At 38.9% G+C, this 72089-nt stretch overlaps 1 protein-coding gene across 3 annotated transcripts; it reads right to left on the bottom strand.

Annotated features, from left to right (window-relative positions):
* Positions 1 to 36480: 36480 nt before the first annotated feature.
* On the bottom strand, positions 36481 to 54140 carry LOC114292033 (uncharacterized). Of its 3 annotated transcripts, none has more exons than XM_028235940.2 (13): positions 53927 to 54140; positions 41653 to 41843; positions 41492 to 41549; positions 40939 to 41060; positions 40631 to 40835; positions 40234 to 40543; positions 39424 to 39490; positions 39281 to 39341; positions 39116 to 39185; positions 38943 to 39033; positions 38252 to 38608; positions 37961 to 38179; positions 36481 to 37241 (listed from the first exon to the last, which is right to left on the bottom strand). In XM_028235940.2, exons 2-11 carry the CDS (start codon positions 41839 to 41841, stop codon positions 38414 to 38416), a joined length of 1368 nt encoding a protein of 455 aa, XP_028091741.2. In that variant the 5' UTR covers positions 41842 to 41843; positions 53927 to 54140; the 3' UTR covers positions 36481 to 37241; positions 37961 to 38179; positions 38252 to 38413. The 3 variants fall into 3 exon arrangements, with proteins under 3 accessions (XP_028091741.2, XP_028091737.2, XP_028091739.2); XM_028235936.2 differs by lacking the exon at positions 53927 to 54140 and adding an exon at positions 52796 to 53380; XM_028235938.2 differs by lacking the exon at positions 53927 to 54140 and adding an exon at positions 52796 to 53380 and having other exon boundaries at positions 40939 to 41015.
* Between the last annotated feature and the right edge of the window lie 17949 nt (positions 54141 to 72089).

Raw genomic sequence — 72089 nt, 5'->3', positions numbered from 1 at the left:
TGAATATTACAATACTAAACTAAAAAACAAAATAAATAACAACAATAAGGAAAAGCCTTGTAGTTGTTGAATCAGCCCCTGTGATGAAAATGATGTGAAGGAATAGAACAGTATTGTTGCCTTGGGTAAGAAGAATGATGAAAACCCAATGGCCAAGTAAACCCAATACTTTGCTTATGAGTATTGTAATAATAGTTACGAGCCCAAGGAACACAATGGTGCCTTTTAAACAATGTTTCTTTGGATGTTTTCCTTGGTAACACCCTTGGATAGCCTCCTCCTCGAATTTTTTCTTTTGAAAATGTAGTACAAGTACCCACAGAAAAATTCTTAGAAAAATTCTGAAAATTTTGGCTTTTGAATGACTGAAAACGGCCTTGAAATGAGCGAGAATGGGCCGAAAAACCCCTAGAACCAAGCTACTGCCGGTCCAAAATCTGGTCTGAACCGGTCTGAACCGGCTGGGACCAAACCGGCGTGACACGGGGGTCAACGCGGGGGTCAGCGCACTGGTCAAGTGAGCGTGGGTCAAGCGGAGCAGACAGACGCGGGTCCGGGCGCAGAGCACAGGGCGGTGGGTCGACGTACGGATCTGGGCTAGCAAGCAGGTCAGCGTGATGGGCCGACTGCGTCTCTGGGCCGCTGGGTTGCTGGGCCACGCCTGTGGCTATGGGCTGCGCCTGTCTATGGGCAATGCCTAGCCTTTTGGGCTGACGAAAATTCTTTTAAATTTTGCAACCCAAAGGGATTGATTTCCTAGCAGTAATTCTTATTTTTGGGCCTTTTCCTTTAATTTTTTAATGTGGCCCAATGGAATTTATATTCAATTCAGACGCTGCAACGGCTCCAAAGGTATTATTTCAGTCGTCTTCTTCGGCAACTGGAGTCGAAGACCACAGACTAAAATTCAAATTTTGAGGATCAAATCTTCGTCGTTTTTCACAACGAATTTCACCATTGTGATCAAAATTCTGAGAAGAACAAGATGGTGCCAATTTGGAGATGCAATTCAAACTGAAAAATATTTTATAAAATTGTTTCCAACGGTACAATTTGGCCTCACTTTCGGCAAGGTTCGAAACAATAGCACCACCAACGGTTATTTTCTTTGGATAAATTTCTAGGAATACAATACGTTGGTGATGATTAAATAAACAAACGGAATTAACCAAAGCCGAAGATTGATGATTGATTATACTCTGAATTTTCGGTAAAAAATTTTCAAAAAATTTACGTTCTTCCGGACTGTAATTTGACATCTGCGATTATGTGTACAAACTTGCTATGATACCATTGAAAGATAATCTAACAATGGCAACGGATCGAAGTTCCCGTGAGGGTGTTTAATCATGCAGAAGAATACAATCTGGAAGAGGAAAAATCTTAGAAAAAACCAAGTGCATTGAACCTATGCATTGTCCATATATATATAGCGTATGGTGGCTGTCAACTAATGGTTGCAACTTATGGAATTCAAACTCAAAGATCACCAAGTTACTAAAACATTGTGACTCTTCATTCAAATCTTTAAACTTCCTACTTCCAGTAACTTCTTCCTACGGGAAGATTGAATCACCATATAAGAATTTGATTTGGAGTGAGAGGGTCCACCATATTATGGTGTGATCACCTCTCAAACCTTCAGGCACAACACAAACAAGTCCTACATTTTCTTCTATACACATTAAAAGGGAGAGGAGAGAGAGAGAGAGAGAGCAAACTTAGAAGTGTTTGAAACAAAACTAAATCTTCACACACAAAATGTTCGTGTATATTTCAAGACTTTACCCCTTGACCAACCAATCAAAATGAGTAATACTATAGATGAAACACAACAATTCCACACCCAAAAAGAAGAAAGAACATAAAAAATGCGAAACACCCCAAAATAGAGTCTGATAGTAGTGTTATAAATACATTACATAATAGAATATATAAAAAATGACAAATAAACTTTACAACACGTAGAACAAAAAAGAATCCAACTAATCTGGGCCATGTGAAATAGTTAGTTGCTTCGAATGAACTTTAGAAATAAGCAAACCAAAGTACGTAACAGACTAAGAGAGCAAATAAAAACACAAAATCCCAAAAAACAAGAACCCATTCAAATAAAACATATATATATATATATATATATATTGTGACAACCCAACTCCATATTATGCTAATTGATTTTAACTATGCTTATAATTATGAGCTTGAAATGATTTTGAATGTTAATTATATGATTATATGCGTTTGTGAAATTCTATATGTTCACCGTAGGAAAATCTTTTTGATTTTCTGTTATAAAATTTAAATTAAGGGTCGTAGAGGCGTCAGAAACCAAAATTGATTGTATCATTGTAATTAGTATAATTTTTAGAGCCTATGATAAAATTTAATTAGAAATTGATTTGGATTAGAATAATTAGATTCAGAATGATTAAATTAGAGGATTGTTACTTAGCCTAATCAAGTTGATTAGCCAAGCCTATAAATAGGTCTATATACACTCAATTCTTTCTTTTGAACTCATTTTTGGCTGAAAATACACTCTACAGAGAGAGAGAGGGCCGGTTCTAGAGAGAGAGGAAGGGAAAAATTGTAGAATTGTCTCAAACCTTGAAGATTTGGAAGTCCCAACTCAAGAATTAGCTAGAATTTGGGAGTTTGGAGCCTTTAGGTGAATAACTACCCTGTAAATCATGAATTCAAGCTTAAAATTATGTGAGCACAAAAGAATTGGTGATCAAACACAAGAATTGGATGGTGTATGATGAAATTGAAGGCAATTATATCCATGCATGTAAGAATTTTCATGAATTTGTATCATTTGGCATGAGGCATGTTAAATATGAAGAATTGAGTACCAAAGCTTACATGCATGCATAATTTTGTTGAGGTTTATGACTTTGATCATCATTTATATCATTTGACATGAAGTTCAAGTCTACATTTCACATGCATGCCTCATCCTTGAAGATATAAAGCTTGGTAGATTGTGTTATTAAGTTGTCTTGAAGAATGTGAAATGATTTGGGATTTGGACCATGGTTTTAAGCAAATTAGACTCACTTTGTGTAACAACCCATATTCATGTCATAATCATGTTCATGTTCATTTACATAACTTTGTCTTGTTAAGTTTGCATTCATGAATCTTGCCTTGTTTTGTGCTCATGCGATTTGTCTAAGCGTTGTATGCATGCTTTGTTCCTTCCTTCGTGTCTCAAGCCTAAGTTATGTTAAGCCTAAATCATTCCTAGCCGAGGTCATCTTCAGTCTAGAATTATCTTGGAACCACTTTGTTTGACCTCCACCTTCGCCCTGACATATTGGCCAAGATGTTACCTTTGCACCTAAGTGATCTTGTCCTGGAGTGGTATGACCTAGGCCGAGGTGTGGCACATCTAGGCCGAGGTGTGGCACAGCTTAGTCAAGTGTTGTCCTTCCTAGCCGAGGTCATTGTCACCTTAGTTGCCGGAGCTTTGTCCTTAGCCGATGCCATCACTTGCCGGAGTGCCTTGCCGGGTAGCTTGTTAGATACGCTTTGTCTTACACATGTCTTGTCAATCTATCACCTTTTTTAGGAGAACCAACCAGCCATTGCCACGTGTCCGAGCTGAGTGTTAAGTCAGTCGGCAGAGGGAGAAACCTATCATTTGTTATATTCTTGTTTTTGAAGAGGAGAGAGACGCTCTAGGAGAGGAAGAGGAGTTCTTGAGGGAGAGTGGATTTCCAAGCTCGACCCCTAGAGATCGAACCGTTAGATCCGTGTTCTAAGGTTAGATTCTTGATCTGCTCATGTTGTTCTTTATGTTCATGTTATTGCATTGCATGATTGAATATGATTTGTAAGCCATGCATTGCTTTGAAGTTCGGTTGTAGAAAGAGAAAATAATATTCATGTGTTCTTTAAGAAAAGTCATGATTTGATCTGAAAGTTTGTATCAAGATGCATGTTTTCGTGTTTGTTTTCATATGATCTTCAAGTATGGGTACCCAGGTCCATGTTTTCGAACTCATAGCATGAAATCCCAGATTTTGTAATAAAGAAGTTATGATTTTAGCATTTATGTTCTTCATGTTCTTCACGGGTGGAAACCCAGATCTCCAGACCTCACTTCCCTAAGTGTAGTCACCGAGATCACTCTTACCTAGACCTCACACTTAGGCCAAGCATCATATCTCACCTTGGCCTACCTTGCATGATCACTTACACCTTTAGTTTGTCTTGTGCGCACCTCGGCATGCAGCCGCACGCCGAAGCCTAGGTAACCACACCATGGCCAGGAGGTGTGGGACCTCGACTAAGACCTGGTTGGTGCCCAGCATGTCTTCTTGACATGTAAAGCAGTGTTTTGACTTCCAGCATATTTTTTCGAGATCATTTGCATGCATGTAAGACTTGTTTTGAGAAGTACGTTCAGTATACTTTGCCATGTGTTTGTAGGACTTGGACCTTTGCCTTGATCCCGGCGTCCGAAGAGCTAAGTGAGTGGTATTTTTAATAAAGTTATGTTATACGTTTTGATAAAGGCTTGGCTTTGCTTTGCTTTGTTTTGAAAGTATTTGTTAAGCATGAATGATTATCCCTATTTTTATGTATCAAGTAAGTTTTGTTTTGGGTGACATTCTTGAAAGTCCGTACGTGCCAGGATACTATAAGCTTTTGTGGCACAAGTCCGTACGTGCTAGGGGACTATAAGCACTTGTAGCACATTCTTGAAAGTCTGTACGTGCCAGGGGACTATAAGCTTTTCTGGCACAAGTCCGTACGTGCAAAGGGACTATAAGCACTTGTAGCACATTCTTGAAAGTCCGTACGTGCCAGGGGACTATAAGCTTTCGTGGTACAAGTCCGTACGTGCTAGGGGACTATAAGCATTTGTAGCACAACCTTGTTAATGTCATCCCTTGTATTATGTAGATGTTATTAACATCCAAAGTAAGTAAGTAAGTTTTGTAAGATCAAGGTTGATGAACTAGATTCATCCCATGTTTTGTACAAGCTATGATATGTATGTTTTGCAAGGACCTCGGTAATCATTCATTTAACCCCTTTATTATTTATACCATTCATTGAGTATCCAAGCTCACCCTCCCCTTATGTATATGTAGGTAACAAGCAAGAAGTCGGCTACACCGAGATGTGTGTTTTGTATGTATGTTATGTCGGCAGTGAGGATGTCGGCAATCTTGAAGATTATGTTTCTTGACTTGTAGTGCATGTGTTTTCTATATGTCGGCTTGAGAGGCCTTTGATCAAGGTGTAATATGTATTTTATTTTTCTTATATTCAAGTTGTAAAGCTATGTGAAGATGTATGCCATTTCATTTGATCTATGCACTGCTCTTATGGACCACTTGTATTGTAAATTATTGCTTCCGCACTTGTTAGCCCCTTATGTAATACTCTGATTGTGTGTGAATTTTTGAAAGTTGGCCTTCGATAATCTCGGATTACTGGCCATCACGGCACCATTCTACTAGGGGCGGAATGGAGTCGTGACAGATTGGTATCAGAGCACAAGTTCCTCATAGTACGTTATTCACACACTTTGAGTCCTAAAGAGCATAGGATTTCCCTTAGAAAGATATTAGGATTGCATCATGTTGCTTGCTATTTGACGAAGTATGCATCATCTCGGCATGATCATTTATTACTTGCATGCATGTTTACTTGCTCATTTTGTTTAAGAGTCACATTTTGCATACCTCTAGCATCATGAGAAGGGGTAGACCTCCAGTTGGCCGAGATCATTCCGAGGACAGAATAGACAGATTAGAAAGATTGGTCGAAGGATTGGTCTGTGAGTTGAGACAACCTAGGCCACAAGACACAAGTACCACTTCCACTCAAACCGAGCAGACAGATGGCCGACGTGCAGTTCCACCTCCACCTCCACCTCCTCCAGTACCACAAGTGCAGCCGCAGCCAGCTTTGTATGGAGACAACACCTTGACCTTGATCAAAGAATTCAAGAAGATGAAACCGCCAAAGTTCCATGGAGGTATAGAGCCGATGAAAGCAGAAGCATGGGTTCTTGAGATGGAGAAGTTGTTTGAGGTTTTTCCCAACACCGACGCCCAGAAGGTGTCATTGGCAGCATTCACATTGGAAGACGACGTTCGTAGGTGGTGGATGATGATCCGAGAAGGTCATCTAGACTTGACTTGGGCCAGATTTTTGGAGTTGTTTTATGAGAAACACTTTCCCCTCAGTGTCCGAGATCGCAAGACCACAGAATTTTAGATGTTGATACAGGGTAGCAAAATAGTGGCAGAGTATGATCATGCTTTCACCGAGTTGGCAAGGTATGCACCTCACATGGTCGACAACGAATACAGGAAAGCTAGGAAGTTTGAGAGTGGACTTTGAGGGCCGATACAAGATCAGGTTAATTTGCTCAACATGCCGACGTATGCTGGAGTGTTAGATAAAGCCATCCTTGCAGAAGCCAACCTGAATAGAAGTCAAAGTTCGGGGAAAAATAAGAAGAAGAGGCAGACCTATGACAATCGCGAAGAAGAGGCAGACCCGAATGATGCCGAGGAGAAGACAAAGGAGGATAGTCCCAACAACGCAAATTCGGAAGGTGGCACTTGGCCAACATGTGCAAGTTGCGGAAAGCTACATTTTGGAGTTTGTCTTCGGGCAACTAGAGCATGTTTCGGATACGGTGAGAGAGGTCATCGTATTAAGGATGGTCCCAAGGTAAAAGATAAAGATGATAAGAAGGGATGAGAACCCGACGCTCGGAAATTGTTTTGAGGACATGGTAAGCTAAGTTTGGAGGACCAAACTTCTTTAAGGGGGGAAGGATTTAACAACCCATATTCATGTCATAGTCATGTTCATGTTCATTTACATAACTTTGTCTTGTTAAGTTTGCATTCATCAATCTTGCCTTGTTTTGTGCTCATGCGATTTGTCTAAGTGTTGTATGCATGCTTTGTTCCTTCCTTCGTGTCTCAAGCCTAAGTTATGTTAAGCCTAAATCATTCCTAGCCGAGGTCATCTTCAGTCTAGAATTATCTTGGAACCACTTTGTTTGACCTCCACCTTCGCCCTGACATATTGGCCGAGATGTCATTATCTAGGCCGAGGTGTTCATCACCAAGGCCGAGATGTGTATTATCTAGGCCGAGATATTACCTTTGCACCTAAGTGATCTTGTCCTAGAGTGGTATGACCTAGGCCGAGGTATGGCACATCTAGGCCAAGGTGTGGCACAGCTTAGTCAAGTGTTGTCCTTCCTAGCCGAGGTCATTATCACCTTAGTTTCGGGAGCATTGTCCTTAGCCGATGTCATCACTTGCCAGAGTGCCTTGCCGGGTAGCTTGTTAGATACGCTTTGTCTTACACATGTCTTGTCAATCTATCACCTTTTTTAGGAGAACCAACCAGCCGTTGCCACGTGTCCGAGCTGAGTGTTAAGTCAGCCGGCAGAGGGAGAAACCTATCATTTGTTATATTCTTGTTTTTGAAGAGGAGAGAAAAGCTCTAGGAGAGGAAAAGGAGTTCTTGAGGGAGAGTGGATTTTCAAGCTCGACCCCTAGAGATCGAACCGTTAGATCCGTGTTCTAAGGTTAGATTCTTGATCTGCTCATGTTGTTCTTTATGTTCATGTTATTGCATTGCATGATTGAATATGATTTGCAAGCCATGCATTGCTTTGAAGTTCGGTTGTAGAAAGAGAAAATAATATTCATGTGTTCTTCAAGAAAAGTCATGATTTGATCTGAAAGTTTGTATCAAGATGCATGTTTTCGTGTTTGTTTTCATATGATCTTCAAGTATGGGTACCCAGGTCCATGTTTTCGAACTCGTAACATGAAATCCCAGATTTTGTAATAAAGAAGTTATGATTTTAGCATTTATGTTCTTCATGTTCTTCACGGGTGGAAACCCAGATCTCCAGACCTCACTTCCCTAAGTGTAGTCACCGAGATCACTCTTACCTAGACCTCACACTTAGGCCAAGCATCGTATCTCACCTTGGCCTACCTTGCATGATCACTTACACCTTTAGTTTGTCTTGTGCGCACCTCGGCATGCAGCCGCACGCCGAAGCCTAGGTAACCACACCACGGCCAGGAGGTGTGGGACCTCGGCTAAGACCTAGTTGGTGCCCAGCATGTCTTCTTGACATGTAAAGCAGTGTTTTGACTTCCAACATGTTTTTCCGAGATCATTTGCATGCATGTAAGACTTGTTTTGAGAAGTACGTTCAGTATACTTTGCCATGTGTTTGTAGGACTTGGACCTTTGCCTTGATCCCGGCGTCCGAAGAGCTAAGTGAGTGGTATTTTTAATAAAGTTATGTTATACGTTTTGATAAAAGCTTGGCTTTGCTTTGCTTTGTTTTGAAAGTATTTGTTAAGCATGAATGATTATCCCTATTTTTATGTATCAAGTAAGTTTTGTTTTGGGTGACATTCTTGAAAGTCCGTACGTGCTAGGGGACTATAAGCTTTTGTGGCACAAGTCCGTACGTGCTAGGGGACTATAAGCACTTGTAGCACATTCTTGAAAGTCCGTACGTGCTAGGGGACTATAAGCATTTGTAGCACAACCTTGTTAATGTCATCCCTTGTATTATGTAGATGTTATTAACATCCAAAGTAAGTAAGTAAGTTTTGTAAGATCAAGGTTGATGAACTAGATTCATCCCATGTTTTGTACAAGCTATGATATGTATGTTTTGCAAGGACCTTGGTAATTATTCATTTAACCCCTTTATTATTTATACCATTCACTGAGTATCCAAGCTCACCCTCCCCTTATGTATATGTAGGTAACAAGCAAGAAGTCGGCTACACCGAGATGTGTGTTTTGTATGTATGTTATGTCGGCAGTGAGGATGTCGGCAATCTTGAAGATTATGTTTCTTGACTTGTAGTGCATGTGTTTTCTATATGTCGGCTTGAGAGGCCTTTGATCAAGGTGTAACATGTATTTTATTTTGCTTATATTCAAGTTGTAAAGCTATGTAAAGATGTATGTCATTTCATTTGATCTATGCACTGCTCTTATGGGCCACTTGTACTGTAAATTATTGCTTCCGCACTTGTTAGCCCCTTATGTAATACTCTGATTGTGTGTGAATTTTTGAAAGTTGGCCTTCGGTAATCTCGGATTACTGGCCATCACGGCACCATTCTACTAGTGGCGGAATGGGGTCGTGACAATTTGCCTATGTTCTTATATTGTATAATGTTTACCATGATTTTGTACTAAGAATGTGAATTTTGAGCCTTTAAATTATGTGTTAGAGCTTCAAACAGAGTTCTGAAAAACCCAGAATTCGACTTGTCCGCTAGAGCGGGAAAAGCGCCGCTCAAGTGTAAAAATCAAGCTCCCAGAAGTTTTACAGAGAATACACGGATGCTCGAGTGGCCAAATCTGCGCTCGAGCGTACCCTGTTCTATAAGACTCCTCACTTGAGCGTCAACAAGTCTCGTTCGAGCGTAATTTGCAAGCAACCAATACTTTTACAGACCAAAAGGGTCCGCTTGAGCAGAGAGCCCTGTTTCAGAAATTTTTAAAAATTGTTCTATGTTTTGTTTTCCGTTCTCTTTCATTTCTAAGCACTCTTAGGCATGCATTGGACAACCTAAATGAATTGAAGGACAATAAGGAAGCCTAAGAACATTAAACAAATCAAAGAACAGAATGAATTGTATTATGACCCGATGTGTTATAAATTTTGTAGGATCGAGTGCAAGGGCGAATCAAGCACCAGATCACAGTGAGTAATATCTTAGTAAAGATATTTTTATATATGCATTATTTCCTAAATGTTGCCTACGTGGTAATTTCTAAACTTATGAATTTTCACTATGAATGAGTATTCTATTCGCCCGTTTCATGAAAGAATCTGTAAAGTGAATGTTGTGAAAATGGAAAAAGGGCCTAAGGCCGTTTGGTACATTTGACAAGGATATATAGATTAGGCCTAAATCCGTTTGGACTGTTTAACAAGGTGGACTTAAAGTCATCTTATGCATGAATTGGGCCGAAGGCCATTTTGTATGATTGATGAGTGGACCAAAGGTCGTTTTGAATAAAGAATTAATTGGACCAAAAGTCGTTTTAAGTATGAACACGGATGTGATCATAATTGTATGCGCATAGTTATGAATATGAGAATGTTGGACCCAAGGTCGTTCAGTATTATGATATGAAGGACCGATGATTATTAGTACATCGATCCATTAGACCTGAAGTCGGTCTATGAATGAGTATTGGACTCGAGGTCGTTTTGTATACAATGGACCTGAGGTCGTTTTGAGTGTGAATTGGACCTGAGGACATTTTATATATGAATATGATGTATTGGACCCGAGGTCGCTCTGCTTTGCTATGATCTATAAATTTTGATATGACTGGAAATAGTAGTTCAAATGTTTAAATTATAAGTATGACTTATGCATGAACGAATCTCATTCATTAACCTCTTTACTTTGGTATTATTCACTGGGCATTAGCTCATTGTCTATATTTTTGTATGTAGGCGAACAACGGGATGTGCAACCCAGCCCTAGTGAGCGATGAGAAACCGTGTTTTGAGAGATTAACCAAAGTCGCCTCATGCAAGAGGCCTTGCTTTTACTTTACTGCTCTTCGAACCTTTTGTGGTCATGTATGACCAACCTTGACCAACTTTGTGTATAATCTAAATTTTTGTTAACACTAGTTTTGAATAATCTTGGATGTATGTTTGACACACTTAATGTGAATATGCATATGGTGTGAGTTATTATGTGAATGTAAGAATGTTTGGTCAAGCCATGTATGCACAACTCAATGGACAATCTTTGAAAAATTTTCTTCCGCGAATTGGCCCCTATCATTAAATATGGATTGATTTCTGAATAAGGCCATAGGTAATCTCATGATTACTGGCCGGTTATGACTCTAATCCATGGGGCGGGTTGAGGACATGACATATATATATATATATAGAGAGAGAGAGAGAGAAAGTTAGAGTGAAAGAAACAACTCAACTTTGATAGAGATTTACCTTGCTCTTTTCAATGGCAACTATTGACGATGCACAATATATGTATAACTAAAATTAATAATAATAAATGATGATTAAAATTAAGCACTAAAAACTTGAATTGAAAACTCCCACAACAAGAACCCATTCAAATAAGAGAGAGTAAGTGAGTGAGAGAGAGAGAGAGTTTACGATGAACGAACCCGCTCAACTCTGAGAGAGCTTTACTTTATTTTCATCACTGGAAAATATTGAGGATCTACAATATGCATATAAATATATATATATATATATAATTAAATTAATAACAATAAATGAAGACTACAATCATGAACCAAAAACTTGAACTGAAAATAAAATGAAATAGAAATGTATAATATGGAATACTTATTAAATGCAAGAAAATAAAAATAAAATAGAACAATGAATGTAGGTTACACTCACCTGCAAGAAAAGTTTATTCACCTCATCAATGGAAAAGAAAGAAATAAAGAAAACCAAGAAGAAATTTATACACGGAGAAAGAGAGAGAAGAAAAAAAAGAGTGGAACAAACTCACCATTCTTCTCCAATAAGCTGAGAAAGTGAGGGAAGACAGTGTGTACGAGAGAGAGAGAGAGAGAGAGTCACAACACTAAAAAGTCCACCCTTCTTTTTATATGAGAGAGAGAGAGAGAGAGAGAAGACTTAGAGGTGTTTGAAACAAATCCAAATTTTCATACAAAATGTTTGTGTATATTCCAAGAATTTAGTCCTTGTCCAACCAACCAAAACGAGTAATACTACAAAAACAACATAACAATTCCAGACCCAAAAAGAAGAAAGAAGAAATATAAAGAAAAATACAAATCACCAAAAAACAAGACTGATGCTAGTGTTATATACATACATTACATAATAGAATCTACAAAAAATGAGAAACAAACATTACAACATGTACAACATAAAAGAAGCCAACTAATTTAAGCCATGTGAAATAGTTAGTTGTTTTGGATGAAATTAGAAATAAGCAAATCAAAGTAGAAGATTGAGAGAGCTAATAAAAACTCAAAACCTCAAGAAACAAGAACCCATTCAGATGAGTGAGAGAGAGAGAGAGAGAGAGAGAGAGAATTTACAGTAAAAAAATAGCTCAACTTCGAGAGAGCTTTACCTTGTGTAGACACCCCATTTTTTACTGTTCTTACGACTTGGATGTCATCGATTACACACCCAATGATGAGTCTATATGTTTGTCTAGTGCTCGAAGTCCTCAGCAGAATGCCACAGCTTTGAGCCTTTCAAACCTTGCACCCCTGTTACCTTGTTTTGGACCAAACCCAATGATTTTCAAGCCTGCAACCTCTGGTGGCCTTCCGGCCACTGCTAGAGGCTACCGGCCATCACTCTTGGTTGCTGGCCACCAGTGATGGCCGACCAGCCACCAATGTCTTTTGTAGATATTTTGTGACAACTGTGCCAGTTATTTACATAGATGCGTGCATCTGCTCCCATGTGTATGGATGTATGTTCTTGAGGGAAATTCATGTTTTCTATATATAGAAGATCTCCCTCTCATGTTTAAGGTTAGAAAAATATTAGAGCAAAATTTTTCCTCTCTGCAATTCTCTCTCTTTCTTACAAATTTCTACACCTTTGCCTATACACTCTTCATCTTTGCCTATACACTCTTAACCAAACCCCTCCATATTTGAGCTGAGGTATCTTTGAGCCTTGTTTGAGCTCTTGAGGGTGTGTTTGCTTTGTTTTGTTTCCTAGAATTGGTTCTCCTCTTCAAAGGTATAAAGCTTTGTCTCTTTACTTGCTTTATCTACTCTTTTTCTTGCTATTTTTCAACTGTTTTGGGGTTGTAAAACCTCTGTATTTTTGGGCTGAAACTTGGATTTTAAGGCCAATAAAGGTTGAGGGGTGGTTCACCATTCTCTACACCTTGCTCTTAAGGCCTTTACCTTATGTTTTCTACCTTTGCACTATCTTTTTTTGAGCTTTTAAACACTGATTTTCAGAGCTATTTCAGTGGATAAAATCATAGTTTGAAGTCCAAAATTGGAGGGGTTAGCCTCCCCTCCTTGTGTTTTACTTACTAGTCTAGCACGTTCCATATTTTAGCATATTAATCTAGATATTTTTGTCTTAATTCCAGTATGTTTTAGGACTATTTTTAGACTATTTTAGGACTGTCTTTAAGTGTTTGTTGCATTTGAGCTTTGTTTTGCATGCTTATAGTATAATTGTCCTCACGAGTTTGGTGTTTTAGGCTTTAGACACCATCTCATTTGAGTTGATAGTATTTATTTATGGTTTTCCATACTTCTGAACACTCTTAATCACCTCTGCAACCTCCCTCCTTTCTTAGTTTTTGTTTTTCTTTGAAAGTGGTTTCAAACTAATTGTTTGTTTAAGCACAAGATTGAGATGTCATGCTTAATGGTTTAATCACTTTGGGGGTTCATTACTAACGGTATGATGTCTCTTTCATGCCCAAAGCAACTCTTGGTTTGAGCCCTCTTTCCATTAGAGGACTTAAATTCACCTTTTGGATTCAATTGATTAAAGAATGGATGGTAATCTAAAATGGAGTAATTAAAACTTAGAATTAAAAGTGAGCAAGCTAATAACTTGTTTGGATTCAATCGGACATTAATTGAACCCTTGATTCTTGAGTCGTTTCATACTCATTAGTGATGAAAACTGTTCAAGATTCATTGTCAACTACTTTTCTTGATCTTTCATGATAGGGAGGTGGTTTTGAGAGTCTTATTTTGTTGCATTTATTGAACTTGCACACTTTGGTTCATAGGCCATCATGCAATGAAATTGCATAGATTGATAGTTTGTGAATCAAGTTTACAACTCCTTTGATTTGTTCATGATAAGGAGTGGTAAATTGTGCAAACAAACCCTTGAAAATACATTGTCTCTGCACTATTTGCTCTCTGTTGTAGTAGGGAAGTTCTGTCAACAGTGGCCGGCAGGCCCTCTGCTGGCCACCAGTGCAAAATTCAGCAGTGTTCTCCTAAGCAGAATATAGTTGGTCTGGAGATGGAAATCAATATAAGTGTCCTACTGTGCAACAGAGACATTCAGCAGCAGAAACGGTGACTTTTTCAGATGGAAATCGCATCCATGCATGGGCCTCCCATTGAGCCTCGGGATTCGTGTTGTAACAATATTAGTTTGGTTAGCATAGGAGCTTTGTAAATTAATTAGTTAGAATAGCTAATTCATTATGTGTTGTAATTATTTTAATTAGCTAGATTAGTTAATTAATTCAGTTTGTAATAATTAGTTAAGTAGTTTAGCTATTTATTCATTTGTTTTGTAATAATTAGTTTAGCTTTAATTAGTTAGCTAGTTGGCTAGTTTATTCATTCGGACTCTTCTTCAAAAGAGCGCAATGTAATAATGTGTATGTCTTCCAACCCCACATCTTTCTCCCTTTTATTTACTAACTTATGATGGTTAGTTTAGGGCATCATGTTTTGTTTAGCATCTCTCATGCCTTGCATCCATTTGTATTGCATATATTGAGGCTCGGCGCATCATTCTAACTGCATTGTTAGTTAATGCTTCTTTGAATACATGCTTAGACCGCATGCTATCGAATTGATTCATATGCCATATTAGCAGCCAAGCCTATTTAATTGCATATCGCATGTGTTGCACTAGTCATATTGCATAATTAGAAATCATGCATTTTTCTAACTAGTTTCTCTTTTGGCTTGGAGTACTAGGTGAGACTTTACTCGTTTTAGCATATCGCATGTTAATGTTGCCATGTCTAGCATGTTTGCCATGAGGCTAATTGTTTAAGTGCTATAATTGCTTGAATGCCTATGAATGAAGGTTAATTGTTTGAATTGGAATAATTTAAGTAATGTTTATATGCGATCATTTTTTCAAGTGGTACATATTCGAAACAATTTTCAAAACAAGCATGAACTGAAATGTTTCAATTCTTACAAGATAGTCTATACTTGTGTGTGTGCACATCACATAGTAATGCTAGTCTAATAATCGAAACAAGAGCATATAATGTAAATAAGATTCATATCATGATTAGTAGAGGCCGATCTTTGATCGAGCAGGGGTGGTCAATTCATGACCTCCCCCTCTCGTACCTAAGTTCCCAAGCCAAGACAATCTTGGTGATGACGAACACGTGGCCTTTGGCACGAGTCATGGGCTTCCTAAATTTTTCCAAAAAATATTTAGGTGGGGACTCTGTATCTGGCAAAGCAGTCCATATTTGACATTTTTTATTCAAAATTGATTTTTCAAAAGATTTGCCGGATTGGGATTCTTTGGTTATTATCTATTTCACATTGCACTTATGGAATCAGATTCAGAACCGCGGGAGTTCGATACTATAGGGCTTATTTGTCTTCCGAAAGGGGGCGCGAAAAAGTCAAGCTACACCTTGTTTTCTCCAATGGCAACTATTGAGCATCTACAATCTATATATATATATATACACTTTAATTTACAATAATAAATGAAGATTAAAATCATGAACCAAAAACTTGAACTGAAAATAAAATAAAATAGAAATGTATAGAAATGAAGAGAAATGGACTTTCTGAGACTCAGACTTCGATGTGTAATATCATATGGAATGATCACAAAATGCAAGAAAATAAAAATAAAATAAAAAAATGAATCTAGATTACATTCACTTGGAAGAATAGTTTACTCACCTCATCAACGGAAATGAAGGAAAACCAAGAATAAATTGATACATTGAGAAAGAGAAAGAAGAGCTAGAAAAGAGAGAGAGAGAGAGAGAGAGAGAGAGAGAGAGAGGCAAACCATAAACAAGGGAGAGAAAAAGTGTTTGAGTTTTGTTGAGTTCAAATAGATTGATTTGAGATGAATTACCTTCAATGTGAAGAGAGTGTGGCTTATATAGAGTACTTTACTTGTTGCCCAAACAAGTTTCATAGAGTTTTGGTGCCTCAAGACTTCCCTTAGCATTGCTCAAGATGGAGGTCTACAAGGTAGTTGACTATGGAGATATATAATCATTGTAACCATACATATAATAGATCATATTTCGTTTGTTAACTGTTTTTGTGATTCTAGGAAAGGGGGACCAGCTGAGGTAGAAGCCTGCACATGTATGCATTCACAACTTTCACATTTCTCTAAGAGGTTCCTTCAACTTGGTACCAATGTGTAAGAATTCTGAAGAAGTTCTGTATATTCAATTGTATTTGATTACAACAAGACCCTAAATTATATAGCCCTAACTCTTAAACCAAAAAGGAAAACACAATCACGCATATACACAATCACGCCTATAATATGTACAACCACAATCATGCCAAATTTAGAATATACACAACATATTCTCACACCCCCGCTCAAACTCAAGGCGTTTTAGCAGAAAACACAAAGAGTTTGCTAAGAAGAAACTGAAACCGAGCGGTAGTGTGAGTCTTGGTGAAGAGGTCCGCAAGTTGCAAAGCCTAAGAGATGAAAGGAAGAGAGATAGAGCGAGACTACAGATGCTGGCAAACAAAGTGACAATCAATCTTAATGTGTTTCATCCGTTCATGGAAGACAATATTGTGGGCAATCTGAACAGCACTGCAGTTGTCACAATAAAGAGAGGTTAGAGAAGACTAAGAGACACCCAAATCAAACAAGAGACAACAAAGCCAAACAATCTCAGCAGTGGCATGAGCCATAGCACGATATTCAGCTTCGGCAGTAGAGTGAGCACCGATTGATTTTTTCTTGCTTTTTCAAGAGCTCAAGGAATCACCAAGAAACATACAAAAACCAGACGTAGACTTGCAATCAGTATCATCACCAGCCCAATCAGAATCAACATAGACCACCAAGTCCAAAAAAGAAGTAGAGGACAACAGTAAGCCCTGAAAGATGGTAACCCTGACATAGGAGAGAATACAAACCAAAGCAGCCCAATGGGTACAGCGAGGAGCAGAAACGAGCAGACTAACCACATGAACAACATAAGCAAGATTAGGGCAAGTGACAATCAGATAAACTAAACAACCCACAAGCTCGCGATATACAGTGGGATCATCTAGAGGGACACCATCAGTGGAGTTGAACTTCACATTAAGCTCAATAGGTGTATCAGAAACCTTAGTAGCAGTAAGACCAGCACAGTGATTGACTTCATTAGCATACTTAGCCTAAGACAAAAAATAACCATTTGGAGAAGAAGCAACCTCAATACCAAGAAAATACCACAATGGACCTAGATCCTTCATTTCGAAGGTACGGACAGTAATCATTTCGGTAACAGGAGCAAATGTCTTCTCATAATCAATACCATACTCCTGGGAGAAACCTTTGGCAACCAGACGAGATTTGTAGCGCTCAAGAGAACTATCAGAATGAGTCTTGACTTTGTAGACTCATTTGCAACCAACTAGATTCTTACCAGCAGGCAAATGAACCAACTCCCAAGTACTAGTTTTCTATAGAGCAGGCAACTCATCTTCCATAGCTTGAACCCAATGAGGATCTTGACAGGCCTCCTTGTAAGACTGAGGTTTTGAAAAGAGTGAATAGTAGACAAAAAAGTATGATAGGAAGCAAAAAACATGTATTAGACCAACCTAACCTATTTGGATGATAACGCGCTCGAGTAAGATATCAGTATGCAGCAAGATCAGAGTTATTAGAAGCAAGAGGATCAGCAATAGAGGCAGAGACAACTGGTGGAGTAGGAGCCTTGTGACGAGAATAAACTAACAACAGAGGAGGAGAAGAAGCTGAAGAAGGAGAAGCAACTAGAGGTGAAGAAGGAGGAGAAGATGGAACAAGCTCAAGAGGAATAGTGGAGATGTACTCATCAGACGGGACCTCAGAAGGAAATAGATCAATATGAACCAAATCCTTTTTGGAAACTGGGGTGGTGAGAGAAGGAAGCTGAAAGTAAGGTAGACATTCGAGGAAGGCAACATGGAGGGAGACATAAAGCCGACAGGAAACATGGTCATAACAGCGATAACCTTTTTGAGTGAGACTATAACCAAAAAAGACACATAGGACAGACCGGGCACTAAGTTTGGTCCTATCTTTACAGGGTAAAAGACAAAACAAGAAGACCCAAACACACGAGTAATTAGGAAGTTGAGAAAACAAAGCCTTATAAGGAGACCAACCAGAAAGAAGGGGGGTAGGCATACAGGTGAGAAGAAAAGCAGCAGTAAGAACGATCTCACCCCAAAACGAAGCCGGAACGGAGGTAGAGAGAATGAGAGACCTAGCTGCCGCAAGGAGATGACGGTGTTTATGCTCAGCTCGACCATTTTGGGCAGGTGTATCAGTACAAGAAGTTTGATGAATGGCACCAATTTGGTCAAGTATTCACAGAATTCAGTTTTAAAGTATTCCCCGCCCAAGTTAGGCCGTAACAATGTAATAGTAGACCTAAACTGTGTAGTGATTATAGATTGGAAAGTACAGTATATCTGGTAGAAGTTAGACTTATGAGTCATAAGATAAACCCAAGTGTAACGGGTGCAATCATCAACAAATGACACATAGTATGCAGAACCCCTTTGTTGAGAACAGGAGAAGGGCCCCAAACATCAGTATGAACTAAAGGAAATGGTGTATCAGATATAAAAGTACTTTTTTGAAAAGGAAAGGCTGTCATTTTGACAAGTTTACACCCCCGACATTCAATAAGTTCACACGGAGAAACTTTACCCAATATACCAGACTGAGCTAAAGACAGTAAGCGATCAACAAACAAATGCCCTAATCTAGAATGCCACAAGTAGAAAGAACTAGACAGAGAATCTAACTGAAAAACAGAAAAAGTAGTTGGAGGAGTTGCCAGAGGCAAATGCAAGCTCTCCACCACATAGAGGTCTCCAACTCTACAGCCAGTCCTAATCTGCTGCTTAGACATCCGATCCTGCACAAAATAGATAGAAGAAAAAAAGATAACATCAAAACCAGAGACATCGAGCTGATTGATAGATAATAAACTAATAGATAACTGAGGAATATAAAGGACAGATAGAATAAAGATAGTAAACATAGCAAACGGTAGGATAGACCCAACAGATATAATAGACATACTAGATCCATTAGCAGCATTAACAGTAATAGATAAGGGAGGGAGAATACAATTTTGAAGTAAAGAGAGATGAGGAGTCATATGATAAGAAGCACCAAAGTCAAAAATCTAGACAGACGAAGAGATACCTGAAGAAGATCCAAGCAAACCTGAATAAAAAGAGCAAACAATGGAGGCAGACAGGGATGGTTATAAGGTAGACAATATATGCTGAAGCTGACTAATTTAAACACTCAAGGAAATGTCAGGATCAGGAACCGGAGCAGGTGCAGTAAAACCGGTGGGAGGTCGAAAAATATTCGGAGGAGGGGCGCAGAACTAAAGTTGAGACTACTGAGAAGACGTGGCAAGCCGACGTCCCGTCTTAGGACAGTGATACTTTTAACAACCCTTCTGATTACAGAAAGCACACTCATCTAAAGCCAGAGACATCATAATAACTTGAAAACTCAAGGGTTTACGCTTAATAACCCAAAACCAGAACCATATAGGTCGAACTGTAATAAGCAAAAAAAATTAACTATAAAACCCACAAACTACAAAAGGTCCTTAATAAGAGATATAGTAACCAAATGCGCTCAAAATATAACAACCAAAGAACCAGAGACCCATAAAGAACCAGACGTAAAGATAGAGAAAGTACCCAATCGTAAGAGACGAGAGCCGAAGGCAATTGTGAGGGACAAAGTTGGACACCACTTCGATCGCATGAACTAGAGGTAGAGAGAGAGAGAAAGAGAGAGAGAGATTCTTCAGGTGATCACGAACTAGAGGAACACAGATGACGACGAGCCAAACAAATTAGTCGACCAGTTAAGTCGGCTAGATGAATCAAATAGTTGTCAGGAACAGAGAGAAGACCTCGGACGAAAAATCCAGATGAGTCGACTAATAATCACAAACAATCAGAGAACGAAGTACACCCAAGTCGAACAAGAGTAAACCTGAGAGAAGGAAGGCACAGACAAAAGAACAATGGTAACGACTCTAGGGTTTTGGATAATCGACCCGCTCTGATACCATGTAAGAATTCTGAAGAAGTTCTGTATATTCAATTGTATTTGATTACAACAAGACCCTAGATTATATAGCCCCAACTCCTAAACCAAAAAGGAAAACACAATCGTAAACTTAAAACATATACACAATCACGCCTATAATATTTACAACCACAATCATGCCAAATTTAGAATATACACAACATATTCTCACACAATGTGCCCCAACTCAGCCTTTCGTAAGATTGTTTGTAGAGATGGGCTGGCCATTTGGATATCTTTATATGGGCTCGGCCTACTTCGGTTCTGGTGATGGATTCGGCCTATCGGTTCGGTCCATGAATTAGGTCTAGCAACTCGGCCCAACCCAGCATCGCGATTGGGCTGGCCTTTCCACTGCATGTTGGGCCCAAGTGCTTGAGGACTTGGGATGATCATTCTTTGTGGAGATGGGCTTAATAAATTGGCCCACATACTTATCTGGCCCACTTGGGTTTGGACTTAATGGCTTGGACCGGCCCAAGGCTTGAATCCTAACTATTTATATTTTGCCCCTTTAGTGCCCGAATCCACCCAAAAACAAAAACAAAAAAAAAAAAACAAAACATGTAAACCCACTAAGCTGTCATGATTATGATTGCATCTTCAAGCTTAACATACAACCTACAAGCACATTGACATACTTGTTTGGCAATTGATTAACAGAAAACCCTCTAAGCTCCTGTTTCAAAGAAGCCCAAAAAAGGATTCGATACTTGATTAAATCTAGCAACTCAATCCAATTTGGTTGTAAATTTTCAAACAGACACTGATTCCTCTGTCTCCAAGTCGACCAAAACGCAACAAGCGGTATGATCTCCCATACCACTCTTCTTGCTTTTCTAAACTTCCAGCTTATCCACCATTCCACGAGAACCACCATCGATCCTGGAACCACCCAAGGCAGCCTCCACCAATGTAGAATTGCAGTCCAGATCCTCCATACATTCTTACAGCAAGTTAAAACATGCTCCATTGATTCGTTTTCTGTACCACAAAATCTGCAATGACCTTCCTCTTGATTATCAAGAATTCCCAATCTAACAAGTCTGTCAAAAGTCATCACCCTGCCCCGCCAAGCCAACCAACCAAAGTACTTCACTACTGGTGGGGCTGCATTCCTCCAAATCAATTGAACAAGAAATTTATGCTACATTTTGTCATTTTGTCAATTTTAGAGTTATGGGGTCTATTTTAGTTCCTTAAACATTGAAATTGTTCATTGATTTCTTTTTTTCTTTTTTTCATTTTTTAGTGTTCTGATTACATGTCCTTGTAAAATAGGTGTATCTAATATTGGATTAGCATTTTTGTTTGATGGGATTGAAGGGTGGGATTGAAGGGTGGGATTAGACTAATAGTCCATCCGGATTATTAATCCCAAATTTGTGGTACTATTGTATCCCATTTGGGGGGCGGGGAGGGGAACACAAATCATGGGTAACTCATCTTGTGAAATTAGGTTGCCAAATTACATTGTTGACTCTCTAGTATTAAATATCTTTTTCCTCATGGTATTAATTATACTTAATAAAGTAGTCTCAATTTAAAAATAAAATAATTTATTTAATTTTTATTGATGTTTTATTTATTTAATTTTTTATAGATATTTTATTGATGTATTATTTTAAAATTTTGTTGATATTTTATTTAATTTCATTATTTAAATTTTAATAGATGTTTTATTTAATTTCATTATTTAATTATTATTATTTTTTAAAATAAATTTATTTAAAATTTTAATTAAAAAATAGCATAGATTCATTTGAGCATTTCTCATTCCCCATAATATCTCAAACAAACATAGGATTCATATCCTATCCAACCAAATAGTCCTTTCTTGACACTTAATCCTATGACTAAACAAACATGAGATACATATCCTATCCAACCAAATAGTCCCAGGACTATGAATCCCATGATTGCAATCTGATGGATTCCAATCCTTCCTTATTCAGTCCATCCAAACAAACATGCTAGATGAGTTCATTCTTGTTGGGGAGCTCCAAGAAACAAGCAACCGAGTATGCAATGTTCTATAACCTTTGTTTCATTCCTCGTGCATCTAGAAAGAATGTTATAAAAGTTTCTGCACCTCCTATTTTGTGGTTTTTAGGAAAATGATGGCTACACAAATCTTTGGTGAGGTTGTTACTATTTAGTTTCAATTGACCATTACATTGTAACTAGGAGTGGGGTGTATGTCCAAGATCTCCCACAAAAGGCTTCTGTCTGTAATTCTTGCATATACATTATTTTTTAAACTATTTGAGGAATCTGGAGCTAGAGTTGGGTTTTTGTTTAAATTTGCAAGCAATTATAGAGAGTTTACACTTTTGGCGACTAAACATATTTTAGTCGCCGAAAATTTTTAGCGACTAAATTTTTTGGTTGCAAGAGTAGTCCCTGATGGATTGTCGGGAAAGGTATTTGGCGACTAAAATAAGTTTAGTCACCAAATGTACAGAAATGCCGACTAATTTTTTAGTTGCCAATAGTATTGAAAAAAAATTAAATATCGCCTTTTCAGCGACTAAAAATATTTTGTTGCGAAAAACCTTACCTATATCTAGCTACGAAATATTTAGTCACCAAAATTTTTTTGGCTCCTCCTGTTATGTTTTTTAGCTACAAAATATATCAGTCGCCTAAAGTGTTATTGTGTTTTAGCTACTAAAAATTTAGTCGCTTAAAGGCTTACATTTTTCGCTACTAAACTCGTAGTCGGCAAAACTAGTGTTGCTGTTCATCAAAAAAAATTTGGCTATAAAATATTTTAGTCGCCAAATGTCAAATTATTTTTGGCTACTAAAGTTTTAGTCGCCTAAAGTGTGGTTTTTCTTTTTGGCTACTAATTTCTTTGTTGCTAAAAGTCTGACTTTTTTGGCTACTAAGCTTTTAGTAGGCAAATATTTTGTGTTTTGGCTACTAAATATTTAGTTAGCAAAAGTCTTAGATTTTTTGTTACTAAACTTTTAGTCGCCAAATGTCTATTTTTTTTTTTTTTTTCTAGTTGCCTAATGTCTGCTTTTTGTTGGCACAAAGCTTTGTAGTCACCGTAATTGTTTTCAGAAATTTTTTATTTGGTTTTAGCTACTAATATTTTAGTCACTGAAATATGTACTTCCATTTCGACTACAAATTGTTTAGTCGCCAAAAAAATGCTGTTATGTTTTATCGCAAAATTCTAATTTCTCCACAACTTGTCTGTATTCTGTGCAACCTGTAGTATGTTTATAAACAAAACAATACATATTTTATCAATCATTCCACAATGTAAAATTACCAATCATGCCACAGTCCATATTACTTCCAACCATCCAAAAATGAATAACTTTAAATGTATATATTCCATACAAACCAACTATTGTCCAAACTAAAACTATATTTCCATACAAAAATCCAACCCGCTACATACAAAAGAAAATGTATTTACTACCATGTGATAAGGTCATTTGGCGTGGTACAAATTACCATCGTAATCTGTACCACGACAAAAGGTGATCTATATGCCACGCCAGCAACTATCAGTTAGATTACAAAAGTTATATGTATCAGTAATGCTAAAAAAAAGTTATCTACATCAAACATTCCCCTCATGGGAATACATATCATTCTTCATTGAACCACCATAACACAGCTAAGTGACTCTCCTTAAGATCATCTCTTTTTTTTTGCTATGATGATCTGACACCATCAATTACATTTAAAAATTCCTCTGTGAAAGAACAATTATATAGCGATCCCGGTATTCCCTGTTGTTGTTTAACTGTAATCCGGACTCGGTTCCGTAGATTTGTTGTTGTCTTATCCTCATTTCTATCCCTTACTCTTTGTTTTAGAGTTTTGGATTGTGTTGGGCAAGTTGGGAATAAGTTGGTTGTGTTTTAAAACTTAGAATTTTGCCCAGGTTTTGGTCAATCTGCTCGAGCGGCTCGTTAATGCTCGAGCGGCATTTATTGTTGCCTCTCCGCTCGAGCGGTAGTTTGGACGCTCGAGCGTGAATTTCCTTTTCTCAGCATTTTGGTCGTCTGTAGAAAATTCTGGGAGGGTGCATCCGACGCTCGAGCGGATCTTTGGACGCTCGAGTGTGAACCTGTGTCTGACGCTCGAGCGGGGTGTTGTACGCTCGAGCGGACATGTTTTATATCAGTCCGTGAAATCACTTTTTGAATCACTTTTCACTTTTCTTTTCTCTCTCTTACTTTCCCAAAACCGATTTTTGAGAGCTCCTCACTCTAAAACCTAACTTCTCTCTAGGGTTTGATCTAGTAGGAGTGTTTTCCTCACCTTGGGCCTTTGTAAGAAGTGTGTTCATCGTCGAGGGCTTCGTTTTGATCCAAGAAATTTAGGATTTGGAGCACTTCCGAGTTTTGCTCTTCTTCTCCTTGGGTTCTGCATTTGAGGTAGGGATTTCCTTGTTCTTTTTCAATACTTCGTCTATAGATAGACATGTGGTAGTTTTGTATTGCATGAAAATCATATCCATGTTGGATTTGTTTGAAATCATGAGAAGGAACCTAGGGTTGGTTGTTTGAAAATAGTTATTTTATCATTGATGGTTGTTTTGGGCTAATTGGAGTGTAAATTAGCATGTTGTAGTTGAAAGAAGAAAAGGCCCTAAATTATATTTTGATTTGGTAAATTAGAATGGAGGGTAGTTAACCTATGTTGTAAATCTCTATTGTTAATGTGAGTTGGGTGAAGGTGTTAGTGCCTAAGGGGTTAACTTTGGCTTTGGAATGGTTTTGAAATGAATGTAGTGGACTAATGTGAGTATGGCTTTATTATCAACGGAATTGGTTTTGTGGAAACAAAAGGGATGGAGTTGGTTTTGTGGAAACAAAAGGAAATGGAATTTGTTTTGTGAAATGAGAAAAGTATCTTTGATGTAAGTATGAAAATTGGATTGTTGTTTCTTGAGTGTTAAATACACACACGTGGGGGTTGTATCTTTAACTAGTGTTGTTGTTGAGTTTGTGGCCTCATAATAATTGAGTCTTTAATAGATGTACTAAATAATTGCATCTAGAGGTTTTGTCCTTGGTCATCGGTGGAGGATGACATGGTTGTATTGGATTGTCGTGTGTGCATTACACCACTGTTGATTGAGCATTGTGTGTGATGAAATGCTGAGATACATTATATATGTATACATGCTCGGGGGAAATTAATTATGTGTTCATATACTTTAACACATTGCTTGTATCTTGATGGTTTATGTATATGTGTTATACATGTTGGTTATGCCCTGTTGTATTTTGGTTAGTGGTGTTATACCTTGCGCTCAAAATCAGAGGTACTGTGACCTTCCAGCTAGCGCCTGGAGAACTGACTACGCTGAGAATCGAAGGCACCATACCCTTCCAGCTAGCGCCTGATAAACTGGCAGGTCGTTGTGAGAGGTGTATCTTTGGCTTACTATGCACATAGCTGGTAGAGCAAAGTTTTGTTGTTGTTGTTTCAGTGTATTTGAGAATATCATGGATTGGGAAGATTACAGTTTGGAGGGCCGAGTTGCCTCATTAGTTGATTTTATACATGTTGATGATTTGTTATCTCCCTTTTATATAAGGTATGCATGTATAGATATGATTATATCGGGAATAAACCAAAACGTCATTTTTGTCTTTGGAAAGTGTGAAGAGGATCGAATACTTTGAAAATATGTTTTGAAAAGGTACGTCTGTTGTATGTGTGGGAAATGAAAGAAAGTAATGGGTTTAGTAAAATTATTTCCTAAGAAACTGTTAATGCTATGAAAGATTGGGAATGGGAATTAATAAAAGGAAAAAGAAAAGATGAATCGCCTATGGCGTTGATTAAAATGGTTGTTTTCGAGAAAAGTTCATACTTAATGTATCTTTTGTGTAAACTGTCACATTACTATCCTAGTATGAGATTGAGCATTCATGAACATAGCTATCTGTAAGTTGTTATTGTTGAGGGCCATGTTGAGATCCCTACTGGACTATGTGTTCATCCCACGTTCTTGAATCTTTTTCAGGTGTTGAGCTGAATGTGCTACAAGATTTGGATCTTCTTATTTGTTGGCCACAGGGCCTCTCTTGTATTGGCAGAATGCCATATGTGTAAAAGGGTTGCACCCTTCTTCTTGATTCGTTAATGATGTAAGCCCAAGGGCAATTTATTTATTATACTCATGTTGTATTTACTTGCATACGAATGAGAGCAATGTTATTCACTTCTACGAGTTGAATATACGAGTTTATTTCCGCATGTTATCTCTGAAATGGAATTAAGTAAATGAAATTGGTAATACTTCGAGTAATAAAAAGTGGGGTGTGACAACTTGGTATCAGAGTGAGCCAGGTTTGAGTACTTTGGGCTCGTGGGAAGTGGTTTTTGTCACAGTGGGTTTACTACGTATAGTGAGGACGTTGCATATAGATATCATGAAAGTTAGGACTTGTGTGTTGCATTTATGTGAGCATGGGATTCAGTCTCTCAGGTAGTATTCATGGCCGGTGAACTTGCTTTGAGGTCCTTTCGGAAACACGCCTGATCAACGTGGTTTCTGGTAGGAATTCCTTGAGAGTTCCGGGATGAGTGGCTATCTTTGTGGACTTGATTCGATTATGTGTTTACATGTTTAGATGATTATATGCAATAGAGATGTATATTTTGTGACTAAGTGAATCTTGTGACTTAATAGTAGTGGTGTGTGCCTCGAAGAAGGCTATTGTGTTGTGCACTAAGCGTGGTATTTTCTTTTGTTCTTTATAGGATGTCTACACGAGGAAGTAGAGGACGGTTGAGTAGTAGGAGTGTCGGTAGGGGCACAGCAGTTCTTTTAGCACCCGCCGTTGCAACATCGGCTGTCGGCGAGGATGTCGCACGAGAGATTGTGAGAGCAGTGCAAGACGTACTAGCTTGCACTGAGGGCGGCAGCGGGCATGCTCTCAAGCTTACTATGGAGTTTTTCCGCTTCGGCCCACCAGAGTTCATGGGGGAGGCTAAACCGTTGGAGGCAGAGAGTTGGTTGGAGCAGATTACCAAGACTCTTGATATGCTCAGAGTCGAAGAGGAGGAGTTGAGGGTTTCTTTGGCGACTTTTCAATTAAAGGGCGATGCGAGTTATTGGCGGAAGTATGCTAAGAATACCGTAGGTAGCACGTGGGTTGCTTTTACCAAGGCCTTTTAGGCCAAGTATTTCCCTCCTTCTGCTCGGAAAAGGTTGAGGGATCAGTTTTTGGAGTTGCGTCAGGATGATACTCCTGTGGCACAGTTTGAGATGCGGTTTACTAGTTTGTCGAGGTTTGCTCTAGAGTTGGTGGCAACAGAGGAGCGGCGTTGTTATGAGTTTGAATGGCGGTTGTCTTTTGATATTCGGGAGAAGGTAGCTGGATCCTTTTGGAAGGATTATTATAATTTAGTCGAGGCAGCGGCCCATGTGGAGACTATGGTTGTGAGTGATGGTCGAGATAGGGAAAAGACCATCTCGGTAAGTCCTTCGGTTCCTAAGCGCTCTAGGCTTAGTAAGGGGTGGAGGCGGAAACATGCTCAGTCAGGGGCTAATTCCTTTCCTTCGCCTGGGGTTTCGGACTCTTCTGTTGGGGGGTCCGGGGAGATGCAGGTTTCAAACCAGTCTCAGAGTAGGGGGTCTGGTGGTTGTTTTGTTTGTGGTCAGCGGGGCCATGGTAAACGTTTTTGTCTTTTGCGTGTAAATTCTTCGGGTGTTTCAAAACCCAGTCAGACTCAGTTGTACCCGTCCAGTCAAGGGCGCTATCGGTACCAGAAACGAACAGGCCAGGCTTCGAGAGCCTTGCGAGGGGCGACTTATTAGTTAGCCCTGTATTATTACCCTGGAGGGGGAAACTTTTGTGTTGTTGACCGATGATGTATTATATGAATTGTTTTGTGGTTGACCGGTGTACTGTTGGATGTTGAGGCACCATGTTTATGTATCGCATATGTATGCATAGTGTTGTTTGTTTAATCCTCATGTATTGGGGAGTATGTATGGAATTTCAAAACCCCTATAATATCTATTGAGAAGTTGTTAATGGGATCAATGATCCTAATGTTGTTGCATGCTTGGTACTGTATGTTGAGATAGTCTGGTGACGGCCTATGGGCCTTGTTCACTTTTAGAGATTATTTGTTGAGATCAGGAACCCGTGGGTGAATGTGACTGATGTGATGGTTTCGGGAGTTATGTGGTATTGATAAGTTATGTGAGAATGTGAGATTTGTATCTCGGGTTAGCGGGAATAGTATCTGTATATTGATTAGGGAAAACTGAAACTAATCGAACATGTTATGTCATTGAATCTGACGGTTGGAATAATACATCAAGTTTTGTATTGATTGATTGAACTTGTATATGATAATTACTTATATACATTGTATTGTGTGGGAGGAGATGGGGGATATACTCCACGGTTTATTGGAAGATGGGAGATGGACCTCTAAACCGGATTTGTTTGATTTGATATAGCACTAAAATGTATATCGTTATCAATTGTGAAGTATAGAAATGTTTCTATGTTATATTGATACAGCACCAAAATGTGTATCATTTGTGTATTAAGGAGGTATTGTTGATGTGAGATGTGGTCTCTTTTAATTGTTGGCCAGGTTCTGAGCCATGTTTATGATTTTAATTGGTTAAGTTAAGGGAGGCGGAATGAAATTGCAAAAACCATGAATTTCTTATGCCTTATGTGTTGATAGTATAGTTGTTATTTCTATTAACTATCATTATAGAAATGTTCTGTTCCGTGTGGGTTGTGGCATCACTGTGTGAGTAATGGTTGTTGATAGTATTATTTTGGAAAGAAATGAAAAACAAAATTTTCCTAGTGTTTGGGCCACCTAAAGACGTTGTTAAGAAATTGATTTAATTCAAGGGTTTTGAGGAATTCCAAATGAATCTTTTTGGCAAATAAACTGTGGATGGTTATGTGTTTTGGATAACACCGTATTTGTGAAAAATGATTACAAAACTTCTGAGTTTCGCATGGGAAATGCAAGGTTTATTTCGGAATGTCAACATTGAAAATTTGACTATCTTTGTGAAATGTCTCATGAACAAGAAAATGTTTTCCTTATATTAATGCAAAAGATTTGCTTTAATTACCCTTTTATCGGAAATTATGGTTGTTAAGTAGTGACTTAGCTTGAAGCGCTAATCAGATGTGGGTAAACTGTTTCGGGGAAGGTTTGGTTTTGTTGCAGCTTTTGTGCCTACAGTGTTGTCGTTTGGAACGTGTTCCCTTGGTTAGTCTCTTCCTTGGTAAGAGTGAATCGAAGGTTTGTAGGGAGAATAGTTCCTCTCCTAGTACTCGGGTGTTGGTGTTGTGTGATCAGTTGGCCTTGTGTTTTGGCATATCCTTAATTTCGGGGACGAAATTCTTTAAGGGGGGAGGTTATAGCAATCCCGGTATTCCCTGTTGTTGTTTAACTGTAATCTGGACTCGGTTCCGTAGATTTGTTGTTGTCTTATCGTCATTTCTATCCCTTACTTTTGTTTTAGAGTTTTGGGTTGTGTTGGGCAAGTTGGGAATAAGTTGGTTGTGTTTTAAAACTTAGAATTTTGCCCAAGTTTTGATCAATCTGCTCGAGCGGCTCGTTAACGCTCGAGCGGGCATTTATTGTTGCCTCTCCGCTCGAGCGGTAGTTTGGACGCTCGAGCGTGAATTTCCTTTTCTCAGCATTTTGGTCGTCTGCAGAAAATTTTGGGAGGGTGCATCCGGCGCTCGAGCGGATCTTTGGATGCTCGAGCGTGAACCTGTGTCTGACGCTCGAGCGGGGTGTTGTACGCTCGAGCGGACATGTTTTATATCAGTCCGTGAAATCACTTTTTGAATCACTTTTCACTTTTCTTTTCTCTCTCTTACTTTCCCAAAACCGATTTTTGAGAGCTCCTTACTCTAAAACCTAACTTCTCTCTAGGGTTTGATCTAGTAGGAGTGTTTTCCTCACCTTGGGCCTTTGTAAGAAGTGTGTTGATCGTCGAGGGCTTCGTTTTGATCCAAGAAATTTAGGATTTGGAGCACTTCCGAGTTTTGCTCTTCTTCTCCTTGGGTTCTGCATTTGAGGTAGGGATTTCCTTGTTCTTTTTCAATACTTCGTCTATAGATAGACATGTGGTAGTTTTGTATTGCATGAAAATCATATCCATGTTGGATTTGTTTGAAATCATGAGAAGGAACCTACGGTTGGTTGTTTGAAAATAGTTATTTTATCATTGATGGTTGTTTTGGGCTAATTGGAGTGTAAATTAGCATGTTGTAGTTGAAAGAAGAAAAGGCCCTAAATTATATTTTGATTTGGTAAATTAGAATGGAGGGTAGTTAACCTATGTTGTAAATCTCTATTGTTAATGTGAGTTGGGTGAAGGTGTTAGTGCCTAAGGGGTTAACTTTGGCTTTGGAATGGTTTTGAAATGAATGTAGTGGACTAATGTGAGTATGGTTTTATTATCAACGGAATTGGTTTTGTGGAAACAAAAGGGATGGAGTTGGTTTTGTGAAAACAAAAGGAAATGGAATTTGTTTTGTGAAATGAGAAAAGTATCTTTGATGTAAGTATGAAAATTGGATTGTTGTTTCTTGAGTGTTAAATACACACACGTGGGGGTTGTATCTTTAACTAGTGTTGTTGTTGAGTTTGTGGCCTCATAATAATTGAGTCTTTAATAGATGTACTAAATACTTGCATCTAGAGGTTTTGTCCTTGGTCATCGGTGGAGGATGACATGGTTGTATTGGATTGTCGTGTGTGCATTACACCACTGTTGATTGAGCATTGTGTGTGATGAAATGCTGAGATACATTATATATGTATACATGCTCGGGGGAAATTAATTATGTGTTCATATACTTTAACACATTGCTTGTATCTTGATGGTTTATGTATATGTGTTATACATGTTGGTTATGCCCTGTTGTATTTTGGTTAGTGGTGTTATACCTTGCGCTCAAAATCAGAGGTACTGTGACCTTCCAGCTAGCGCCTGGAGAACTGACTACGCTGAGAATCGAAGGCACCATACCCTTCCAGCTAGCGCCTGATAAACTGGCAGGTCGTTGTGAGAGGTGTATCTTTGGCTTACTATGCACATAGCTGGTAGAGCAAAGTTTTGTTGTTGTTGTTTCAGTGTATTTGAGAATATCATGGATTGGGAAGATTACAGTTTGGAGGGCCGAGTTGCCTCATTAGTTGATTTTATACATGTTGATGATTTGTTATCTCCCTTTTATATAAGGTATGCATGTATAGATATGATTATATCGGGAATAAACCAAAACGTCATTTTTGTCTTTGGAAAGTGTGAAGAGGATCGAATACTTTGAAAATATGTTTTGAAAAGGTACGTCTGTTGTATGTGTGGGAAATGGAAGAAAGTAATGGGTTTAGTAAAATTATTTCCTAAGAAACTGTTAATGCTATGAAAGATTGGGAATGGGAATTAATAAAAGGAAAAAGAAAAGATGAATCGCCTATGGCGTTGATTAAAATGGTTGTTTTCGAGAAAAGTTCATACTTAATGTATCTTTTGTGTAAACTGTCACATTACTATCCTAGTATGAGATTGAGCATTCATGAACATAGTTGTCTGTAAGTTGTTATTGTTGAGGGCCATATTGAGATCCCTACTGGACTATATGTTCATCCCACGTTGTTGAATCTTTTTCAAGTGTTGAACTGAATGTGCTACAAGATTTGGATCTTCTTATTTGTTGGCCACAGGGCCTCTCTTGTATTGGCGGAATGCCATATTTGTAAAAGGGTTGCACCCTTCTTCTTGATTCGTTAATGATGTAAGCCCAAGGGCAATTTATTTATTATACTCATGTTGTATTTACTTGCATACGAATGAGAGCAATGTTATTCACTTCTACGAGTTGAATATACGAGTTTATTTCCGCATGTTATCTCTGAAATGGAATTAAGTAAATGAAATTGGTAATACTTCGAGTAATAAAAAGTGGGGCGTGACAAATTAGAATTCAACAAAATTAATGCAAAAATTTTATCCAAAATGACATGATAGTAACTTTATTGAATTTATGAAGATAAATCTTTAGCTTTAGATGATAGAATCATAAAAATTCATATGATTTGTTCATATATTAAACATCATCTTTGTAATTTTTAATAAATTACCGCCACATACATTAAATTTTGAAAATACCCTAAAGCAATAATGTTAGAAAATGGGGAAACAAATAAAGGGATGGAGGAAGGGAGAGAGAGCGACAGAGACAGACAGAGACTGTGAGTGATTATCAAATGAATATATCAAGTGAACATCGTACTCAAATGAATATAGTGAACATCGTACTCCAATGAATATATCATGACTAAATAAATCTTCTATCATAGAGGTGCCATGAAGAATTAGTATTAGCACTTACTTTTTTATTTCACAACATAATTACAAGAACATGATTATCAAATCGATCAAATTTTTCTTATAAAAAATTACATGCCAAATTTTTTTACATAATAAAATATTCAAATTATAAAACCAGTCTAATAATAACATTCTTTGAAATTCATATTTGAATTCCAAAGACATAAGTGTAGAGCTTAAGACGGAAACAACTATGTTTCCTCATGTCTGAGTATGCCTACTACGTCTCTTCTAGTTCAAGAATGAAATAAATGGAAATAATGCTTCCAACAATGATTAAGCAGTTAAACAGAAGATGTTAACTTCCCCGTAACTATACATAGTACCAGATTTGTCTCTATGTTGAAAAGGAGCAAATATGGTTATTGGGCCAAATTAACTGACCCAAAAAACATTAACTTCTAGTAATAAATGATGACAAACTTTACACCCTTCTAATCATGGAAACACCTTTAATCTCTCAACCCTCTGTTTCTCTCTCTCACTGCATTCTGTTATGCATTTCATCACTCCTCTCTCTACCATCTACACATCAAGATTCAAGTAAGTTCTATTTTTTTTTCCCTTTTTTTATGCCTTAATTTGTTATTCGTAAGATTCTTGTTCATGTTAAGTGAAAATGCATTTATTTGGAAGTAAGTTTTTGATCCAATTAAATAGAAAAAGCAAATATAATTTGGTAGACCTCTATATAGGAATGTTGTTCGAGGTTTGTTTTCTATTATTTATTTTTTGGGGGTTTTTTTTTCAATTGAACATTTATGTTTTATCTAACCCACTTGCAGATGTGAATGAAGCTTTTTTTTTACTATTGCAATTGCAGCATCATACCATCAAATTCCAATTCAAATATTCAACCAATGTCAATAAACATACAATCGCATATTACTAGCCATAAATGCAAAAAAATACAAAGCAATGGATTAGGTCTTTCAAACTACTACGAGAGAAAGGGAAAAAGGGAGGAAATGTATCACACCAGTAAAATATTTACCCAATTTCAGAAATTAAAAACCAATTTTAGAAATCAAACCAATTGAACCCATAAAACCAGTTGAACCCAATTTCGGAAATGGATTAGGGCTAACTATTTTGGCCATCAAACCCTTAAAATTGAAGAAAACAAACCAGTTGAACCAAACGAGTATCAAAAATCAACACAAAATTAAACTAAAAAAATCATATCAAACCCTAGAGTATTGTGTGAGAATGGGGAAATAGTAGAGAGAGAGAGACCGAGATTGACAGAGAGGGATAGACACCGAGAGCGAGAGGAAGAGAGAGAGAGAGAGAGAGAAACCTGTGATTCGTGGCAGTGGGGGTGGTGATTTGCAGCGGTGGTGGTGGCGACGTGCGACGCTGGTGAGCAATGGTGGTACGCGACGATGGTGATCGTCAGTGGTGAGCGGGGGTGAGGTTTGGTGCTGACTCTGTTCTCTCTGTGTGTGACACAAAACATAGAGCAAATTGTGGAAGTGTAGAGAGAAGACGCGGGCGCCAATATTAATTCATTTTCCTCTAAAAAAAAATTCAAGCTTTAGCGACCAAAAAACATTTTGTAGCCAAAAAATAGGTAATTGGCGACTAAAACTTTCATAGCCAAAAGTACCATTTTGCTACTTCTTTTTTTTTTTTGGGTCGGCAAAGAGTTATTATATGACGACTAAATTCTTTTAGTCACCAAAACCTCATATTTGGCAACCAAATTCTTTGGTTAGCAAAGAATAAAAAAAAAACTCGCTAACTGTTTGGTGAATAAGCTTTCTTTTGTAGGCAAATAATTGTATTTGGCGACCAAATTAAATTTTTAGTAGCCCAAAGTTTAGACTATTGCCGACTAATAGTTTTTTAGTTGCATATTAGTGAATATTTAGCAACCAAATATTTTTTAGTCATCAATAAATAAGATATCTCGACTAAAATAATATAGTAGTTGAAACTTGAATCAACGCCGACTAATTTATTTTTTAGTCGCCAAAACTGTCACTTTTGGCGACTAATTTTATTTTGGTTGTCAAATTTAGTCACTAAATGTGTAATTTCTTGTAGTGCGTGTGTTCGAAAACTTGCACTTTTTTCCATCTTCTATCCATTGTGGGGTTTTTTTTTTTTTTTGGGGTGTAATTTGTTTACTCTGTAGCACAGTTGGTACTGTTGTGATAATATTAGAAAATTCAAACCTAAAGGACCTTGCTTCCTGCCTTTTCTATATCTGCAGCATGCCTCTATGCCTTCTGTATTTTCTTCTATGACATCTCTGGTATTTGTTGTTTAAATCAATTTGTTGACCTATGTTATACAATGGACAAGATTAAGCATGCGCTTAGGTTGTTGAGTTTGTTTGCTTAATCAGTGTTTTTTTTTTTTTTTTTAAATAAAGAATTTATTTGTTATTTATTCTGAAATTATTCTTTTGCTAGAAGAACCTCCTCTGGAAAGGGTAATGGAGTATGACTTGGTTGAACTCCATTTTTCTCATGACATTCTAGACTCTGTTGAACTCTCTCTGCAAAATAATTGATTACTACACTGTTTGGTTTCCATTTCAGAATTAGTTTTCTAAAATTTTTCTACAAAAATATTTAGTTTGATTGAAATTAACACCCCAAAATTTTTTTTTAAAAATTATTTTTGTGCTCCAAAAAGGTAAAAATCATAAGGAAATGATGACTGTCTTTGATTTATTATTATTTTCATAAAATTAATATTTAGTGTTTTTTTTTTTTAAACATATAATTTGAAAATCAAATCAAACAGTATGAATGCATATTGTATTTGTCAGCTTCAGCTACTCTATCTTGCCATCTATGGGAAAAAATCATTACAATAATATCACCATCCAATCAACAATTCACCATATAGGTACAATAAACCTCACAATATAGATATGAAGGTTACCTTCAATTAGTAGTGATTAACAGCTCTAAAACTAGAGTTCTAATTTGAGTTCTAATGATGTGACAAAAAAAAAACAAACAAACAAACAAACAAGCAAACAAACAAGCATAAACATCACATCACATGGTGAGTGCCACCATTAAAGCTCCTCCTAGAGCTTTAAAGCTCTCAATCATTTTTGTACCTTAAATATGCAAAAATGATACAGACTCCCTTTTCTTTCTTTTTTTTTTGACCCTCACACAGGCATATGCCAACCAAAGATTAAAAAAAAAAGAAAAAAAAAGTTAGCCAATCACAATGCATTAAGGGTGGTGGGGGTTCCCAAAAAGGGGTCCCAACTTTTTTCTCTCAAATATGTAGTACATTTGAATAGTATCATTTCATATTATTTAGAAATACTAGACACCCAAAAAATTATCTCAAAAAATATTTTAAAAATTAATTGTATGGTATAAATGTAAATTTGGTGAGATATGAGTTACATTCAAAATAAATTTAGTCCACACATTTCATTTTAGGGTACTTTTTAGAGGGTTATTTATTTATTTATTACTGTTATATTATTGTGTTATTTTATTATTGATTAGTAATAGCTCATATTGATGTTATAGTATTATTGATTGATGTTATTTGATTATTAATTAATGATATCACATATTAATAATGGCATTACATCATTATTATACTAAATCATTAATATTTGGCTTAGTTTCTTAAACTGGTATTATCTAAGAACAATTTTACTACAAACACAAATTAAACACATTATAAATACACAATTTTACAAATTTTGTTGATAGAATCCATTTTTAAAAATCTTGTGCATCCATCCATATGGATTATGTGTCTGTCTTATGAGATTGATTTCTATATTTTTAAAACTTATTTATCTAACATATACCCACTCCCTCCGACTCACCTCCCCACCCAACCAACCACAAAGTAGATTTGGTAAGGAGCTCATTTGGAATTTGGTCTTTAGCCCTTTTTTTTTTTAATCTTCTGTTAATATCATATGCTTTAGCACAACATGGGCTGTTGTGTTCATGCTCAATTTGGCAGGGAATGCACCGTACAAGACCCCAAAGCCAACCACAGAACCCAAAAAGGCTACTCTGGAACATTAGCAATACACTAAAATTATGCGTCTATTTTTTTCGCCTCAACAAAGCAGACAATACAAGACTTCTCTCACCTGATAGTGCAGCAAATGGAGTTTTGAATTTGCCTCAGAGCCTGGAATTACTCATTCTCCCAATCCTTTGATGCCTGATACATAAAAAATAATCAAACAGCCTATAAACTGTAACATGGTTGCTACTTGCAAAGTCATCATATGGAAATAGAGCATCTAGCCTAAAAATATGCACATAATAAACAAACCAATGATGACCCGTTTTCCTTCACGACTACTTTGTTAGGTCAGTCCCATCTCATTTAAGGGCGCTCGTTGCAGAGTAATTGCAATGGAAGTGCAGTATCAGGACACAAACAGACTCCACTTCCTTCGTAGCCAGAAGGGAGATGATGATGGTGGTGTTGCCCTTTAGCCCTGACATTGGGCAAAGATGAGGAAACAGGATTGAACTGCTGCTGCTGTTGCTGATGTTGTGAGATTGGAGCATACTTGGGGCCAAGTACTTCTAGTGAACAATGTGAACGTTGGACAATTGATTGAGCAAACTGGATTGTTGAAGGGTCTTGTCTTCTGTTTTCCCAGTTTGGATTATAGGACCCAGCTACTCCGACGGGCTTGTATTGAGCTGTCCAAATCCGTTGCCGCTGCTGTATTGGCAAGGCTGCGGTACTCAATCGTGGAGGGCCATGGCTCATGTATTGAAGTGGCTGTATCTGGACCTGTGATCAACAAAAACAACATATTTTTAATGGTTCATAATGGTGATAACATGTAATAAACTGGCTAGTGTGGATTGCGTCATCATAGAAACCTTATTCTGACTTAAATGCTGAGTTACTGATTAGAAATCCATTAAGTTCATTAAGGCAGAACTAAATAAACTTCATTTTGGTAGTAGTGCTTATGAAGTTGGGTGTTCCCCATCAAATGTTGAATTCACTCTCTCTAATTCAAAGAACTACACTTTGAACTACATTTGATGGTGTTGGGGTAGTGTGGATCTTGATAAGTACTGGACACCAACCACATGAATTTGGAGTGAACTTTTGTAGTTGCTGCACTAATTTCTACGTATTTATAGTTGAGAGGAGATGACTATCTCTGTAATGTCTTGTAATATTTTTTATCATAGTAAAAACTGCAGAAGTTGTGAATGTAGCCTTAATTCTAAGGTGAACCATGTAAACTGTGTTCTCTGTGTGTGTGTGTGATTTATCATTCTTGTGTCTTTGTTCTTTTCTATGTTTCTTGCCTCACCAATCTTAGTTAGGTGTTGTGGATTCTTACACATGGTTCATCAATTGACTCATGCATGTGGACTGCATTAGGATGTGAGAAATAAGAAATGGCTATTGCAAAACCATTCTTCAAAACAAATTGTCCAGAAACATTCCAAGGCAGACTAATAGAACAGAATTGGAAAGCAAGCAAATCACACCTGCTTTGCTGAAGCCACTGAAAGATTGTTGGTGAAAGGAGTGGATGAATAACGAATTTGGGGCAGAGAGTACGGCAGGACTGTGTGATTTTGCGCAAGTGATGGCAGGTAAGGAATTTGAAATTGAGTCAATGGCTCAAGTTCATTCCCTACTTTATTAGCACTGTTAGTAGCTTCCATTCCACCACCTCTGGCTGACAGGGACAAGAAGTCAAAACTCTGCAAAAACCAAAAATATGGTTCAGAAATATACAAAAGAAGAAATTACCATTGATACAACAATGAGCTTACCTTCTTTTGTGTGGTGTAAAGCGTGGATGTTGAAGAAGCCTGTTGTTGATGTTCTTGAATGAGTCCCTTGTGCAATAGAATAGCATTCCTAACTTCGATTGGATTCTTCTCAGCAGAATAACCAACTATGTTGTGTTCAGAAACAGATCCGTTCAAGGCACTTCACACTGTGTTCAGGTGGTTGTCTGTAAAAATAACGCCTCGTTTGGATCCTTCATTTGAAGTCAACTGAGTAGCCAGCACAGGCAGCACGTCTTTTTTCTCGGTAATTTGCAAGACCTTAATGAGACGACTTACATAAACATGAGCTGAACATCTCTTCCATGGCTTATTTCTACCAACTGGAGCTCTAGAATCCTGTAACAATCAATAATAAACCATAAACCCGATCAAATACTTGCAAACCTAATCAAATGCTTATAAACCCATGAAGGGTATAGCTTGAATGGTAAGTCCTAGGTAAACAACCAGGAGGTCTTAGGTTCAATTCCCTACATCGCCCAATATGCGAGGCTGGCTGGTGGTCACACATATTCGTGGTTTACTCCTTGTCTCAACCAAGGTGGAGTCAAAGGGTTCCACATTATCAAAACAATAAAATAAAAATAAAATAAAATAAAAGCATGGTGAGACATATTGACCCGAGCAAGAGTATTAACAGCACCCACTCAGTAAAGAAAATAGCCCTTACCTTTTCTGTTAGAACACCATTACGCAATGAACCGGGTGGAGTTACAGAAGGAGCCATGCCCAACCAAACAGGAGTTTTAGCAGGGGATGACCTGAAACAACTAAATACATGAGACGCTAAAAAAACAATTGAAATTACCCAGAAGGATTAGAACAATTAAGAAAGAAAATTACCTCAAAGAAGGTCCCTGAGTACTTGCACCATGGGATCCTGCTGAAGACAAGCCTGGCCACAATGCCACACCTTCAGATCAAAGAACCAAGATTTATGGCAATGTCATAATATTGATATGCAAAAAATAATTGAAAAAAAAAATTACATGCATACGAGAAGTGTACCACTGTTTTTGCTCCCATTGAGGGTGTGTTGTAGTTCGTGTTGACAACCAACAGATGCAGCCTGAAAAAATAACCCAAAGCCACCTCTTTCAGTCTGAGTTACCTGAGAGCAATGTGTGACTTACACTTGAAAATGAACGTACTGGTCCAGCTGCATTTTCTGGTTTTCCCGCATAAGTTGCGGCTTCCTTGTGTTTGGGCTGCTTAGAGCTGCCAGAAGATTAAAAACTTATCAAAAATGAAAAAGAACAAGCAGGAATGCTCTGTTTGTTTTGGCAAGAAATTCTCCAACAAGAGAAACTTTTTTCCAAGAAATGTTTTCTGGAGAAAACATTTTCCCATGTTTGGTTCCATCATTGAAACTAATGTATTAATTGTTGTACTTGTTTGGAAATATGATATTTTAGCAACTTTTTGTCTTTTTGATGAAAGTATGAGATAAAAAAAATTAATATGTTTGGATGACTTTTTGACTCGAAGGAAACATGTGCAAAAAGTAGAGAGAAAAAAAGAATCTTTAACTTTTTGGTATATATTGTTGACTTTTTAGTTTTTTTAGTGACTTTTTAACTTTTAATCTAAAATATTGAATTGCCAAAAGAGGTGGTGGTAGTGGTGGCAGGGGATCGAGTGGAGGAGGTGGGATGGTAGTGGCAGCCATGGGGGGGTGGAGGTGGAAGCAGTGACTATGTAGTGGTGGAGGTGATAGTGGTAGTGTGGTGGCATTAGTAAGATTTTAATCTGGAAAATAGCTTTTACTTTTTAAAAGTAGATAACATTTTTGGCTCTAATAGGGATTTTGTTTTTTTTTGGTTAACCATGGAAAATGTTTTTTTGTTGATTTTCATTTTCCGTTGTACCAATGCCAAAGAATACAAAAAAATATATTTTATAAACAATGTTTTTGGGGGCAAAAAATAGAAATTAAGGCACCAAAGCTGAAAGGTACCCACCTAGTTCCTAGGCCTAGTTCAGATTGAACATTGCAACCAACAGAACTGCAAGATGGGTTCCCATCGATGGGTTCACTCTTGGATAACATAGACATTGATTGTATGTTTCTTTGAGAAATGGTATTATCCAATTCGGTACGCAATTGTGCACTGTTGGGGAAACCAGGTTCTGATGGTTCATTCAAACATTTGGCTTGTACAGTTTCTTGAGCTGATTCTTCTAACAATGATGAATTGCCAGCCTCGACAGTAGTTGAGGGGCCAAGTGACTTTGAGTTTGAGTCCTCTTCTTTCTCAGGAGCTTTGGAACCTGATAAACTATATATAATTTAACATACAAAAAGAAAAAAAGAAAAGAAGAAAGAAGACACATAACAAAATCTAATATAATGTAGACCTTCCAATCGAGGCCTTGAATTCTCTCCCTCTCTCATAGGTGAAGATTTTGCTTTTGTTAATTCACAATCCGAATCACTCTTGTTATTGTTTGGAAATGGAAACATTTCGGCCAAAGCATACAGAGTCTCTACAACTTCTTCCTCGTCTTTTGTGATTGGCCGTACAATGATCTGGCTTGGAGATCCCTCTGAGTCTCGTTGTTGCTGTAAATTGTAAATGAAATTTCAATTGTCAACAATCAATGCTTTGTCAGGGAAAAATAGTAAAAGGAAAACTGAATTTTGGAGTAAAGAGATTATTGACTACCTTCTGTTTGGATTTCTTTATGCTATTCTTTATTGGTAATTTGACTCCATTGATCCCATTGTTCGGCTTCTTCTTATCTGGCAATGGTGGAGAAATGGAGTTGTGATTGCGCTTCTTCATGGCTGTAAATGTTAAGGAATATTTCCTGAGCACTAAAATCCAAATAAATCTGCCATAAAATCTACCTAATATTCAAGCTTTCTGATTCACTAAAAGATCAAATCTCTCTTCGAAAAGTGAAGTTCATCAAATTAGAGAAGACGAAAAATTGTACATACATTAATTCATACATCGTGAAAATTGCAGCACTAATAAAGTATACATAATTTGAAATAAAAACAACAGAATCTTTCAAAGTCGAAAAGAAAGATAAAGCAAAAGCCTCAGTTCTAATCCACAATTATAAATTATAAAAGATGAGGAAAATTCCAAACTGACCCAAAAGATAGAACCACATTGAAAATCAAACCTAATTGGCCGGAAAATCACATGAACACACCAATTGAAAGGAAATCAAACAGAAAGGTTTCCATTATTTTTCACAATTGCACACCTGACCGTAACTTCCTAGGAACAGAGGCATGATCAACTGTGTTGTATTCATCGAAAAACTGCAAAAAAATAAAACAAAAACAAAGAATTTAGCCCCGAGCTAATATCAAAATAGAATATACTACTCTCTTATCTAAAAACAAGAATGTAACTGCAAATTACCTTTGTAGGAAGCTTAAATCTCTTGCTAATACTAGTGGTGGGTCGAAGCTCATCTTCCCTATCAGATCCAACAGAACCCATTTCGCCGTTTTCGTTGCTTGAACTCACTCTACCAACAACACTCAATTTTCTCAGTCTTTCTTTCTTCAAATTCTCCGAAAAAACAATGCCCCCACCATTACCATCCATACCTTCAATCATATGAGAATATTGGTGTTAGGTCCCTTGATTGTCAAATCCAGATACAAAACCTTGCGTTGTTAAAGTTGTTTCTTTTCAGTGTTTTTGTTCTTCCCACTCGAGCGGGGACATTGACGCTCGAGCGGAGTTTGTGGTCTCTCAGTATTTGTGACAGGTCTGTAAAAGTACTGGACTGCGTAATTTTGCGCTCGAGCGGGTGATGAAGCGCTCGAGCGGACCACTGTGTTACCACACGCGTATTTTGTTGAAGCCGCTCGAGCGGGATGTTGGGCGCTCGAGCGGAGATCGCGGATTCAGGATTCCTATTTATATCTTTTTAGGTTGTTTTTAGGACTACTTTTTCTAAATCTTATTCAAGAGTCCTAGGGTTTTGTTTGTGGGGTTCTTCTGGAGTTTTGGTGAGTTTTCCTTGATGTCTTGAGAAGAGTTCTTCACTCATAATCTAAAATACATACATCAAGGAGTTGGTTTTCTTTAAATTCAAGAGAGAGTTCTCTTTGGTGGATTCCGAAGATTCTAGCATATAGCTTTCAAAAGGCGTTTGATTCTATATGTGAGTGAGGTTGTGGAATCAACTTCAGGATTGATCAGTTCCGAGACGAAGTCGTGGAAAAAGAGTTACAGAAGATTCGAAGACAGATTGACTGAGTTGGGTAATTTGTATGATATCTTTGTAATCTTTTTACTTCAGTAGTGGATTGATTAGTGGCGTTTCGCCCGTTGTTTTTTAATCACAGTTGGAGGTGTCCAATTGTGATTTTTTCCACGTAAAAATCGTTTGTGTCGATTTATTAATTATTCTGAAAAACAAACAATCTAAATCACTTTCGTAAGTGCTTGTTGATTTAGATTGTGTGTTTTGGATTTTTGGGATTTGGAATATTTTTAATCTTGATCTAATCACGAATCACTTAGGATTTTCAATTGGTATCAGAGCGGGTCACTCTTTTTTTTTAAAAATATAGGAGTGTGATTTTGTGTGACTAGTATTATGGATTCTATTCGTGAAAGTAACTCGACCCATAGACCACCTCTACTCGATGGTACAAACTATTCTTACTGGAAAGCTCGTATGAGAGCGTTTTTAAAATCCATCGATGAGAAAGTCTGGCACTCCGTGATCTACGGGTGGAGTGAACCTACTATCACCATTGATGGTGTTAATATTCCTAAACCCCTTGATAAATGGGACACAATTGATTACCAAAACTCAAGTTGGAACAGTAAGGCTCTCAATTCCCTGTTTTGCTCCGTCACACCTGAAGAGTTTCGACGTATCTGCACGTGTGAGGTAGCAAAAGAGGCTTGGGACATTTTGGAAACGATTCACGAAGGTACGACTTCTGTCAAAAGGTCAAAACTTCAACGTCTCACCTCCGCTTTTGAAACCCTTTTTATGCGCGATGAGGAGACGTTTGATGATTTCTATGCAAAACTTAGTGATATCGTGAATTCCTGTTTCACACACGGGGAAAAAATCCCGGAAGCTAAAATTGTTGGAAAAATTTTGAGGTCTTTACCCGAGAGGTTCCAACCAAAAGTGACAGCCATTGAGGAGGCTCAGAATGTTGATACCCTCAAGCTTGATCAATTGGTTGGAAACTTGCAGACTTATGAAGCACACCTGATTTCAAAGAAAAAACAAAAAGAAAGTGTGGCTTTCACTAGTGCTCATGAGTCTGCAAAAACTCCGGAGGCTGAATTTGATTTAGAGTCTGAGATGACGGCTATGTTTACTAAACAATTTAAAAAAATTTTGAAGAAAAAGAAGCCTAATTTCAGAGACCCTATTTCAAAAGACAAGAGTAATGAAAAACCCAAAACTTTTCCACCAAAACTTGCTTCAAAAACTGAAAAGAAGATTGTAAAGGGGCAAGGGGTCAAGTGCTATGAATGTCAAGGTTTTGGTCACATTGCCCTTGAATGCCCTTCGAAAAAGAATCGAAAAAAAGTCTACACTGTAACTTGGGATGATGAAAGCAGGTCGGAGCAAGAACCCGAAGAACCTGAATCTGGAGAAGACGGGGATAGTGCTTTCATGGCATTTTGGTCTACTTTGACACCACCTCCTCCAAAGCCAGCAGAGTTAGCTCATGGTCAGAACTTGCATCTTCCTCCCACCTTTGACGGGAGTAACCACCTGTTTTGGAAAATCAGAATGAGAGCTTTTCTGAAAGCTTTTGATCCTGAAGGCTGGCAGGCCATTGAAGAAGATACAGACAGGGCTGACAATCCGAGCAATCAGAGAGCCCTGATCACTATTCGTGGAGCAATTTCTACTGAAGAACAGCAACGGATTGTTCGTTGCACAAAGGCTAAAGAGGCATGGGAAATTTTGAGCCAATTCCATGAAGGAGGAAATTCACATTCACCACCATCCAGCAACTTTTCAGTCTTAGTTGCTAGATTGGAAGAGGCAAAGGAGAATAAAGAGCAAAAAGAGGATGATGAAACATCTGATGACAATGATGAGATCAATGGCGATGAACTACAACAAGCTTACGAAAAGCTATACGAGGAATCTCTAAATTTATCCAAAACCAACGACAAACTCTCTCTCAAGATCAAAACATGTGAGAGTGAGAATATCAGGTTGAAAGGAGAACTTGTAGCAGCAAAGCAGAATATCGTCAAGATCTCGAGTGACAGGCAAGACTTATGTGGAAAACTACTATCCTGTGAAACTGAAAGGAATGAACTTCTGAAGGTGTATTCCACATATGAAGAAAAGCTTGAAAGTCTTGAGCTGTCACAAGCCAGATTGGAAGAGATAGTCTGTCAAAAGGATGAAGAGCTTTGTGTTGCTAGAGCCACTATTGCCATGTGGAACAAAGGTTCAAAATCTTTAGATGACATCCTCGGGTCTCAACAAATGGGTTGCGACAAAAGCGGGTTAGGCTATGGTGCAACAGCTCACAAGGGACAGGCCTCTACTTCAAATGACAAGAAGACTCAAGCAAAGGGAAAATTGAAGGTAGACCAGGCTGATCTCTCTCTTCGTCTACCTAAAGCTGGTAAGATCAACAAAAAGGAGGTAAAACCAGTTTTTATTTGTCATCACTGTGGTAGGTATGGCCACATTCGTCCTTATTGCTATGAATTATTTGGTAAGGTGTCTCAAAAGAGTAGAAATTCAAATACTTTTTGGGCTAGGAGACAACCTTACATGTCTAGGCGGAATACCAAGACTAAAAAGATTTGGGTGAGAAAAGATGATTTGACTTGTTTAGTTGTTCACACTGCTCTAAAAGCACGTGATTCACACATGTGGTATCTTGATAGTGGGTGTTCTCGTCATATGTCCGGTAACAAATCCTACTTCACCTCCCTTGAAAAATATGAAGGAGGAATTGTTACCTTTGGAGATGGCGGCACTTCGAGAGTCATTGATAAGGGCTCTATAAGTGTTGCTGGTCTTCCCAAGCTAGATAATGTTCTACTAGTTGATGGTCTTAAAGCAAATCTTTTAAGCATTAGTCAAATGTGTGATTCCCATCATGAAGTATTGTTTTCAAAAAATAAATGTGAAATTTTGGATAAAAAGGGAAATACTGTCTTACATGGGGTTCGCACATCTGATAACTGCTATGGGATTGTTACTACTAATGATCTCACTTGTCACTCTGCCATCATTAGTAACACTGACCTGTGGCATCAAAGATTAGGTCACATGAACTTCAATGACCTAACTAAGATAGCCAACAAAGAGCTTGTGAGGGGAATACCTAAACTGGGTAAGAATTTAAGCCATGTGTGTGGACCATGTCAACTTGGAAAGCAAACCCGTGCCCCTCATCAAAAGGTGAATAGCTTTACAACCAAACGTCCTCTCGAATTGGTTCACATGGATTTAATGGGTCCTACTCGCACTGAAAGCATCGGAGGTAAAAGATACATTTTTTTAACTGTTGATGATTTTACTCGATTTTCATGGGTAAATTTTTTAAAGGAAAAATCTGATACGTTTGATGCTTTCTAGGCCTATTTTTTAAAATCCAGAATGAACAAGGTATTTCCATTGATCGTATCATAAGAATCCGAACCGATCATGGTCGTGAGTTTGAAAATAGTTCGTTTTCGGATTTTTGTGATATACATGGAATTAAGCATGAATTTTCTGCACCCATTACTCCACAACAAAATGGAGTTGTTGAGAGGAAGAACAGGGTTGTTCAAGAAATGGCTAGGGTCATGCTCCTTAGTAAGAAACTTCCTCCAAAATTTTGGGCCGAAGCCATAAATACTGCTGTTTATGTCATAAATCGCGTGTATTTAAGGCCCGGCACTTTACAAACTCCATATGAATTGTGGAAGGGCTTGAAACCTAATGTAAAATACCTCAAAACTTTTGGGAGTAAGTGTTACATCTTCAAAGATAGAGAGCCTTTGGGCAAATTTGACTCCCGAAGTGATGAAGGTATTTTTCTAGGGTATTCAACCACTAGTAGGGCTTTTAGAGTCTATAACCTGCGAACTTCATCTTTAATGGAATCTATCAATGTGGTTATAGATGACACAGGTGCACCTACTCCAGCAACAAATGAGGATGATAATGATGAGTCTCCAATCTTGGATACGGAATCACAAAATCAAGGAGAAGGTGCGGACCCATCACAAGAAATGGTTACAGAACCATCTTCACAGGTAAGGTCAAGTCCAAAAAGTGCTCCAAGGGACATCTCTCCTGTTGCCCCTGTCACCGCAAGTCCTGAGCTTAAACCATCAGCTAGGGTGAAACTGAATCATCCAGCTCAACAGGTGATTGGAAGTGTCTCGGATCGAATGAAAACCCGAAGACAGATTCGGGATGAGGTATCACATATGTGTTATGTTTCATTAATTGAACCTAAGAATTTTAAAGAGGCCTTGCTAGATGATAGTTGGGTCAATGCTATGCATGAAGAATTAGGTCAATTTGAACGTAACAAAGTTTGGACTCTAGTTCCCAGACCTAGAGACATGAATGTGATAGGTACCAAGTGGATCTTTAAAAATAAATCTGATGAGAATGGTACAGTTGTTAAGAACAAAGCTAGGTTGGTTGCTCAAGGCTACACACAAGTAGAGGGTGTTGACTATGATGAGACGTTTGCCCCAGTTGCACGTCTCGAATCTATTCGTATTTTGCTTGGTGTTGCATGTTTTCTTGGCTTTAAATTGTTTCAAATGGATGTGAAAAGTGCCTTTTTGAATGGGTACTTGAGAGAAGAGGCATATGTTGAGCAACCAAAAGGGTTTGAGGACCCTAAATGTCCTAATCATGTCTACAAGTTAGACAAGGCCTTGTATGGATTGAAACAAGCCCCTCGAGCTTGGTATGATAGACTTACTACATTTCTTCTTGACAATGATTTTCAAAAGGGTAGTGTGGATAAGACTTTATTTGTGAAACATACTAAGTCTCATATTCTTGTTGCTCAGATTTATGTTGATGATATTGTGTTTGGATCCACTGCTGAACATCTTGTGAAATATTTTTCGGATTGCATGACACATGAGTTTGAGATAAGCATGATGGGAGAGTTGTCTTATTTTTTGGGTCTTCAAATTAAACAGTCTCCTTCAGGTATATTTGTGTCTCAGTCTAAGTATGCGAAAAATCTTGTGTCTAAGTTTGGTCTTGAGTCTGCCAAACATGCACGCACTCCCATGAGCACCAGTCTTCACCTCTCCAAAGATTCCTCTGGTATTGATGTTGATCCTACCCTTTATAGGAGTATGATAGGGAGTCTTTTGTATCTCACAGCCAGTCGTCCTGATATTGCTTTCAGTGTAGGTGTTTGTGCCCATTACCAAGCTAGTCCTAAAGAGTCTCATCTACTTGCTGTCAAACGCATCATTAAATATGTTAATGGGACTTTGGGGTATGGGGTTTGGTTTTTTACTGATACTACAGCTAAGATTACTGGTTTTTCTGATGCCGACTGGGCAGGATGTGCTGATGATAGGAAAAGTACATCTGGGGGGTGTTTTTACCTTGGGAATAATCTGGTTTCCTGGCATAGTAAAAAGCAAAATGCCATTTCTCTTTCGACTGCCGAGGCTGAGTACATTGCTGCAGGGAGTTGTTGTGCACAAATGTTGTGGATGAAGCAAATGCTTCATGACTATGGGATAGAACAGAACACTCTTACTCTTTTCTGTGATAACACAAGTGCCATAAACATTTCAAAAAATCCTGTCCAACACTCTCGCACCAAACACATTGACATTCGTCATCATTTTATTCGAGAGTTAGTGGAAGAGGGCCTTGTTGTTCTTGAGCATATTCCCACTGAGCATCAAAAAGCTGATATTTTTACAAAACCCCTTGATCTTCTTCGGTTTGAGTTCCTTAGAAAGACCTTGGGTGTCATGCTCGATCACTAGAGTGTTACTTGTTACTTGAGTAGGTGTAAGCGTTCTGCCTTATGTATGCTTGGATGTCATAATCTCATTGTCATTGATATCTGTTGTACTTGCATCCAACTTTTTATGTACACTACTCATGCTGCTTACAAGATCTCATTGTTCATTGGTCATAGCTCATTTTGAATGCCCATGCTCATTAACCTCATGATCTCATTCTGTACACATCCTTGAGATTAATTGTTGCAGGGATTTCCGCACATGTGATCAAAGTTCTCTATGGACCACTAACAGTGTTTCTTAAACTTTTACAGTGGAATTGACCGATACTAGCATATCATGGGTGATGTTGAGTCTCTTAACCATCTACCATCTGTTTTCACTTCCACGGTTTCTCCCTCTGTTCCTTGAAGTCTGGGCATTAGGAAAAGGCTACCTCAGAGGCACCAACCAGGCCATCCTTTATGATTTCATTCTTCTCTGGTTTGGTTTCCATACTCTTGAGCGTGAAAGCCACCAGTGAGTGCCCACAAGAAAAAAATGTTAAAAAAAAGGACTCATTGATTGAGCCGCCTCCGCATTTACTCAACAAATACCCCGTGATTCCTAGTGGTTTGACTTTTCTCTGTATTGTTGAGTTACTCTTGATGGAGGTCCAGCCATCCGATCACTACTAGGATTAACTCTAGCTCAGTGACCTCTCATGGATTGCACACACACACATTATTTTGTGAGCTCTCATGTTGGATTTTGAGTTGTTCATTCTCTTGTAGTTTATGATCAGTGATTATAGTTTATCTGTTCTGCTCATGATGTTCAGTGTCATTGTTTTTTAAACAACTGCAAGTTTCCGGACTTCATGAATTGCGGATTATCTCATCTTAGTATTTCATTTCTGGCTGAATGTGATCATCTACTTGTGTTTCGGGTCTCACCTCTTGTTATTGAGTATTTTGTTTTTATTTAAAAATAAAAAAAATAAAAAAAATTCCCCCGCTCGAGCGGATCTTGTTACGCTCGAGCGTATTTTTGAGCCTTGCAGTAGTTTGCCCTCTGCCTTTACAGTTCTGAGAGAGGTTTTTTGGCGCTCGAGCGTCCTTATGCGCGCTCGAGCGGGTGTCAGCCTGCCTTGAATCACGCTCGAGCGGTAATTCCTACGCTCGAGCAGACCGATTTTATATAAAACTCCCTCCCTCGACTCTTCAGGTCATTTTTTTTTCCCTCCTCTTCAGTTTCTCAGACCTAGGGTTTGGATCGTGGGTTTTGCTTGGTCGCTTTCATCCTATTTCCTTCTCTTCCTTACTGATTTCCCTATTGGTAAGTTTTACCCTCTCTTCTCCTCTGTTTTGTCTATTATTTCGGTACTTTTGGGGGTTGTATTTTGGTTTTTTGTTTTTTTTTGGGTTTCATGGTTTTTTCCCTTTTTCCTCTCACACACTCTTTCACTGCATCGTCCTGTCTTCCTCCTGTTGCATTTCATGTTTGTGTGTATGACATCAGTGTTTGTGTGAGTTCCACTTGCTTGCAGTTTTTGTGTTTGTGCTACCTGTTTGAGCCCCTGTTTTGACCACAAGATGGAGAAGTGTTGCCATTTGAAGTTCTATTTGTTTTGTTATCAGTGTTTAGCTTCACTAGGTCATTGATATTCTGCCATTGTCATTATGCACATTTTTGCATTATGCATTTCATTGATATGTGTCTTCCATGTTTATGAAATGATATCCTTGAAAATTGTCATCCATGATTATGCATTATGCGTTTAATGTTACTAATGGTTTCTGTCTTGTGCCTGTTTTGATATTCGGGTTTGGTTTCTTTTTGGGTTTGTTGGGTTTTCTGGTATTAGTCCTCTCTCATCTCATCATGTCCGCCCCTAAACGCCGAAAGGCAACTGTGTCTCGTCCTACCTTTAATTCTGAGAGGTTTCCTAATGCTAAGCAAGACAAGTCATTCCATAAATCTTTTGAGACTCGCACTGTTCACCTAGAACGGAATGTCCAGCCTAACACTTTCGAATCCATCCCTATCCGTCATTTGTTTGATCCTCTAGGTGGTGATTTGGTATTGTCGTTTTCTGGGCGTCAAAATCTCGACTGGGTTCGAGAATTTTACTGTAATATTGAGCAAATTAGTGATGTTGAGCCTTCCTTTACTACTTGGGTTCGGTCCAAATCCATTTCCGTCACCCCAGCTCTCATTCGCCATCTTCTCAAGATTGATCAAGTGTTCCCTCAACACTATCCTTATCCTGTCCCCGGTCGTCCTACCTGTGATTTCACTCATGTGACTGAGGTACTATGTGGTTCTTCCCGTCCTTGGCCTACAGGCGCTTTGATTAAACAGTTTGAACTTCTTCCGGAGTTTAGACTGCTTAATCTGATTGTTTGTGCCAACATCTTTGTGACCACTCACTCCTCCGAAATTAATCAAGACCAAGGTTTTGTGTTATTCTGTATCGCCCGACATATGTCTATTGATCTCGCTCCCTTGCTTATTCGGAAAATGATAGGTGTCTCTGGGAATAGACAGTTAGGGCTTCCTTATGGGTGTTTGATTAATCGTCTTTTGTCTGACCTTGGGGTTCGGGTGTTCGAGGATGATGAGTTTGCCTTCCCCTCCCGACCATTCACAAAGAAAACTGTCTCACAAAGTCGGGCTCATGTTAAGGGGGAGTCTTCTCGGGCTGATCCTTCTGCAGGTACCACTGCTGGACTTGCTGAGGAGGCTGAATATGATGCTGCTGCCGCCGGGGATGAGGAGGATCCTACTCCACCAGTTCCCCCTAGCTCTTTTTCTGATCAGCTTCAGCGTTTTGAGGAGGCTATGACCCAGAGGTTAGACTTTCTCGATGCCCGTTTTGATGGTTTTGATGGTCGTCTTGGTCAGCTGGAGCAGACTGCCGGTCACACTACTTCGCAGCTGGACCACATCATTTCCTTACTGACGCTTCAGCCGTCACCTCCTCCACCTGGTGCATGATTTTTTTTTTGATTCCCGGTCAAAAAGGGGGAGAGTTTGGTCTTGCTGTGATATTGTTTGGTCTCTAGTGATGGTACATGGTACATTACATGGTACATTTTTTTTTGTAAGATGGTTCATTTGTTTTGTTCATATGGGATATTTTGTTCTTTTGGTTATGTCACATGGATATTTTGTTGTTCATATGGATATCATGGATATTTTGTTTCTTTGGTTCTATCGGATGGATACGTTTTGATATATTCTTATATAGTTCCACAAGTTTTGATTTTTCTGGTATGTTGCTGTTTTTTTTCTTTTTTCTTCAACAGGTGAATGTTGGATGAAGAGTTGGCTTGATGGACTGTTACATTGCACGATTGGGCAAGATTGTTTGTGTATAGAGTTGTTTTTGAGTTTTTTTATTTTCTTGTTTAGTGCGTGTGTTTAAGAACATTTGTTTAGAAAGGTTTTGTCCGGGAATTGACAAATGGGGAGATTGTTAGGTCCCTTGATTGTCAAATCCAGATACAAAACCTTGCGTTGTTAAAGTTGTTTCTTTTCAGTGTTTTTGTTCTTCCCGCTCGAGCGGGGACATTGACGCTCGAGCGGAGTTTGTGGTCTCTCAGTATTTGTGACAGGTCTGTAAAAGTACTGGAGTGCGTAATTTTGCGCTCGAGCGGGTGATGAAGCGCTCGAGCGGACCACTGTGTTACCACACGCGTATTTTGTTGAAGCCGCTCGAGCGGGATGTTGGGCGCTCGAGCGGAGATCGCGGATTCAGGATTCCTATTTATATCTTTTTAGGTTGTTTTTAGGACTACTTTTTCTAAATCTTATTCAAGAGTCCTAGGGTTTTGTTTGTGGGGTTCTTCTGGAGTTTTGGTGAGTTTTCCTTGATGTCTTGAGAAGAGTTCTTCACTCATGATCTAAAATACATACATCAAGGAGTTGGTTTTCTTTAAATTCAAGAGAGAGTTCTCTTTGGTGGATTCCGAAGATTCTAGCGTATAGCTTTCAAAAGGAGTTTGATTCTATATGTGAGTGAGGTTGTGGAATCAACTTCAGGATTGATCAGTTCCGAGACGAAGTCGTGAAAAAAGAGTTACAGAAGATTCGAAGACAGATTGACTGAGTTGGGTAATTTGTATGATATCTTTGTAATCTTTTTACTTCAGTAGTGGATTGATTAGTGGCGTTTCGCCCGTGGTTTTTTAATCACAGTTGGAGGTGTCCAATTGTGATTTTTTCCACGTAAAAATCGTTTGTGTCGATTTATTAATTATTCTGAAAAACAAATAATCTAAATCACTTTCGTAAGTACTTGTTGATTTAGATTGTGTGTTTTGAATTTTTAGGATTTGGAATATTTTTAATCTTGATCTAATCACGAATGATTTTCAATTGGGAAAAAACAGCCAAAGTAACATAAATAACAATCCAAAAAAGGGAAGCTAACAAGAGGACACGCACAATATGCAAACTCCTATAACAAAGCCAAATAACAGTAAGAATATATAGATAAAGACAGACATTGATGGGCTTTTGTTGTTTAGTCACACACAAAAACAAAACGAAAAATGTAAATTCAAGGGAAATCAAGGAGCGTTTAGTCAATTTATCATCAATTCATTACCAGATTTCTTAATTGTCTGTGGCTTCGCAGGCGAGAACCGACTCGCTCGATTGTTGTCCATTTCTGGGACGACAACACTTGCATTAGTATCGAATTGAAAACGAATTTGAACCCACCTCAAGACATGGGTCCAAAACTTTATCAATTCTCTATATATACAATCAGAGTTTATACAATGAAGAGAATTAGAAATCAGAGCTTTGAGAAAACTTGTAATGAAGTCAATAAAACAGAGAGAAACAATGTGAAGAAATGAAACCCAGTTGGGAGTAAAGAGGATCGATTGCATGGAATCAGCATTTTGGATTTGGATTTGGATTTGGTTTTGGTTTTGGTTTTGGTTTTCACCGAAAAGTTCGCCGGAAAGAGAAGCGAGAAAGTCGGGAAGGGTTTTGGGTTTTCATCTAAAGAAAGGCAAAAGAAAGATAGATCGATTTCATTGGCAGATACATATATTTGCACCTCTTTCTCATTACAATTGTCTTTGCTTTCTCTCTCTATATATATGCATTTTTTTTGTTTTCTCTCTCTATATAAAGTGCAGCTCTCGCCGGAGAGAGAAAGATGAAAGAGCCAGATTAGAGCAGAGACAAAAAGCAAGTAAAGAGGTTGTTAAAAGAGAAGAAAGAAGAAAAGTGAATTCCTCCTTGTGTTCAGAGAATCAGGTTCTTCACCAAATAAAGCACGCAGAGAGAGAGAGAGAGAGAGAGAGAGAGAAGAAAAAGGTTAACATGAAAAACAAGCATGAAAAATTCTCGAGAAATACAGCGGATCTCATTCATTTTACTCATAAAAGAATATTAGGATATAAATAAAAAAATGCCCATTAATCCTCGAATCTCGTAGAACAAAACCCATGTTTCTGAATCCAACAAACATCAGTCTTTTTCTCAGATTATACCCACTCAAAGTAGATATTCTCACAAAAGTCAGAACAAACTGTTCATTTCTTCTAATTCTTCAGATTTACATGAACTCGTTAATTGAAAAAACAACAACAACAAACACAGTAATTTGGAGGAAATTTTATTTTCTGAATCAAACCCATTTGATTGGATAACAAAGAATCGAAAATTTTGCTGAGAATTCGAAGAACAAAAAGAGACAAGGCAATGGAACAAGTATAATAACCTTTAATTTCATAGAAGAATCAAGTAGTTTTCGACATTACATAGCTGTGAACTTCATCAACTTTTTCCCTCTTCACAGTCCCTGTCTAGAGAGCTCAGAATCACTCCCACAACACCGAAAAAATCCATGCTTTCGCTGTCCAAAACCACGTTCAAATGAATGCATCACATAACAAAACGGTCACACTCTCTCTCCCTCCTTACAGGAAAACATTATGGCGGACACTGATATAAATAAATAAATAATAATAAATTATATATTATATGTATTTTATAATTAAAAACAAATATCATAACTAAATAGAATATAAAACATAATTAAAAAATTTATGGATCATAATTAAATAATATGATAAAAATTGATCATAATTAAATATATACCCTATTTAAGGAGGGTGTGTGGGAAGTAGTTTTTTTTTTTTTTTTTTCCGGTTAAAATAGTACTAAAAGAAAAAATAGATTAAAATAGTTAATAAAACAAAATGTCACATCAAATCTATAATTATTTTATTTTTTCTTTCACAAATATCACATCCAATTACAAAAAAATCTATCTTTCCAAACATAAAAAATTTAACCTCTTAAAATAACCAAAAATTAAAATAAAAATAATAACTTCTCAAACAGTGATGTATATTAGAATTGATCAAGTCCTTTTTTAAGTTGTTCCAAAAAAAAAAAAAAAAAAACGGAAGAACAAAAGAAAAGAAAAGTCCTTTTTGAAGAACATCATTCCACCATCGACGGTTTTGGAAAGACCGCTCATCGTAGCCGTTGGATCATCGGCCCAAGATCAAACAATGATGTCCTACGTGTCCGCCACATCGGCAGCCACCTGTTTTACTTTCAACAACATGCCAACGTGTACTTTTCCACATGGCGCACCATGCAAGTGAACTGGACGGACGATCGAGATTCGTTCTCGCAAATCTAGGTCTTGATCTGATCCGTCCATTACGATTTTTAAGCAGAAAGAAAGACAAGCCGTTGGAACCAAATCCACTGTTCGGAAACGATTCTCTTTCATCCCATTAATTCAAGATCTTAGAAACGTACCGCGAGATTCTTGGAAAATTTGTTCAATTCATTCATTTGTGTGAGGTGATTTGTGAAACAAAAATGTAAGAAATTTTGTAAATTTTATTAATATTTTTATTAAATATCTTATATGAATGTGAGATTTACACTGAATTCATATTATAAGAGTCTTATACATATAAAATATTTGATAAAAATTTTAATAAAATTTTTAAAATCTTTAATATTATTCTTTATGAAAATGTCACGTCAATACCTTGGACCAAATAATAATTACTCCAGTTCTTGTCATATTTTCCGAGAAAATATACCCTTTTCTTGTTAAGATTGTGGGGTAATTTTGAAAATTAGTAAAAAATTAATTTTTTAATTTTTTTTATTAAAAAAGTAACAAAAAAAATTAATTTTTTTAGTTAAAAGAGTCATTAAAAAATCAAAAAAATCAAAAAACTACCTCGTTATTAACTTTTCAAAACACCACTATATAAAATATTTGGAAAATTGCATGGCACTAACATTTTTGTCGTTTTGATGGGTGTAAATTAATTGAAATTTAATTTTGTTTAATTAATAATAGAAATTACACCTATTTACATGCACGTGACACATCAACAAACAAAATTATAAATTCAAATAGTTACATAATATACACAAATAAAGAGAATAAGAGGGAGAGAATGAGGGAGGTGAGACTGGTGAGTCAAGTTATATTCTTTAAATTTGACTTAAAAATTAATGAATTTTAAAATATATTTAAATTTAACTTATTTATATAAAAAGTCAATTTGTAATGAGTTTTTAATAAGTTGAACTTGAGTAATTTCATTTTATATAATACATATATATTTATTGAGTAGAGTAGTAAGTTGTTTAAACTTATTTTTGAAAATTTAACAAATTTGAAAACGTGTTTCAAAATTAATTTGTTTATATAATGAGCCAATCACGAATTAGTTTTTAAAGAACAAAACACAAGTGGAGCTTGATTAGTTTGATTCTTTGTAATGTAAATATACTTATTGAGTTAAATAATGGATTGTTCAAATTTACATTAAGAACCTACGAGGTTTTATAATATATTTAAATTTAACTTATTTACGTAATGGGTTAATCTCAAATAATTTTTAAGAATATGAATATGTATTGAAGTTGACTAACCTGGTTTGTTTTGTGGACAAGGCTGAGGATCGCTAAAGGCGACCATGTCGGCAGAGCCGGCTTGAGTGTAAGACAACTAAAACTGGTGCTTTAGGCTTCAAAATTTAGAAAGGTCCCAAAATTTTTAAATTTTGTAATTTTCCACTAGTAGTTGTTATTGAATAGGCTAAAAAACTCATCTTAACCTCATCAAACAAAAAACGCAACACCATAACGATGTATAATTACTTTTTAATATTAACACTAAAATCTCTTTTTCAGTATAAAAATTGAGCAGATATTATTTTATCCTTTATAGTTTATTTCATGTACAGTTTGCTTGTTATTAGTATTTAAAAATATGTAAATAACTCCATATAGGCTTGGTTTGGGAAGTAGGTTGGCTTTTTGGCTTTTTGGTTTTTTTGGCTATTTTAGCCTGGGCTAAAAAGCTTGGTTTGGGAAGGACTTTTTGGCTTTTTGGCTTTTTTAATTTTTTTTGTGAGAGAAGAATGTAATGATTATAGGTTGGATGTGATGTTTTGTTTGTTATGGCTAAAATAGCCTATTTTGTTTTTTGTGGCTAAAATAGCCAAAAAAGCCTGAAAACTATCTTGCCAAACAGAGGCATAGTTAGTAGACTAAAGTGCATTGTCACTAAGGGTGCGTTTGTTTGGACGGACTGAATAAGAGGAGATTGTAATCCATCGGACTGTTAATCCCGGGATACATTGTCCCCGGACTATTTGGTTGGACTGGATTTGTATCCTATGTTTGTTTAGTTATGGGATTAGATGTCTGGATTGAACTATTTTTAATGAATCCAATGTTTGGTTAGACGGACTGGATAAGGATAAATGTTCAAAAGACTATTTTATCCTTCTAATTTATAATTTTTATTTAATATACAATTTTAAATTTGTAATCTATAATTTATAATTTAACAACACTAAAAAAATTTAATTTATAAGGCCATAATTTTTAATTTATTATTTTCAATTAAATTTAATTTATAATTTATAATTTATATTTTTTATTTAATATATAATTTTAAATTAACGACAATAAAAAAATAATTTTATTTAATATATAAATTAAATTTTCAACAACACTAAAAAAATTTAATTTATAAGGCCATAATTTATAATTTATTATTTTTAAATAAATTTAATTTATAATTTATAATTTTTATTTAATATATAATTTTAAATTAACAACACTAAAAAAATAATTTTAGAGAAATATGTAAATTTAATTTTTTAACAACACTAAAAAAAATTAATTTATAAGGCCATAATTTTTAATTTATTATTTTTAATTAAATTTAATTTATAATTTATAATTTAATTTTTTTATTTAATATATAATTTTAAATTAACAACACTAAAAAAATAATTTATAAATGTTCAAAAGACTATTTTACCCTTTCTAATTGTTTACTAAGTACTAGCATGGAGGGTAAAATGGACATTTCACCAAATAATCCCATAAGATACCAATCCCATGGTTTCTATCTCACACCCCCCATGGGATAGAATAGTCCCATATTTGTGGGACTAATAGTCCGGGGAACTATTAATCCGGAGCAAAATTTTGTAAACAAATAATAGACTATTAATCCGGTGGGACTAATAGTCCAATCCCACACCCTTATCCCTCAAAACAAACATGCTCTAAGTGTCAAACACCAACTGGATATTACTAAATTATGTACTTGATCTCTAAATATCTGGATAAATCATATGTAGGATGAAATACAGGTATAATGCATTTTGAATTTAAAAAATAAATAAATAATGAAAATAGTTGTACCGTAGTTTACATAATGAGGTTATTTATGTATAAAAATATTTTAGTTCTTCTGCAAAAGTTGTTAATGGTATAAACAATATATGCTAATTCACAAATCATAAATGTTATGTGCTTATTTTAAATATCATGAGATAAATAGTAAATGAAGAATCTAATATTAATGAAGAAGAGAGTGTTGGTTTTATAATTTATTTATTTATTTATTTTTGATATTAAAAAAAAATGAATGTGTGATTAGTTTACAAAAATATCTTCTAGTTTTACAAATGTTATGTGGTTATTTGTTTTGTCACTTTAGACCCCAAAAGTCTCTTCAGTCGGCAACAATTGCCAGCAACGGGGGACAAGAAGAGGGTGATCACTTTTTTCTCTTCATGGTGACAACGACTTTCCTCCACTCTTCTTCTACTCACTGCTGGAAATTAAGCTTTCAATGGCGTTTAAAAAATGCTGTCATAGTTATCAAAAACGCCGCTAATTGTTTTTGTAATGTTTAATATCAAACGTCGAAAATATTTCCGTCACTGTAGCCTTACGACGCTTTTAAAAGCGTCGCTATATTAATATAGGCAGCGTTTTTGAAAATGCCGCTAAATGTGCTGCATGACGCTACACTGACATAACACCACATTTAGCGACGTTTTAAAAACGTCGTGATAGATCTTTTCTATTTTAAAAATATACCCGTTGACAATATTCTATGGTGGCGTTTAAAAACGCCGTTATAGCATCATTTTTTTATTTTTATTTTTTAAATTGTGCTAATCAAGATGAAAAATATTAAATATATTGACTAAATTTAGGTAAACATAACACTGGATCAATTCATGCTTCTCTATATGCAAAAATATTTCAATTCCAAGATGAAATAAAGTTAAAATATTGCCTAGTGGTAAGTTGAAAGTTATTATAAAACAAATCGGCACAAAAGATCCATTTCAAGCTAATTATACATACAAGTACTATGAAAGACCAATTCCTTTCGGGTTTAATTTTTCCTAAGAGTGTTTGTTTCCTAAGAAATTGTTGGGGAATTGGTTGCCAACAGGGGAGAATGGTTTGATGTCAGGAACTGAACTAGGAATATGACTCATTGTTTCAGTTTCAGAGTAACCCATTGCTTGAAACCCATCGAAAAACCTTGGAGAACCAAAGAAAGAAGAAATGGGTATGGTGTGATTTAGGGGGAGAGAAGCTAGAGAGCTCTGGTCCGCCATTAGAGTTTGCTTGGTCGTCACTGCTCTATATCTATTCCTCAGCATAATGACCAAATTCGATAAATTCCACTGCAAATCACAGATTCAAAACTTAAGATAGAGAATCAGAAAAAGTAAATCATCTTAAGAATTAAACTCAATGATGAGAAATGTTACCCAAAACTTAGAGAATGGAAAAGTCTCCTAAATTTCTTTAGCTTCCATGGCTGACTTTTTTTTTACTCCTTGATTTGTCTGTGTGTGATCTTGTTCCATCAGTGAGAACAAGAATCGATTAACACTCGCATGCAAGCCATGCGATCAACGTTGAGCTGCTCTGCCATTGACATGTGTGTTGTTGATCTATGGACTCTCAAGTTTGTGCATTGAATTTTGCTTTGTTCTCTCTTCTCTTAGTGGGTTTTCATTTTCATTGTCATCAATTACTTATATGCTGAGTAGAGAAAAGTTAGAGAGAAAAATGTTCTATGGGCTGGTGGCATTTTAAAGAAGAAAATATGTTAAAAGGGAGTAAAAATTAATGAGTCATGCTAAGATACTAAATAGTTTACTAAATTTTTTATTAAACTTTTTATATGAGTGTGGTTTTATATTTATGTGAGGGATTTATTAAAAAATTTAATAAATTACTTAAAATTTATTGTAATTTTTAAAATTAAATATAATAGTGATATTACGCTATTATTCATATATAATATTATAATTATAATATTATATAGGGTTCGTTTGGAAAGTGTAGTTTTTTAACTTTTTGACTTTTTGGTTATTTTAGTTTGGGGCTAAAAAGTTTCGTTTGGGAAGGAATTTTTGGTTTTTTTAACTTTTTGTGAAAGAAAGAATATAATAATTATAAGTTAGATGTGATATTTTATCTTATTAGACTAAAAAGTCTATTTTATCTTTTTATAACTAAAATAACCTCAAATCTAACCTAATCCATCTTCCCAAACAGAGGCATAATCACTTTATATAACTCATTCCATTAACTTACACTTGGAATTGAATACACATATGAGAGACAAAAGAAAGAAGAAATAAAGTTGTAGCAAAATTCATAAATGAAAAGATATGATCCTACCCTTGCCATGATGATAGCCATTTCCATATTGAGGGATTGCTTGACAAATAACTCATAGTTGCAAGGTTTGTAGAAAAAGTTTGCCAACCAAGTCTCATTCCAGATCCGGCTAAACAGCACAAATAATAAAGAACAATGAAATTGAAGACTAACCAATCGATCTCTTCAAATTGCATAAAAAATTTCTTTTCATACGTTAGCAAGGCTACATGCAGTACCAAAATGAGAACTTTGAGTAATTATGAAACCTTAAAATACGTGCCTTCAACCTAGCTGCAACATTACCAGTGATCTATCAGTTTCGTGGCTTGGGGATGGACTAAAAAGAAAAGACCTCAGTTGATAATGGGTGATGGTTCAAAACATGGGATCAAGGGATTAGAGATTCTTCTATTGCTTGGCAAAAAATAAACAAATAAAATTATTCAATCTCCAATTGTCCTTAGATATATGTTAAGAAATGAACCCAGCAATGTATATCAAGCAATCTAACAGAAATTATAAGAAAAACTTAGCTTCAAAATTTAGCATAACATATGTGATGATACAGCGTGTTCCAGATGGAACGGATCAGACTGATCCACACTTCCCAAACCAGTGCCCGACGTACCAAGCCTACAGAGAGACCTGCACAAGAGTTCTACGGGGAACGGGGAGTCCCCTAGTTAACCCTCCGACGAGCAAGTTAGAAAGAGAGGTGGAAAATAGAGATACATTAGTGATAGAAAAGTTTAACCTTCTTCCTGTCTTCGACGTCTGCTTATATCCTCTGGTAATCATTTCGTTGTCCCTTTCGACCTGTCATCTTGGCCGAAAGTCTAAGCTCTAGCTTTCCTTGTTCATGGTGAGGTCGTTCTGTCTCGACGGGGAAGGGTTATCGCCATAAATGCTGTAAGGGACTTCATTAATGGTTGATGTGCAGTGCAATAACTTTGCAAGATCTTTCTCTGCTTATGTGGCTTGTCATTCTCTTGTCACGTGTTTAGATATCATTGTTTAGATATCATTGGTTCTTAATGCCATGTTGAGCTCCAGCAACGTTGGACTTTGGTATTTGAATTATGTATTGGGCCCTAAATGGTGGGCTATACCCTTTATGGGCTTACCCGTGTCAGTAGTCCCCTATTCCCAAGTACAACTTTAGTCCAAGGAAGGGAATAAAGAAGAAAACAGTAGTTGTGAGAGATCGACGGGGCGAAGACCGACCGGAAGGTAGGCGAAGACCGGCCATGAGGAGGGCCGACCGCGAAGGGTGACCGAGGGGAGGGACCGATCATGAGGAGGGCCGACCGCAAAGGGTGATCGAAGGGAGGGACCGACCGTGAGGAGGGCCGACCGCGAAGGGTGATCGAGGAGACAGACCGACTGTAAAGAGGGCCGGCCGCGAAGGGTGAGTGGCGGTGCGCGAAGCTCGAGGAGCGGCGGGGTACGTGGTGAAGTGAAGTGGAATAAACAAGGAAAGGAAAAGGGGCAGTGGATCGTGGTTGTACACATGGCGGAATCTCGTAAATGGGGAAGGTTAGGTGTTGAGTAAGAAATGAAGCGATAGGTCAATATAGGGTGTTTGAAAAGACGATTTTGGCGGATTTTTGAAAATTTTCAAACTGGCGAAATTTAATTATGACCCTTGGAATACAGGCAAATCTTGAGCTTTTGGTGTTATTCGCTTTACCTATCTTTTTGCAAAAAATCAAAACGTTCCAAAAGTAAACTCTTTTGTGTCGAGTGATACGCCTTTGCAACATTTTTGTGAACTATCTTGCACCAGCGTCTGAAGCTATACGCAAGCATACCAGAGAGATGTCTTGAAAGGATGCGCCCACCATGAGACTAGATGCGTTGGGTGACGACGACGCAGTGGACCTGACAGAGCAATATAGGACGAAGAGGTGAGTAGGGAGCGAAGAGGAGCCAGCGGGGTGACCCCGCTCGTCCACACTGATAGCGGCGGTGAAGCCAATCAGTCAAGTAGAGCCAAACCATTGGCACACGAAGGCTGACAAATCGACCTTTACAGCGAAGGAGTTGGAGGAGGTGCGCGGGAAGTATCAGATTCCCGCGGAAATAGAGTTAAAACTGCCGACATCAAAGGAGAGGTCGTCCGATGCTCGACCGGGGGCGTTTGCCCTCTACGAAGAGGCGTTGAAGGGAGGGTTGAGGTTGCTGCTTCCCCGAATAGTAGTTGACGTTTTGAATCGGCTGGAGGTGGCTCCGGGCCAATTGATGCCCAACACGTGGAAGATTGTATTGGCCTGTGCGAGTGCGTGGCCACGGGCGAACGAGAGGGCTGCCATGACGGTGGATGAGTTTTTTGCATGTTACAAGGCTTCAGGCCAACAAAAGACTTGGGTCACTTTGCAAGCGACGGCAGGGAAGGGTTTGGTAGCGGGGTTGCCGTCGTCAGTGAAGGGGTGGAGACCACGGTAGTTCTATGTGTCAGCCAACGGGGGGCAGGAGTGCGCACGGTATGGAGGGTGCTAACCAAGTCAGTGGACCCAAGGTTGGGAACAAAAGTAGAGGAGAGAGTGAAGAAGGTGAAGGCATGGAGGGAGAAGGAGGGCGCCAAGTGGGACGACCTCGTTCAATCTTCAGCCTTATTTGCCTCGGGGCTAGGGCCGCAGCCGATCGGTGGGGACCTCGCGCCAGCAGAGTTAGAGGCGAGGACGAGGGCGCAGGAGGCGAAGGATAAGACGATTTTTGCCAAGGCTAATAAATACAAAGAGGCACAGTTAGGCCGTCTACCGAAGCCGATCGCGAGGGAAAGAATCCGCCCGCGCCCGAAGCTGCTGAAGGAAAAAGACTTGGGTGGTTTTGAGCCACGACCGCCTCCAGTGGGTCCTTTGAAGGAAAGAGGCAACAAAGAGGTAGAAGCTGTGTTGAAGAGAAAGAAGAAGAAGAGAATAGACAAGGGTGAGGAAAAGCCAGTGTTGAAAAAGATGAAGGAATGGATGGTAGAGGCGACCCCCGAAGTGGGGTTGGAGGGGACAGCAAAGGGAATGGAGAGTACCCTGGGCCCCGAAGTACAAGTAGAAGGTGGGGTGACTGGCCCTAAGCAGGGAGCAGAACAACAGCCCGTGGGGGGTCTTGAGCCCCAAGGAGAAGGAGAGAGGATCAGGTTGAAGACCGCCATTTACCACGCTCCAGCAGTGTCCGGGCGACTAGAGAGAGAAGGAAGCGAAGCCAGGACTGCTGCCGATCAGCTTTTGGGGGTGGTAGAGGACGCGGCCGTGCGTTCGTTGGCCAGTTTCACAGAGGCCGAACTACTAAGGGGGTTGTGCTTGACCCAGATGGAGGCGACGGCCTTAGCAGGAGCCTTACTGAACAAGGCGGCGGCTACAAAAGGCGAAGTTAGGCCACTGAAGGCAAAGTTGGAGGAGGTGGAGGCCCAACTTGAAAGTTTGAGGAGGGCGACTGTAGGATGGAGGAAGACCGCGCGGAGTGCGTGTGTTAAGGGGCTGGAAAAGGCCCAGAAAACTAAGAAGATGGAAGTGTTAGCGATAGTGCAGGGCTATTCTACAGACCGTGCTAATGCTGAGCTGCTTGCGACCAAGTTAGAGATGGAGACGGAACGCTGCAAGGTGGTGTAGCTCGAGTTGCAGTTGGCTGGCGAGCAGAAGAAGCTAGAAGAGTCTCAGAAAGCCTACATCGTCGCCAACGAAAGGTGGGACGAGGCCATAGCCTGTAATGAAGATCTACGGGCGCAATCGATCAAGGAAAAAAAAAAGGAGATCAGAAAATCGCTACGTTGGAGAAAGCGCTGGCGGACGAGCAGGCTAGACTGACGACTGAAAGGGCGGGGTATCCCGACCTGTGCAAGGCGGCAGTGGAACAATTCAAGAAGTCGACTGACTTTCAGATAGCCATCGATGCCGCAGTTGCCAGGAGCTTGGAAAGAGAGGGTGATGAGGGGGCTGGGCTGTTGAGGGCGGCCGTTGGAAGCAGGAGTGAAGAAGAAGTGATCCAAAGTTTCCAGCGGTCGAATTTTTATAAACATAAGATGGCTGAGTTCTGAGACAGCGGCTGGAAGACCTTCAAACGAAAAGCGGAAGAGTTGTTCCCAAACTTAGACTTCAGCAGTGTGAATATAGATGAGGACGTCGTTGCCCAGACCCCCCTGGATAAGGGGATTGACGAAGAAGACCTTACCTCGAGCAAGGAGGAATGATTAATGTAACTAAAATTTGTAAATAGAATTTTTGTTGTTGTTTTGTTTCTTCTCTTTTTCTTTTTTTTTCTTTTTATTTCATGTTGGGCGTGTAATTTCTGTAATGAATTGATGTATAAGTTTTGTAAATAAAATTATGAGTTATGTTTTTCATACTATTGTCTTTATTTCTGGTAGATCTGAAAAGAATGGGAATGGTCATTTCAGATAAGGCTTGTGTATAAATTGTAGGGAAAGTTGAGAAGTAGGGAGCCAATCGAACTTGTGGGAAAACTATGACGCAAAGAATGTTAACAATGAAAATGTTGAAAAGTAAAGGTCTTAAAATGGGAGTGTTGAGAAAATGTGAGAGTGAAAAGGTCTTAAAATGTGAGAGTTTTGAAATGTTAAATCATGTGGGTTGGGAAATGAAAGTTAAAAAATGTAAAGAATGTTAAGAGGCGTAAAAGCATGGACCTGGAATTTGACTAAGTATGGCAACTATGCCACAATCATGAAGTTGTAAGAATGGCCTTAGCCTAGCTCTTCATTTGTGTTCAGTTTGGCTTGAGCCATAACTAAATCAGTCTGGCTTAGGCTTCAAATAACTCAGTCTAGCTAAGCCCTTCACGCTGAGTCTGGCTGAGGCTTTGAGCAACTCAGTCTAGCTGAGCCCTTCATGCTCAGTTTGGCTAAGGCTTTAAGTAACTCAGTTTGGCTGAACCCTTCGTACTCAGTCTGGCTGAGGCTTTAAGTAACTCAGTCTGGCTAAGCCCTTCGTGCTCAGTCTGGCTGAGGTTTTAAGTTACTCAGTCGAGCTGAGGCTGCAAGCAGGGTGTTATTCAAATTCCACGCAGATAATTGAGATATAAGATTGTTGTCATTTAAAGCGTAGCCCATTGATCACAAATTTACATCATGTAAGAAAAGGACAAAGACATCCAAGTGTTGAAATTGTCAAAAAGAAAATACAGCAATGGATCGATACAAAAATGGGGCTTTTATTGAAAATAACGCTTCAAGTGCTCGGCGTTCCATGGATGGGGGAGGTCTCGGCCTTCCATGTCTTGAAGTCGGTACGTACATGGACGAGGTCTGGCCTTAACAACGTAAGGTCCCTCCCACTTGGCTGCTAGCTTGTCCTCAGTCGGATTTTTGGTGGCAAGAGTTGCTTCGCGCAAAACAAGGTCCCCCACAACGAACTTCCTCAGTCGGACTTTGCGGTTGTAATGTGTTCTCATTTTCTGTTGATATGAGGCCTGCCTGACAGCAATGGTCTCTCGGAGCTCTTCAATCAGGTCTAGGTCTGCCCGACGCAGCTCTTCAGTTAGTTCCGGATTCGGGTGCAAAACCCTTGGGGTGGCAAGACCGATTTCCACTGGGATGACCGCCTCAGCGCCGTATGTTAAGCGGAAGGGGGTCTCCCCAGTGGGGGTTCGGACAGTAGTGCGGTAGCCCAAGAGTACGTTTGGTAATTCCTCAGCCCATAGTCCCTTAGTAGCTTCCAACTTAGTTTTGATGATCTTCAGAAGAGAACGGTTGGTAACCTCAACTTGGCCATTGGCTTGGGGATGACCTGAGGAAGAGAAGCATGGCTGGATTTGAAGCTCTGCCCAGAATTTCCTGAACTTGGCATTGTCGAATTGTTTGCCGTTGTCGAAGACGATGGCTTGAGGGATGCCAAATCAGCACACGATCGACTGCCAGATGAATCTGGTTGTGTTCCGCTCGTTAATTGTGGCAAGGGGTTCCGCCTCCACCCATTTAGTGAAGTAGTCAATAGCGAAGATTGCGAATTTGGTTTGGTCTCGGCTGGTGGGCAATGGGCCAACTAAGTCGATCCCCCATTTGGCGAATGGGTAAGGATTGCAAAGTGTGATCAGTTTTGTAGGAGGAGCATGAAGGATGTTGGCAAAGCGTTGGCACTTATCACATTTAAGCCCGAATTCAGTGGCATCTTGATTAAGAGTAGGCCAGAAGTAACCGGTGCGAAGTATTTTGTGGGCTAGTGACTTGGCACCCGAATGATTACCACATATACCCTCATGGACTTCCCTCATTACGTAGGTCGTTTGAACAAGATTGAGGCATCGCAGGTATGGACGTGAAAAGCCACGTTTGTATAAGAGGCTGCTGATGAGAATGTAGTTGGACGACCTGGCCCTGACTTTGGTAGCCATCTGTTTGTCGTCTAGCAGTTCTCCCTTTGTCAAAAATAGAAAGATGTCGGCCGCCAATGGAATAGGTTCGTTTTGGAGGAAGTGGACTTGCTGCTGGTTGGGAGAAATGGCAAGGTAGGCCAGGTACTCGAGGCGAACACCATGGCTGAGGTCTGACTGGTCTGCAGAAGCTAATTTGGTCATCTGATCTGCCTTGGAGTTTTTCGCCCGAGGGATATGCTTGATGTGGAAAGTGTTAAAGAGGCAAGCAAGGGGGAGTGCAATATCCCTGTAAGCCCGCATTGTGTCTTCCTTGGCATCGAATTCCCCCGTAATTTGTCCGACAATGAGTTGGGAATCTCTGAACACTTGGATATGGCTAGCACCAATGTCTCTGGCGAAGCGGAGACTCACGATCAATGCCTCATATTCAGCCTCATTGTTACTTGCGTCGAACAAGAAGCGGAGAGCACACTTGAAATAACCACCCTCGGGGGTGGAAAGGATGAGACCAGCCCCATTGCCTTCATTGTGGGATGATCCATCGACGTTGAGGGTCTAAGAATGGGGGTCTTCTGTCTCAGTGTGGGGTTGTGGGGGCGGTAGGGACATGATTGGAGTGGGATTAGTGAATGCCAGGATGAAATTAGTAACAGTCTGCCCTTTGATCGCCGTTCGAGATCGGTAGGAGATGTCAAATTGGCTGAGCTCGACCGACCATTGCATAAGTCTGCCGGACAGCTCTGGTTGTTGCATTATCTTCTTCAAAGGTTGATCAGTGAGGACCACTATGGAGTGGGCTTGAAAGTAAGGACGGAGTCGTCTTGAGGCGGTGACCAAGGCCAAGGACATTTTTTCTAGTAATGGGTAATTATGTTCGGCGCCTCTGAGAGCCCGGCTAATGTAATAAACCGGGTGTTGTACTGGACCGTCCTCCCTGATGAGGGCCACGCTGACTGCAGTGCTTGAGACGGCTAAATAGAGAAAAAGGGACTTACCTGTGAGCACTTGGGAGAGTAAGGGGGGTTGGCCATGCACTGCTTCAACTGTTGGAAAGCCTTTTCGGATTCGGTCGTCCATTCGAAAGTCTGTCAAAGAACTTTGAAGAAGGAGAGTCAATTATCCGTTGCGCGGGAAATGAAGCGGTTGAGGGCGGCAACTCTGCCGGTAAGCCTCTGAACCTCCTTAACCGTTCTGGGTGACTGCATTTCTATCAAGGCCATGATCTTTTCGGTGTTAGCTTCGATGCCCCGCTGACTGACCATGAAAACCAAGAACTTCCCAGATCCTACGCCGAAGGCGCATTTCTCCGAATTGAGCTTCATTTGATACTTTCGTAGGGTGCCGAAGGTCTCTCGCAAGTCGATCAGATGATTAGTGGAGAGTTTGCTCTTGACGTATACTTCCATGTTCCTGCCTATCTGATAGTGAAAGACGGCGTTGACCAACCGTTGATAAGTGGCTCCGGCATTTTTCAACCCAAATGGCATGACACGATAATGGTAGGTTCCCCGGTCGGTGATGAAGGAGTTGTGTTCTTGGTCAGATGGGTGCATCAAAATTTGGTTGTACCCAGAGAAGGCATCCATGAAGCTGAGCATTTGATGTCAGGTCGTGGCATCGACAAGTAGATCTATGCGAAGAAGGGGATAGCTATCTTTGGGGCAAGCTCGGTTGAGATCGGAGTAGTCGACACAGAGTCGCCACTTACCATTGTTTTTACGGACTAGGACCACATTTGACAGCCATCTGGGGTAGTCTACGTTTTTAATGAACTGTGCCTCAAGGAGCTTATCTACTTCAGAGACAATTAGGGTATTGCGTTCCGGGTAAAAGATGCGCTACTTTTGGTGAAAGGGTCAAAAATGGGGCTCAGTGCTAAGACGATGAGTGATGAAGAAGGGATCAATGCCCGGCATGTCGGAGTGGGTCCAGGCAAACACGTCATTGTGTTCAGTCATGAGGGTTGTTAGATCGGCCTTGGCTGGTGGGGATAGTTGGCTGCCGATCTTGGCTGTTTTTGTCGGGTTGGTGGGATCGATGAGGACCTCGACGAGCTCTTCCACCGGTTCCCCTCTGACTAGCTCGTCTTCGTCTCTGACGTCGAGTCCTTCAATGATCATAGCCTCCTTTAGCTTGACCTCTTTAAGTGAAGCCACGTAATATTCTCAGGCCACGATCTGCTCTCCCCTCACCGTGCCGACCCCAAGGTCGGTGGGGAATTTGACGGCAAGATGGAAAATGGATGTCACAGCTCGAAAGGCATTCAGGGCAGTGCAGTTGAGGATAATGTTGTAAACAGAGAGACAGTCGACGACGAGGAAGGTGAGCAACTTTGTGGTCTGTCGCGGGTATTCACTGATTGTGATGGGAAGATCGATGGAGCCTGTGGAGGTCACCCGATCTCTAGTAAAGCCTACCAGTGGGGTTTGGAGAGGGGACAGACTTTCTTCCCCAACCTTGAGCTGGCGAAAGGCATTAAGGAAGATGATGTCTTAAGAACTGTCGTTGTTGATGAGAACCCGTCTGACTTTGTAATTGGAGAGGAGAGCAGAGATGACGAGGGGGTCGTCGTGGGGGTAACGGATGCCTGTGCAGTCGGCATCCGTAAAGGTAATGGGCTCCATCCACTGCTTGGCTTGTTTGGAAGGGCGGTCCAATGTGGCAACTTCTTTATCTGAGCCCTGACTTATTTTTCTGAGCTCTGCCCGCTGGGCCGAACGGGATGGTCCTCCACAAGCGAGCCCGCCAACAATAACTTTGATCTCTCCTAGGGGGGCAGGATTGCCTTGTGCCCGGGGTTGCTGTGGAGGCCTAGCATGAACTTGGTTAGGTTGGGCGAGTTGTCGTGAAGAAGTGCGCCGGCGGTTGTTTCTGATGGGTTCAGTCCTTTGCCTTTTCTGAGGACGGGCTGCCGCGAACCGACTGAGACGTCCCTGACGTATCAGAACCTCGACTTGGTCTTTGAGGTTAACACACTCCTCCGTATTATGGTCGTGGTCCTGATAAAAGCGGTAGTATTTGGACTGGTCTCGCCGGTTAGAAGGAGATCGTGACAGTTGGGGCCATTTTAAGGGATAGTCTCGTTGGATCTGGTTCAGGACTTGTTCCATAGGGGAATTGAGGGGTGTGTATCGTTCGAACCGGCTAGGCGGTCGGGCTGGTGCCGACCGATCGGCTCGAGGTGCTCGGTCGGTATACTGAGGTGTTTGGTGAGTGTACTGGGTGTTTCTGGTTTCGGAGTCCTTTCTCTTCTCTCTGGGGGTCGGGTTTTTGGCTATAGGGTCTTGTCGAGTGGCTAGGGAATCTTCGGCGTTCATGTATTTTTGGGCTTTGAAAAGTAGGGTTGCCATGGAGGTCGGGGGGTTTTTAGAGAGTGAGAAAAGGAAATCAGAGGATCGTAGACCAGCCATGAAAGCCGTGAAGATGACCCTGTCATCATTTTTCGCTACCTGTAGGGCTTCGGTGTTGAAACGGATGACGAAGCTGCGCAGCGACTCCCCCTCAGTCTGACGGATGTTGAGGAGTTAGGTTGCCGGACACCACTGGTGTTGGGCACCAATGAAATGGCTGAGAAAGAAGTCACTTAGGTGTTGGAAAGTGGAGACAGAGTCTGCTAGCAGTTGACTAAACCAGAGTCGTGCTGACCCTTTAAGTGTTACAGGAAAGGCCCGACACATGATCTCGTCAGGGAATGCATGGAGGATCATGAGGTCCTATAAGTTTCCAAATGGTCGACTGGGTCTATTGTGCCGTCGAAAGAGTCCAACAAGGGCATTTTGAATTTAGGAGGTAAGGGTTTGTCCCTGATGGAGGCAATGAACGGTGAGTTGGCTGTGGTAAATGGTTTATTCTGCATGTTCTGCATGACTCCTTGGAGCTGGAGCTTCATGGCTCGGAGTTCTGCATCCTAGAGAGGAACGTCGTCACCACCGGAATGCAGCAAAGGCTGGACACTGCTGGCCTCTCTCTCGTGAGTGGGTGCCTGGACCGATGGATGTGGGATCCGAGGTGGCGGGTTCATATCTGGGGGAGGAGGTTGCAAGCCTTCCAAGTTGGGTGGATAGGGCTGTTGGATGGAATGGCTCGGGGCTCGTTCTTAGTTGGGTGGGATATCTGGAGGTGGTGGAAGAGGCATATGAAGGTTTCTTTGGAGTAGAGCATTAATCAAGGCTTGGTTTTGCTCGGCCAGGCGGTTAATGCTGTTGGTGAGCTCGGTGAAATACTACGGTGGGTTGTTTGGATTGAGAGGGTCGGCAACATTGTGGTGAAAAGCCATGGATCTAGTTGTGACCATCCACTTTGGTGGGTGGCAGAAAGGGATTATTGGGAAAGGGTCACCAGCGGCAGTGAGCACAACTGGCACGCGGAGCAAAAGTTTTTCCACAGACGGCGCCAACTGATGATACAGCGTGTTCCAGATGGAACGGGTCGGACTGATCCACACTTTCCAAACCGGTGCCCGACGTACCAAGCCCACAGAGAGACCTGCACAAGAGTTCTACGGGAAACGGGAAGTCCCCCAGTGAACCCTCCGACGAGCAAGTTAGAAAGAGAGATGGAAAATAAAGATAGATTAGTGATAGAAAAGCTTAACCTTCTTCCTGTCTTCGACGTCTGCTTATATCCTCTGGTAATCATTTCATTGTCCCTTCTGACCTGTCATCTTGGCTGAAAGTCTATGCTCTACCTTGCCTTATTCATGGTGAGGCCATTCTGTCTCGACGGGGAAGGGTTATCGCCATAAATACTGTAAGGGACTTCATTAATGGCTGATGTGCAGTGCAATAACTTTACAAGATTTTTGTCTGCTTGTGTGGCTTATCATTCTCTTGCCATGTGTTTAGATGTCATTGGTTCATAATGTCATGTTGAGCTCCAGCAACGTTGGACTTTGGTATTTGAATTATGTATTGAGCTCTAAATGGTGGGCTATACCCTTTATGGGCTTACCTGTGTCAATATGTAACAATCCAATTGGCAAAGGGAACCGACCTTCTAGCTTGTTGCTCCTCTAATTCCTTTGTTCTGTATATGACTTTTACTCCCTGTCAAAGAAATTAAGAGATTTTAGAAATTTGGAAGATCTGAAGTAGAAAATCAAAACACTTGAGGATAGCTAGTACATAGATGTAAAGAAGCAAAGATTTAGACTCACTGAAATGGATTCTAGGACTTTTGATATGTCAAGGGTTGCAGCTTTTCCTTCAACAAACAGGAAAAGGGCTAAAACACCAATAACCTTATTATAGAAAATCCATGGTAGAGTCTGCTCTAAGCCAGCAGAAGTACTTGTAGTAATACATAACTGCCATACAATAAGTACAGAAAAAGTCATAAATTGCAATGATGACATTATCATAAATAATAACACATGAGTGCAAGAGCCTGACTGAATATCAAAAGAAATTATGATATTGATTTCTTCAAATGTACCTAAATATCTTTATACACCTTTAAAGCCTTAAAGAGAGGAAACAGAAATCAATATACTCATCGTAGCCGAAAAAGTTCAGAGTACATATGGATGAGAGTTGAAATTTCATATTTTCTACATATCTTGTTCAATTTCAAGTATA

The sequence above is a fragment of the Camellia sinensis genome, chromosome 6, assembly GCF_055761805.1.
Source record: "Camellia sinensis isolate YWXY chromosome 6, ASM5576180v1, whole genome shotgun sequence".
NCBI classification, from domain to species: domain Eukaryota; kingdom Viridiplantae; phylum Streptophyta; class Magnoliopsida; order Ericales; family Theaceae; genus Camellia; species Camellia sinensis.
The sequence above is the reverse complement of the archived record's forward strand: the minus strand, read 5'-3'. Positions and strand labels throughout refer to the sequence as shown.

Excerpts from the sequence above, each read along its gene's own strand:
- LOC114292033 (XM_028235936.2), bottom strand. The coding sequence starts at position 53,084 with ATGCAATCGATCCTCTTTACTCCCAACTGGGTTTCATTTCTTCACATT. Across the intron at positions 41,061-41,491 it reads TCCTAGGAAGTTACGGTCAG|CCATGAAGAAGCGCAATCAC; the intron begins GTGTGCAATTGT and ends TAACATTTACAG. Across the intron at positions 39,186-39,280 it reads CAATGGGAGCAAAAACAGTG|GTGTGGCATTGTGGCCAGGC; the intron begins GTACACTTCTCG and ends TTTGATCTGAAG.